The following is a 72,089-nucleotide window of genomic DNA, read 5'->3' on the forward strand; positions in this document are numbered from 1 at the left end:
ACCTCCCTGGCAGCAGTATGCAGGTCACTGGAGCAGTTATTAGGGGGTGCAGTGGACTTCAGGCAGGTGGACACAGGCCCATCCCCCCCCACCTGTTACAATTGTGCTGCTTAATGCTTAGTCGTCCAACCCCCCCAAACCCACTGTACCCACATGTAGGTGCCCCACTTAGGGCTATAGTAATGGTGTAGACTTGTGAGCAGTGGGTTTTGAGGGGGATTTGGGGGGCTCAACACACAAGGGAAGGGTGCTATGCACCTGGGAGCTCTTTTACCTTTTTTTTTGTTTTTGTAAAAGTCCCCCCTAGGGTGCCCGGTTGGTGTCCTGGCATGTGAGGGGGACCAGTGCACTACGAATCCTGGCCCCTCCCACAAACAAATGCCTTGGATTTATTCATTTTTGAGCTGGGCGCTTTCATTTTCCATTATCGCTGAAAAACAAAAACGCCCAGCTCACACATTGTCGAATAAAACATGGACGTCTATTTTTTTCAAAAATACGGTTCGGTCCACCCCTTCACAGACCCGTTCTCGGAGATAAACGCCCATGGAGATAGACGTTTTCGTTCGATTATGCCCCTCCATGTGTATTCTATAACATGCTGCGCCTAAATTCTAAGTTGCATAGCTGAAAAGGAGGTGTGACCATGGGCAGGATGTGGGTGTTTCTACAATCTCTGTGCATTATTATAGAATACACCTGCTCTGTGCCTAAGTTAGGCATCGGGATATACACCAAGTAAAACTTGGCCTCAATGAGCGCAACCAAATTTGGTCATGTGGAGAGGCATTCAGTGTATTTTATATACCGTGTGGAAATTTAAGCCGATTCTATAAAATTTAGGCATACTTTAGAGAATACGCCTAGGCATATCATTTTTCCTGCACGGATTTTTCAGGCACCATACATAGAATCTACCCCTTAGTGCGTACAGATGGCAAAACTAGTACAGAACACTTTAGTGCGTCATGCGTTAGCCGTTAGGTCATATTTCCTGTGTTAAGCATGTGTTTAGTAAAAGGGCCTCTAAATCTCCTATCTTGGTCAAGTAAACCTTCTAAATTTAGGGACCCTTTTACGAAACCGCGTAAGTGTCTACGTGTGCCCAACGCATGCCAAAATGGAGTTACTGCCCTACTACCGCGTGGCTCTTGCGGTAATTTCATTTTTGTTGCACGGCCGATATGCACGTCTGAAAAATATTTTTTATTTTCGGGCGCACGTAACGGACACTCGCCAGTTGGCATTTGGCGCACGTAGGTCATTACCGCCTGGTTACTGCGTGAGTCTTTACCGCTAGGTCAATGGCTGTCGGTAAGGTCTCAGACCCAAAATGGACGTGTGGCAATTTTCATTTTGCTGCACATCCATTTTCAGCAAAAAAAAAATAAAAGGCCTTTTTTTACAGGCGCGCTAAAAAATGGATCGGTGTGCGCCCAAAACCCGTGCCTACACTACCGCAAGCCATTTTTCAGCATGCTTTTGTAAAAGGACCTCATAATGAATAAATTGTTTTGTGATATATCTTTTAAGCATAGGTTAAAAACATAAACCCTATTTCTTACTATTTGCCTTTGAAACTTTACAGAAAAGAGAAGATTTATTGTCTCACTTTAACCTATAATAAATGAAACGTTCTAATCCCTTGTTTGTCTGTCTTGTATAGACTAAGTTCTATCGAGCAGGGACTGTCTCTTATATGTTTGTGTATAATGCTGTGTATTTATTTTTATTACATTTGTACCCCGCGCTTTCCCACTCATGGCAGGCTCAATGCAGCTTACATGGGGCAATGGAGGGTTAAGTGACTTGCCCAGAGTCACAAGGAGCTGCCTGTGCCTGAAGTGGGAATTGAACTCAGTTCCCCAGGAACAAAGTCCACCACCCTAACCACTAGGCCACTCCTCCAGTAGAGCTATAGAAAAGAAAAGTAGTAGTAGTTAGAATACTTGTTTTATTTCAGCAGCTTTTATATTTGTTTCACTTAGTAACTTCTCATCTGCTTAGCAGAGCTCAAGTGCAGATCTTCCTTTGGATTCTCCCTGGCAGTTAAGTGGTAGAAAGCTCCTCCCAACAGACTAAAACAAAACTTAAACCCCCTGAGTTCAAGAGAAAACGAAACTGAAGAAGACGCCTGAAAATTCCTCGAGCAAGAAGTATTAGTAACAGTAGGTGAAAAGGCTCCAGATGGAAGGCACAGAAGACGTTGACGGGCAAAGAAGCTTCAGCTATACCAACATGCAGAGAGGTAACTTTTCTGCTAAATTTCCCCAGGAGAAGTGGGTCCTGCCTCTCCTCTGGTAACATGTTTGCTGCTGAGCATTACATTTCATTACAACTAGACTTTTTATTTACATAGTAACATGGAGGGGCATAATCGAACGGGGCGCCCAAGTTTTCCTGAGTACGTCCTCGCAGGACGTCCCGGCGAAGGGCCGGGGAAACCCGTATTATCGAAACAAGATGGGCGTCCATCTGTTGTTTCGATAATACGGTCGGGGACGCCCAAATCTCCACATTTAGGTCGACCTTAGAGATGGTCGTCCCCGGTTTTCGGCGATAATGGAAACCGAGGACGCCAATCTCAGAAATGACCAAATCCAAGCCCTTTGGTCGTGGGAAGAGCCAGCATTCGTAGTGCACTGGTCCCCCTCACATGCCAGGACACCAACCGGGCACCCAAGGCTAGGGGGCACTGCAGTAGACTTCAGAAATTGTTCCCAGGTGCATAGCTCCCTTACCTTGGGTGCTGAGCCCCCCCAACCCCCCCCAAAAAAAACCCACACCCCACAACTGTACAACACTACCATAGCCCTAAGGGGTGAAAGAGGGCACCTACATATAGTAACATAGTAGATGATGGCAGAAAAAGACCTGCATGGTCCATCCAGTCTGCCCCACGAGATAAACTCATATGTGCCACTTTTTGTGCATACCTTACCTTGATTGTACCTGTCTTTTTCAGGGCACAGACCTTATGTCTGCCCAGCACTATCCCTGCCCCCCAACCACCAGCCCCGCCTCCCACCACCAGCTCTGGCACAGACCGTATAAGTCTGCCCAGCACTATCCCCGCCTCCCACTACCAGCTCTGCCACCCAATCTCGGCTAAGCTCCTGAGGATCCATTCCTTCTGAACAGGATTCCTTTATGTTTATCCCATGCATGTTTGAATTCCGTTACCGTTTTCATCTCCACCACCTCCCGCGGGAGGGCATTCCAAGCATCCACTACTCTCTCCGTGAAAAAATACTTCCTGACATTTTTCTTGAGTCTGCCCCCCTTCAATCTCATTTCATGTCCTCTCGTTCTACCGCCTTCGCATCTCCGTACAGTGGGTACAGTGGATTTCTGGTGGGTTTCGAAGGGCTCATATTTACCACAAGTGTAACAGGTAGGGGGGGGATGGGCCTGGGTCCGCCTGCCTGAAGTGCACTGCACCCACTAAAACTGCTCCAGGGACCTGCATACTGCTGTCAGGGAGCTGGGTATGACATTTGAGGCTGGCATAAAGGCAGGCAAAAAAATATGTTTAAATTTTTTTTAGGGTGGGAAGGGGTTAGTGACCACTGGGGGAATAAGGGGAGGTCATCCCCGATTCCGACCGGTGGTCATCTGGTTAGTTCGGGCACCTTTTTGAGGCTTGGTTGCAAGAAAAAATGGACCAAGTCAGCCAAGTGCTTGTCAGGGACGCCCTTCTTTTTTCCATTATCGGCCGAGGACGCCCATGTGTTAAGAATGCCCCAGTCCCGCCTTCGCTATGCTTCTGACACGCCCCTGGGAACTTTGGTCGTTCCCGCGACGGAAGGCAGTTGGGGACGTCCAAAATCGGCTTTCGATTATGCCTATTTGGGCAACCCTGGGAGAAGGACGCCCATCTCCCGATTTGTGTCAAAAGATGGGCACCCTTCTCTTTCGAAAATAAGCCTGATAGTAACATAACATAACATAGTAACATAGTAGATGACGGCAGAGAAAGACCTGTATGGTCCATCCAGTCTGCCCACAAGATAAACTCATATGTGCTACTTTATGCATATACCTTACCTTGATTTGTATCTGCCATTTTCAGGGCACAGACCATAGAAGTCTGCCCAGCACTAGCCCCGCCTCCCAACCAATGGCCCCGCCTCCCAACACCGGTACTGCCACCCAATCTCTGCTAAGCTTCTGAGGTTCCATTCCTTCTGAACTGGATTCCTTTATGTTTATCCCATGCATTTTTAATTCCGTTACCGTTTTCATCTCCACCACCTCGCGCGGGATCCCGTCCGGTCCCATTTTCCTGTACTCCTGGTGATTGGTAATAACAATGACTAGACCATTAAAAAAGATTACATTATTAATACCCATCTTACGGCCCTTTTTGTGATATAGGGCTAGCTAAAAAGGAGTATGAAAGAGAAAGCAGACCCCTGCAGTGGGATACAAAATTTCCTGAGTTTAATGAGAGATCTAGTCCCTCAGCTTCGAAGCTTCCAGTTTTTATCTGCCTTTGGGGTCTTCTAAATCCCCAGGAGCAGAGAAACAGTGGATGTTAGCAGATGGGATATTTCTTTTAGACAGCGTCTTGCTGGTCTCATGCCACCAGTGTGATTTGTTAGTGATTAAAGGTGTGTGTGAATGTGTCAGAAACTGTAAAGACTGGGCTGACTGTAGTAGAGAATGTAGCCCTGATGATTTAACCAGGAGAGGTTGAAAGAATATCTACTATAATAAAACTCACCCTCAACGTTCTGAGGACACTGACGTCAGTGAAGCCAAGCCCTGACTTCCTTCGAAAAGGTTCGAAGGTTCGTGGTGGTGAAGCCACCAAAATCGCTCCGGGCCCCGCCCTCGAGGGCGGAGCAATAGCAGAACAACGAAGGGGTTGGCAGGGAGGGAGGCGGGGGGGGGATCGCTCCGGGCCCAGCCCTCGCGTCAAACGTCATGACGTTGGGGGCGGAGCAATGGCAGAACAACGAAGGTGTTGGCCAGGGAGGGAGGGGGGGGGTGTTGGCGACGAAACCCTTGCTAGCGCCCGTTTCATTTGCTCTGAAACGGGCCTCTTTTACTAGTGTATAAATAAGAACAGGTATTATTTCAGAGACTGCTGGGTGCCTTTTGGGATTTCCCCTTCGTTGTTCTGCTATTGCTCCGCCCTCGAGGGCGGGGCCCGGAGCGATTTTGGTGCCTTCACCACCACGAACCTTCGAACCTTTTCGAAGGAAGTCAGGGCTTGGCTTCACTGACGTCAGTGTCCTCAGAACGTTGAGGGTGAGTTTTATTATAGTAGATTGGTTAGACATCTCAACCGAGGCAGCAAGATGATTTTTAACGTATTGTGGTTAACCTTATTTGCAGTCCCTGTAACTGAATTTTATAGGACATTCTCTATTTAACTTTGTCATGTATTTCTTACTTGCCCAGTATGTTACCAAATTAGGGAAGTATTAAATGTCTTTACCCCCAAACTGTCTGATAATTAAGATCCTTTCTGGGACTACTAAACTTCTGCTGAGATTGGGCCTCCAATTATACCCAATGTATCTGTACATCTATTTCCTAAACTGAATGTAGCATGTGCACTGGGGAGGGAAAACAGGGCAGGCAGCGTGACGGGGAGGATCGCTGCAGGAAAGCTTCTGCTGGTGGGGCTTGAGAACCCCCACCAGCCCAAGTATGTGGGGTTACAGAGGGAGTCAAGAGCGGTGGGGAGGCGGGGCAAAATGTGCTCCCCCCTCCCACTTTGGTCTCATGCCGTCTCTTAAATCGAGGTTTAGTTATGCCTCTGCTGTACTCTGACAGTAAAGTCACAAAAGGGTCCTTTTACTAGCTGTATTAAGCACTACCAATTTACCACTGCTTAAAATCACATACTGTGGGGCGTGATGAGATGTCCCATGGTAATTTTGAAATGTACGCGTCTAAACCACACGCAAAAAAATATTTTTTATTATTTTGCTGAGGGGGGCGTGTGTGGTGGCAAAGAGTGGGCACAACTATATTAATCAGTTAGCGTGTCAGCATGCTAACTGATCAGCGCATGAGCCCTCACAAAATAGGTGGTGAAAAGGGCTCAAATGCTAATCTGCGTGTGGCCGTTAATTAAGAAAATGGATAGCGGCCATTGAATTGCTGTGGTAAAAGGTTCCCAAAGTCTTGTAAGAAATAAAGAAATAGGGGCCTCTTTTACTAAGGAGTGCTAGCGTTTTTAGCTTGTGCTAATATTTAGGGCGCGCTAAACATTAGAGAATGTCTATGGACATCTCTAACGTTTAGCACACCCTAAATATTAACGTGAACTGAAAACGCTAGTGCACCTTAGTAAAAGACACCCCTCCCTCAATATGGTACAAGCGCACTTGTAGCAACCATGTTTGTTTGGAAACCCATAGGTGAAACCAGATGTGTCTGGAGGGTCTGGAGAGCCACAAAATCTTTTATCTCGGATTGTAAAAACAAATGTAGCAAACTTTATGAAGAGAAACTCAGATTGACATCTGCGACTGTATGTGCACAGTGGCTACACAGAAGAGGTACGTAAGTCATTAAACTGCTAATTCCAGCTTCTACTCAGCTTTCTAATAAGTGAACCTTAGAAGCTCTAAGAATGACAAAAAAGCTGGTGGCACCTTATAGACTAACTGATTTCTTGAGGCCTGAGCTTTTAAGGACAAGACTCTATTTGGATGCTTGGAATGCCCTCCCGCGGGAGGTGGTGGAAATGAAAACGGTAACAGAATTCAAACACGCGTGGGATAAACATAAAGAAATCCTATTCAGAAGGAATGGATCCTAAGGAGCTTAGCCGAGATTGGGTGGCAGAACCAGCTGGTGGTGGGAGGCGAGGATAGTGCTGGACAGACTTATACGGTCTGTGCCCTGAAGAGGAGAGGTACAAATCAAAGTAGGGTATACACAAAAAGTAGCACATATGAGTTTGTCTTGTTGGGCAGACTGGATGGACCATGCAGGTCTTTTTCTGCCGTCATTTACTATGTTACTATGTTACTTGATCCTCCAAAACTGATGTTAGTACATAAGTAATTATAACTAACTATCTAACCATAGGGGTTATGTTCAAAAACCAGAGTCTATTTAAACATCTAGATACTAAAGACTCCAGAGCTAAGAAAAAGCTTATTTTATTAACAAAATATCAGTCATTCACACACCACAATATTTCACAATACAATGTTACCACTCATTCACTTTAACATGTGTCAACCAATTATCAAAATTCGGAAAAAACATATATAGCTGTGCCAATTGATCTTTACATATTACTATTCTTTCATCGATGCTTATATATAGTCCTTTAGAACAATGTACAACTTATGCATTTGATATTATGAATTCATCTTCAACTCTGGTTCTATACACTAGAACCAGCGCGTAGTTGGTGCTGAATGTCCTGCACTAAAACAGTTTTAGAACCATATTGCACCGTAATAGTATGCTCAGTCCATAAAAGTTCATAACTATTTTCTTGCTTACTAGCAACAATTATTAAGAATATTAAGGCAATCCAAAATTGAAATGGCTGAAAACATGTAAGCGTGCTTGAAATTTTCACATCGCCGGTTCCCCGATGCTGATCGGCATTTCGTCTCCTTCTTCAGGAGGAACCAAAATAATAATCTAACACTTGGCTGCTCGCCAGCGTGGCGGTCGGCAGTGCTTCCGTACAGGAATCACATCTCCGGAAGTAGCAACTTCCGGAGATGTGATTCCTGTACGGAAGCACTGCCGACCGCCACGCTGGCGAGCAGCCAAGTGTTAGATTATTATTTTGGTTCCTCCTGAAGAAGGAGACGAAATGCCGATCAGCATCGGGGAACCGGCGATGTGAAAATTTCAAGCACGCTTACATGTTTTCAGCCATTTCAATTTTGGATTGCCTTAATATTCTTAATAATTGTTGCTAGTAAGCAAGAAAATAGTTTATGAACTTTTATGGACTGAGCATACTATTACGGTGCAATATGGTTCTAAAACTGTTTTAGTGCAGGACATTCAGCACCAACTACGCGCTGGTTCTAGTGTATAGAACCAGAGTTGAAGATGAATTCATAATATCAAATGCATAAGTTGTACATTGTTCTAAAGGACTATATATAAGCATCGATGAAAGAATAGTAATATGTAAAGATCAATTGGCACAGCTATATATGTTTTTTCCGAATTTTGATAATTGGTTGACACATGTTAAAGTGAATGAGTGGTAACATTGTATTGTGAAATATTGTGGTGTGTGAATGACTGATATTTTGTTAATAAAATAAGCTTTTTCATAGCTCTGGAGTCTTTAGTATCTAGTACATAAGTAATGCCACACTGGGACAGACCAGAGGTCCATCAAGCCCAGCATCCTGTTTCCAACAGTGGCCAATCCAGGTCACAAATACCTGGCAAGATCCCCAAAAAGCTCAATACATTTTATGCTGCTTATCCCAGAAATAAGCAGTGGATTTTCCCCAATTTAATAATGGTCTACGGACTTTTCCTTTAGGAAGCCGTCCAGACCTTTTTAAATCTCCACTAAGCTAACCGCCTTTATCACATTCTCTGGCAACGACTTCCAGTTTTTAACTACACATTGAGTGAAGAAAAATTTTCTCAGATTCGTATTAAATTTACTACTTTGTAGCTTCATCGCATGCCCCCTAGTCCTAGTATTTCTGGAAATAGTAAACAAATGATTCATGTCTACCTGTTCTACTCCACTCATTATTTTATAGACCTCTATCATATCTTCCTTCAGCCGTCTTTTCTCCAAGCTGAACAGCCCTAGACGCTTCAGCTTTTTCTCATAGGGAAGTTGTCCCATCCCCTTTATCATTTTCGTTGCCCTTCTCTGAACCTTTTCTAATTCCACTATATCTTTTTTTTGAGATGCGGCGACCAGAATTGAACAGAATATTCGAGGTGCGGTCGCACCATGGACCGATACAAAGGCATTGTAACATCCTCACTTTTGTTTCCATTCCTTTCCTAATAATACCTAACATTCTATTTGCTTCCTTAGCCGCCACAGCACACTGAGCAGAGGATTTCAACGTGTCATCAACAACGACGCCAAGATCCCTTTCTTGCTCAGTGACTCCTAACGTGGAACCTTGCATTACGTAGCTATAATTCGGGTTCCTCTTTCCCACATGCATCACTTGGCACTTGCTCACATTAAACGTCATCTGCCATTTAGCCGCCCAGTCTCCCAGTCTTGTAAGGTCCTCCTGTAATTTTTCACAATCCTCTTTCGATTTAACTACTTTGAATAACTTTGTGTCATCAGCAAATTTAATTACCTCACTAGTCACTTCCATCGCTAGATCATTTATAAATATGTTAAAAAGCAGCGGTCCCAGCACAGACCCCTGGTGAACCCCACTAACTACCCTTCTCCATTGAGAATACTGACCATTTAACCCTACTCTCTGTTTTTTAAAAATCTTTTAACTAGTTTTTAATCTTCAGTAGGACACTACCTCCTATCCCATGGCTTTCCAATTTCCTCTGGAGTCTTTCATGAGGTACTTTGTCAAATGCCTTTTGAAAATCCAGATACACAACGTACAGGACATCAGACTCAGAAACAGAACGAAGCCTGAAGAAGAGGACCTCGGCTGGCGGGGGTTGGGGTCCCCCGCCAGCAAAGGTAGGCGACGGTGACGGCGGGTTGGTGGTGGGAGGGGGGGTTGAGAGGGTCGTCAGCAGGGGGTCCAGGGCCAAATCTACGGGGGCCCAGGCCCCCGTGACCCCACGTAGCTACACCCCTGCTGCATAGTAACCAGATAAAATCAGGACAGCCTTTAAGCAGTCCTACCTGTATCTGGATATTTATCTGCTTAGCAAACCGAATATCTTTTTGCAATTGTAACCTAGCCCGTGTCATGTTTCTTTCCTCCTCCAGATGTTTTTATTTAGGGTATATTAAATAAAATGTGAAATATCGCTGCTAACCAGATAACTTCCAGCTCAGCCCTCATACTGCCCTGGCACTATCTGGATAGTGTTGAGGCGATCTTTAATGATATTCAGTGACACTCTCCGGATACTGTCACTGAATATCAACAGAGAGTCACGGCTAAGGGAAACGTACAGATAACTGCAGGAGATATCCAGATATTTCCCTTTGAATATTGGGCTTTCTGTATTCCATGGCTCACTGAGTACTCTGAAAGCAGAGTAAGTCACAATCGGGTCCCTTTTACTAAGGTGCGCCCAAAAGTGGCCTGCGCTGGTTTAGGCACGTGTTTTGGATGTGCGCTGGCCCATTTCCTGAGCGCACCTAGAAAAAAGGGACTTTTTTTATTGTGCCGGAAAATGGGCGTGCGGCAAAATTAAAACCAGCACGCATCGTTTTCAGCCTGAGATCTTAATGCCACCCATTGACTTAGCGGTAAGGTCTCATGTGCTAACCGAGTGGTAAGTGTCTAGCACACGCCAACTGATGATTACTGCTGGGTAAGTGCTCCGCAGTCGAAAATTAAAAATATTTTCTACCGCGTGTTGTGGGCGCTCGCCAAAAATGGAATTACTGCCTGGGGCATGCGGTAGCCAGGCGGTAGTGCCAATTTGACGCGTGTTGGATGTGCGTAGGTGCCTACGTGCCTCAGTAAAAGGGCCCCAATGTTAGTAAGAAATAAAGACAGAGATGTGGTACAAGCTTTGTAGTAACCATGTTTATTTGCTACCCACAGGCGCAACCAGATGTGTCCGCAAGGTCTGGGAAGCTGGGAAATCCTTTATCTCTGATTGTAAAAACAAATATAGCAGACTTTATGAAGACAAACCCAGACTGCAATCTGTGGCTGGATGTGCACAGTGGCTACGCAGAAGAGGTATGCCATTAAAGCAGCTTATTCCAGCTCAGCTTCCTAGTAAGTGAATCTTGCAAACTCTAAGAATGACAAAAAAGCTGGTGGCACCTTAAACAGTAACTGATTTCTTGAGGCCTGAGCTTTCAAGACAAGGATGCACTTGTTCCTCAAAGTTGATGTTTCAGTAAATTAGTAGTCTAGAGATTCTTAACCTTTTTGGAGTTGGGACACATCTGACTGCGATGCTCGCATATGTAACATAATGTACCCCTGTCAGTCATGGACCTTTTTTGTCTGACACAGTATAGCAGTTCTTATGAATTAGATGTAAACATGCTCTCCAGCCAGAAAAACCTTATGCCCCTCCCCCCCCCCCCCCCCCCCCCCACAACAGGTGCTGATCAGAAGTAGCACATTTCTCCATAGATGTCACTGAAAAATATTTTCATTTTTATGTCAACTGAGCAATAACAACATAAATCTCGCCACTATCAGGCACATTATAAAATAATGCAAAACCTGAAAAAAATCTACACTTGGCATACATATAGCAAACCTACCATACGACAGTAGCACTAATTCCTGTGATTCAAACAGCATGAATCTACCTATGAATAGGCAGCACTACAAATATCACACTGGGCTCTAGAACACCAATACACCCACGACTGGTAAAACAGAATACGTGGGACTGCAACAGATCTCTACACAGAAAGTGTCTGTGAACAGAATATCATACCTCAGTCACACATAAAACAGAGACAGACCCTCATCAAATACAAAACTAGGGATAATAAATCAGAAACAAAAATCAAACTGGAAACCCCAAGAAGTCAAACTTGGCATGATCGCAACACTGAGCAAATCAGAAACGGATTTTCTCTGGTCCTGAACAAACTAAAAAGACATATGCAGTGCATATTTCCAAATGCTACCATTCTAGTTAATAGATTGAAATTAAGACTTTTTTTCTACCTTTGTTATTTGGGCATTTTATTTTTCCAATCATATTGATCCCAGGTTTTCTTTTCTGCTTTCATGTCTGTCTTCTTTTATACTCTTTCCAGTGACTGCTATCCATTTGTCTTTTCCCCTTTCTCTGTCTTCTTAAATTTCCTCACTGCATTTGTATGAGACATATTGATAGTTCTCTTTGAGCTTTTTCTTCCCTTTCTTGTCTACATCTCACCCTCCAGTCCTCTAACTCCTCCTTTCTACTTTTCACCTGTATATCAACTTTCCATCTCCTTTTCTCACTTCCTGCCTGGCTCATCAACCCTAGCTCTCTCATTTCCCCTGTTTCACTCTTTCTCTAGCCCTTATTCCCTTCTATCTTTCACCCTCTCCCCATTACCTCATTTTTACTCTCTGTACTCACCATCCTCCTCTCACTCACCTCCTTGACAACAACTATGGCGTCTATCTGTATGGTTCCACCATGCTCAGCATCTCCCCTCCCTCCCCCTTCCTTCAGCCTTGTCTCCCAATATCTCCCCTCTTTCCCTCCTCCATCCCCATCCTTGTACCCTGCCATATTCTTCTTCTCTTTCAACCCTTATGGTTCGCCATCTTCCTGTCCTCTTCCCATTCTGCAATCCAGTATCTCCCTTCCCTTCAACAATGCACTATCTCCATTTCCCCTTCCCCCTCCTAACAGCACAGTATCTCTCCTCTTCAATGCAGGAGGAGATGTGGCCACACAAAGCCCCAAAGCTGTCTGGAGGGAGAAAGAATTACAGGACTGTTCATCCAAGACAGAGGCCTGAGAGGTGCTTGTTGAAGGAGTTCATCTACTGAGTACACACTGGCAAGGTTGCCAGATGGGAAAAATTTTCCCAGCCCAAAATCAGCCCTAAACCCGCCCAAAAAAACGCCCAAAGTCAAACCCCGCCACCCACGTCACCAACCCAGCCTCCCACGTCACCAGCCCCGCCCCCTGACGTCACCCCTGACGTCGTTAACCCCGTCCCTGATGTCGACCACGCCCCTCAAAAGCTTCTATTGGACTACATCGGACCAATAGAAGCCCCGGGAAAGCTTCTATTGGACCAAATTGGACCAATAGAAGCCCCGGAAAAAAGCGCACAGTGGCCACAGGAGAAGAGCCCAAGCCCGCACCCGCCGAAATTTTGCCGCAGCTGCTCAAAGAAAACCCGCCCAGTGTTGCGGGAAGACCACAACCCTGGCAACAATGCACACTGGCAGTAGCAATCACCAGAGAGAGTTTCTGTCTGCAGTGAAACCTTTAGAGGAGAGCCATTGGTGTAGTTTGCATTCTTACTTGGTGGGAGGAGGAGGGCAAAGGACATCAAACTGGATTGGGGGGGGGGGGGGGATAAATAAAGAATTAGCACTCACAGCATTTGGGGAGCTGCCAACCCCTCCATGCCCACTCCAAGCTATGCCTATGGAGAGAGCTGTGAAAGGACTTTACTACACCTCCCCCCTTCCTGCGGTGCTGCCTGTACAAGGGACGACTTCCCTATGAGGAAAGGCTAAAGCGGCTAGGGCTCTTCAGCTACCCCACTTGGATTACTGTAACGTTCTATTTCTTGGCATTAAGTGTCAATATCAGACAAACTGCAAATCATACAGAATACAGCTGCTAGACTAATATACAAATTAAATAGATATACCAGTGTTTCAACTCAACTCAACAAACTACACTGGCTTTCCATAGCAGAAAGACTCAGGTTAACAGCTGCTTGTTTAGTTTTTCAAATCCTCTGAACTGCTAACATAGTAACATAGTAACATAGTAGATGACGGCAGATAAAGACCTGCATGGTCCATCCAGTCTGCCCATGACAAACTCATATGTGTATACCTTACCTTGAATTTGTACCTGTCCTTTTCAGGGCACAGACCATATAAGTCTGCCCAGCAGTATTTCTCGCCTCCCAACCACCAGTCCCGCCTCCCATCACCGGCTCTGGTACAGACCGTATAAGTCTGCCCTCCCCTATCCTCGCCTCCCAACCACCACCCCCTCTTCCCCCTAACTGCTCCGCCACCCAATTTCAGCTAAGCTTCTGAGGATCCATTCCTTCTGCACAGGATTCCTCTATGCATATCCCACGCATGTTTGAACTCCGTTACCGTTTTCATCTCCACCACCTCCCGCGGGAGGGCATTCCAAGCGCCAACCACCCTCTCCGTGAAAAAATACTTCCTGACATCTTTCCTGAGTCTGCCCCCCTTCAATCTCATTTCATGTCCTCTCGCTCTACCGCCTTCCCATCTCCGGAAAAGGTTAGTTTGCGGATTAATACCTTTCAAATATTTGAACGTCTGTATCATATCACCCCTGTTCCTCCTTTCCTCCAGGGTGTACATGTTCAGGTCAGCAAGCCTCTCGATAGTGCTTAATTGCGGATCTCGTGCCTTTCTGTGGTTTTTGCAACTACATTCAAAGCAGTTTACATAGTACATACGTCTTTGTACCTGGGGCAATGGAGGGTTAAAGGGTCCTTTTACTAAGGCGCGCTAGCGTTTTTAGCGCACACTAAATGTTAGAGACGCCCATAGGAATGCATGGGCATCTCTAACGTTTAGCACGTTCTAAAAACACTAGCGTGCCTTACTAAAAGGACCCCTAAGTGACTTACCCAGCATCACAAGGAGCTGCAATGGGAATTGAACCCAGTTCCCCAGGATCAAAGTCTGCTGCACTTACCACTAGGCTACTCCTACACTAGTGACATGCCATGTAGAATCTCAAATAGGGAAAGGGAAATGGACCTGATTTACAGCCTTTCTGTGGTTTTTGCAACTACATTCAAAGTGGTTTACATAGTATATACAGATACTTATTTGTACCTGGGGCAATGGAGGGTTAAGTGACTTGTGATGATGGTTCTCTACTCAGCCAATCACTATATTTATGACTGATGTGTGAACTGAGCACTTCATAAATAGTAATATTATATTTGCATAATTGATATTTCTTGTTTAGCAGTTAAAAATTCATATGATTTTATTTGTTTCATTTATTGTTTACAATACCTAATTTTAAGTTAAGTACTAGAGAGATATAAATGATTTATTATTATTTGTCCTAGTGTGTTTTGTTTTATAAGTCAAACTTTTACCATACAGTGAAATGGTGCTGGTTGACTGAGATGCCAGGGTCATTTTGTTGTGCATTAAAATTTCAAAATGGTGCTGGCCTCGGATAAACGGGGAATCATTCTTGCTCCTGGACATGAAGCAGCATTGGCAGCATGATAAATGAAGAGATAGTTTGGGGGGGGGGGCTCAAGGGAGCTCATAGAGGGTGAGAGAAATCTCCTCCCGCCCCCCAGGGAGCAATTTTTGAAATTGTGGCTATTATCATGTTTTTGTTTCCATAATGTTGACATTTTCAAGCTTGTTTCAAGCAGCACATCCTTATAGAGATAATATTCAGATAGTATAATTTTATATTTCTGAATCGCTGTAATATTAGAAATGATTAACTGTGTGTTTTATATTTTTTTAATTCTTTATAGTGTTCAAGATCAACCTTTGGAAATGGTTTGTGTGTTTGGTGCTGTGCTTACTTACATACATAATCACAACATTGTTCTGTTCAGGATTCTACTCAGGTCAGAATATAGCTTGCAGTAAAAGTGTTGAAATGTTCTTTTTATATTGATAAAAATCCTGCAATGGAATGGAAATGTTGGACATTGTACAATCTGAGGACGTTGTTTAATGCAAGAGTACCTCTGCTTCAGGAAGCAGGTGAAAGCCTGGCTCTTCTCCCACGTTGTGAATGGAAGAAGCAACTGACTAGCTAGTCACACACATGGAAACTAAGGGGCCCTTTTACTAATCTGCATAAGCGTCTACATGAGCCCAGCGCGCGCCAAAATGGAGTTACCGCCCGACTTCCACATGGCTCTTGTGGTAATTTCATTTTTGGCACGCGTCCGATACACGCGTCTGAAAAATATTTGTTTATTTTCGGGCGACCGTAACAGACACACGCCAAGTGGCATTTGATGCGCATAGGTCATTACCGCCTGGATTCTTTACCTCTAGGTCAATGGCTGGCAGTAAGGTCTCAGACCCAAAATGGACTTGCAGCAATTTTTATTTTGCCACATGTCCATTTTTGGCAAAAACAAAAAGGCCTTTTTCACAGGCGCGCTAAAAAATGGATCGGCACGCGCCCAAAACCCATGCCTACACTATCGCAAGCCATTTTTCAGCGCACCTTTGTCAAAGGACACCAAATACCGGATGCACATGCTGTAGCAGGACTCATTTATCCACGCCTACCATAGTTGATATATCTTACACCTTTCTGACTTCGCGTGCTACTTTCTTTGATTGTCTATCTAATTCCCGTTACTCTACCTTTGCTATCTATGTGGTCATTGTAAGAAGGGCTATTGAAACATGCATAAACTGGCACTTAAACATTTATCTTGCAAAATGTCTAAGATCCCTTCAGTGGCGTACCTAGGGTAGTTGACACCCGGGGCCGGTCATTTTTTAACACCCCCCCAAATCCAGTACTAGGCATGCCGAGAATACAAAACACTCAGGACCTATAGAGCAATTCTACCATACCATAAGCAGTCATTTCTACGAGTCACACAAGGAAAAGGAAAGCATCTTAAACACTACAGTGAGCACTAGAACATCAATTCACCTATTGTAAAACGAAACCAGACAGAATAGTACAGATCGTAGATCCTGCACAGTCAATGCCAACTGAAAGCCATGTCTTTTTCACAAACACAGATACACCCTAATCCACTATAGAATAAGTAATCATAAACTTTCTATTTAGACAAAAATTAAACTGAACTCCCAATGCCAGACTCTGCATACAATGCAACACCACAGAAACAGAAACTGTCCCCTAGTACTGTGCAAAATATAAAGACAGCAGATGTAAATTTGAAAAAAAAACCTAACAAGTACCAATCACCACTTTACAAATTAACAAATAGAAATAAAACAAATATAGAAAGTAAAATAATACCATTTTATTGGACTAATACATTTAGCTTTCAGAGGCCAAAACCTCCGTCCTCGGGTCAGTACAGTATAGTGCTTTTACAGTATCCTATCCTGACCTGAGGAAGGGGGTTTTGTTCTCCGAAAGTTAGTCAAAATGTATTAAAATTAGTCCAATAAAAAGATTACCTTATTTACATGTTCTATTATAAACATTTAACACATCTACAATACTTTATCCTAAAGCAAAAAAAATAAAAAAATATATTTTATTTACAGTTTATTGTCTCTGGTTTCTGCTTTCCTCATCTTCTTTTCACCGTCTTCCTTCCATCCAGCATCTGTCTTCACTCTCTCTCTCTCTCTGCCATCCAGTGTCTGCCCTCTCTGCCGTCCCTTCCATCCACTGCCTGCCCTTTCTCTCTGCCCCTTCAATCCACCATTTGCCCTCCCTCTCCCATCCATCCAGGGTCTGCCCTCCCTCTCGCTCCCCCTTCCATCTAGGATCTGTCCCCTCTCTCTCTCTGCCCCTTTTTTCAGCCCCCAGTTCCAGCCCCCTTCTCCCCTCTCAACACCCCCACCCCAGTCCCCTTCTCCCCTCCCCTTCTCCTGTCTGAGACCCCCACCACAGTCCCCTTCTCCCCTCCCCTGTCTGAGACACCCACCCCAGTCCCCTTCTCTCCTCTGAACACCCCCACCCCAGTCCCCTTCTCCCCTCCCCTTCTCCCCTCTGAGATCCCCACCCCAGTCCCCTTCTCCCCTCCCGTCTGAGATCCCCAGACCAGTCCCCTTCTCCCCTCCCCTTTTCCCCTCTGAACACCCCCACCCCAGTCCCCTTCTCCCCTCTGAGATCCCCACCCCAGTCCCCTTCTCCCCACCCCAGTCCCCTTCTCCCCTCCCCTGTTTGAGATCCCCACCCCAGTCCCCTTCTCCCCTCTGAACACCCCCACCCCAGTCCCCTTCTCCCCTCCCCTTCCCCCTCTGAGACTCCCACCCCAGTCCCCTTCTCCCCACCCCAGTCCCCTTCTCCCCTCCCCTTCTCCCCTCCCCTTCTCCCCTCTGAGATCCCCACCCCAGTCCCCTTCTCCCCTCCCCTGTCTGAGACCCCCACCCCAGTCCCCTTCTCCCCTCTGAACACCCCCACCCGAGTCCCTTTCGCCCCTCTCCTTCCCCACCTCAGGCCCGTTAAAACCGGCAAAGCAGCGTCGCAGGCAGCGCCTCGTGCCCTGCTTGTAAAAAAAAAAATCAAATCTCCTTCCTTCTCCTCGTCTTGACGTCTTGACGTCGACTCGGGCCAGTCAAATTGATTGGAAGGCCCGAGTCGACGTCAAGACGTCAAGACGAGGAGGAGAAGGAAGGAGATTTAATTTTTTTTTTTACAAGCAGGGCACGAGGCGCTGCCTGCGACGCTGCTTCACCGTTTATTTAAATGTGCGGCGCCGCGGGAACGGCCATGGGAGGCAGCGGGAGCGGAGCACCCCCCACCCACTGGCACCCGGGACGGACCGCCCCCACCGCCCCCCCCCTTGGTACACCACTGGATCCCTTTATCCATAGCAGGAGCATGCATGTCATAGGCCGAACTGCATGTAAATGGCAAGGGGGCATGGTCTGAACATGTTTTGGGCATTACTAGTGCATGCTTAGAAAATATTCTTCAGTTTAGAAGAGGAATAAACATCAATGTTTTAACAGATCGACATCAGGAGTTACACCCGCTACCAAGCATCTTTAGGTTTTAGCAAACTGCTCTGATTGACCAGCGCTGCACGGGAGGGCTTAGGGGAGAGTGCTCCCTTTTTGTCTCCCCCAAAGGCCAAACTGACAAGGGATGCCAGTCTCTTGTGACAGCATCAGGAAAGTACGCGTTTATATTTCTAAAATGGCAGACTGAACGCACACGCAATATCATTGGCACCCAATACAAAAGCGGCTGAAATAAATTCTACTCCTGGTGGTGGATATCAATGTTGACCAAAGTGGTTCCCACCAGGGGCATAGCCAGACTTCGGCGGAAGGGGGGGGTCCAGAGCCCGAGGTGAGGGGGCACATTTTAGCCCCCACTGGTGCCGCCAACCCCCCTCCCATTTACCCCCCCTGCCATTTTTGACCTCGCCGCCACCACCACCTTTGACCCCCCCCAGCGCCAACCCTTTCGACCCCCCTCTTCCAACCGCCGCCAACCCTCCCCCGCCGCCGGGTACCTTTGCTGCAGGACATCAGATTCACAGAAACAGAAGCCTGCCCTTGCAGATCAGCAATGCAGCCATGCCGGAGAAGAGGAATTCGGCTGGCGGGTGTTGGGACCCCGCCAGCAAAGGTACCTGACGGTGGTGGGGGAGGGTTGGTGGCGGGATGGGGGGTCGAAGGGGATGGCGGGGGGGGGCAGAGCCATATCTACAGGGACCCATGCCCCTGTGGCCCCACGTAGTTACGCCCCTGGTTCCCACGTAGACTGAAACTTGCGCCCAGCAGGAGAATCTAAGGGGGTCTTTTACTAAGCAGCGGTAAGCCCAATGCGGGCTTACCACTCTTTAATCAGGAACTACCGCCAGGCTACTGCAGCAGCCCAGTGGTAAATCCCACCCCCTGTGCATGCCATTTCTGGCGCTACAAAATATTTTTAATTTTTGTAGCTCCGGTGTTTACCCCAGCGGTAAACGGGCAGTGCCACGTGCAGCCCAGTTACCACTGGGTTACTGTGGGAGCCTTTACCGCCACCTCAATGGGTGGTGGTAAGTTCTCCCCCCCCCCAAATGGCCACACAGCAATTGGTGCACTTACCATACGGCCATTTCTAAATAAAAAAAAAAAAGACATCCTTTTACATGCTGTGGTAAAAGGGGGCCTCAGTTCATGTCAAAAACACTGACGCCTGCATAGGCCTGCTTTTACCACAACTTAGTCAAAGGGGCCTTAAGTCTGAGATGTTCTTCCTTTGGGGTTTGAGGGGTTGGTAGTGAGGGTTGGGGGGGGGCTTCTTTATCCTGTTTCAAATTGGAGTGTGTAGGGATGATTTGCTCCTGTTAGTCGACCTTTACTGTTTTAGGGGTCCTTTTACAAAGGTGCGCTGAAAAATGGCTTGCAGTAGCGTAGGCGCAGAGTTTGGGCGCGTGCTAATCCATTTTTCAGCATGCCTGTGAAAAAGGCCCTTTTTTTTGCCAAAAATGGACGTGCAGCAAAATCGAAATTGCCGCGCATCCATTTTAGGTCTGAGACCTTACTGCCAGCCATTGATCTAGCGGTAAAGAATCTGGGCGGTAATGACCTACGTGCGTCAAATGCCACTTGGCGTGTGTCACGGTCGCCCGAAAATAAAAAAATATTTTTTCAGACGCGCATATCGGGCACGTGCCAAAAATGAAATTACCGCAAGAGCCACGCAGTAGTCAGGCGGTAACTCCATTTTGACGCATGTTTGGCGCGCGTAGACTCTTACGCGGCTTAGTGAAAGGACCCCTTAGTTCTTCTGTGTTCCAATTTCTGGTTTCACACTCATATCTTTGTACGCTCAATAAAAATGATTTCAATATATTTGGAAAACGGCAAAAAGATAAACGTGTATGTGCCGACAGAAATACATTTATGTGTTCATTCTCAACCCCTTCGAAATTTTCAGTAGGTTTTGTTTTTTCTAAAATAGACATGCCTCACACATTAAGTGCATGAACATCCATTAGGACAGTTTGTACGTCAGCAGATTCTGTTCTAAAATACTTGAGGAATTTGAAATGCCCTGACCTGGACGTTTCAATTCAGACTTCTGTGTCCTTTGTGAAATGGTGCTGGACACGGTCCATTCTCACTTACACCCTATGTCTTCTATTAAGGAGTTTTATTGTAAGTGCATTGTAAGTAGCATACTATGGCATGGTATACACTATTATTTGAATATTTTTTCTGCTTTGTCTATTGCCTAGGTCCAGATTGTTCTTGCTGTACACCACCTTCATAATAATAATAAACAGAACTTATAACCCACTCAAGCCTTGCAGTTCAGAGTGTCTTACATTATAAATCCAGGAATTGAATGAATTCATAGCAACCAATATACTTACATTTGGGAATTAATGGCTCATTCCAAAAGAGATGCTTAAATCCTGACTCAAGAGATGGAGTTTTACAGAATTTAAAACACATTTTTAAAAAAGAAAAGTCTTTAAATTTCGTTGAAAATCTACATAGGAGTTCGAAGTCCTAATCATAGCTGGCATCTACTTATCAAATTTTGCAGCCTGAAAAAGTAAAAAGGGTGAATTTCTTAAAAAATAAATCCTAATAAATAAATACAGCCATTTACTACTACTACTACTTAACATTTCTAGAGCGCTACTAGGGTTACGCAGCGCTGTACAATTTAACAAAGAGAGACAGTCCCTGCTCAAAGAGCTTACAATCTAATAGACAAGTGAACGGTCGGTCCGATAGGGGCAGTCAAATTGGGGCATTCTGGATTCACTGAACGGTAAGGGTTAGGTGCCGAACGCAGCATTGAAGAGGTGGGCTTTAAGCAAAGACTTGAAGACGGGCAGGGAGGGGGCTTGGCGTAAGGGTTCAGGAAGGTTGTTCCAAGCATAGGGTGAGGTGAGGCAGAATGAGCGGAGCCTGGAGTTGGCGATGGTGGAGAAGGGTACTGAGAGGAGGGATTTATCCTGTGAACGGAGGTTACGGGCGGGAACGTAAGGGGAGATGAGGGTAGAGAGGTAGTGAGGGGCAGCAGACTGAGTGCATTTGTAGGTAAGAAGGAGAAGCTTGAATTGAATGCGGTATCTGATCGGAAGCCAGTGAAGTGACCTGAGGAGAGGGGTGATATGAGTACATCGGTTCTGGCGGAATATGAGACGTGCAGCAGAGTTCTGAACAGACTGAAGGGGGGATAGATGGCTAAGTGGGAGGCCGGTGAGGAGTAAGTTGCAGTAGTCCAGGCGAGAGGTAATGAGAGCGTGGACGAGAGTTCGGGTGGTGTGTTCAGAGAGGAAAGGGCGAATTTTGCTGATGTTAAAGAGGAAGAAGCGACAGGTCTTGGCTATCTGCTGGATATGCGCAGAGAAGGAGAGAGAGGAGTCAAAGATGACTCCGAGGTTGCGGGCAGATGAGACGGGGAGGATGAGGGTGTTATCAACTGAAATAGAAAGTGGAGGAAGAGGAGAAGTGGGTTTTGGTGGAAAGACGATAAGCTCGGTCTTGGACATGTTCAGTTTCAGGTGGCGGTTGGACATCCAGGCAGCAATGTCGGATAAGCAGGCCGATACCTTTGCCTGGGTCTCCGCGGTGATGTCTGGTGTGGAGAGATACAGTTGGGTGTCATCAGCATAGAGATAATACTGGAAACCATGAGATGAGATCAGGGAGCCCATTTACCTGGTTAAGTACCAATTTAGCTAGGTAAAAGGGCACTTTGAAAATTTCAGAAGAGGCATTCCCATGGCATGTTGAAGATGGGAGAGAGGAACATGTGTTTAGATTGCATTTTTCAAATTTACATGAGTCCTGTGATCAGCAGGGCAGCTATAGCAGGGACAAGGTGCTCGCCAAGGCTCCCGTTTCCCTTCCTTTAACCTGTTCCTTTGTTTCCCTTCCCGCTAATCCAGTCTGAGGTCAGGGGAGGGATGGATGCCTGGTTAAGGGGATAGAAACAAAAGCAAAGCCGCTGAGAGGAGGGGGGCAGAGGTGGCAAGATTTCTTGGGCCCGGCCTCCAAGGAGGGTCTGGCGCTGGTGATCAAAAGAGAGTGCTTTGCCGGCCACAGGTCCTTCTTCCTGCCACGTCCTGCCTATGTGGAAACAGGAAGTTACTTCACAGGAGGCGGGACACAGGAGGAATAAGGACCTATCGCACTCTCTGTTGTTTGCTGCTGCAGGAGCGGGGCAGCAGGGGGGGGGGGGGGGGCGGGGGAGGAGGAGGCAGCAGGAGTCTGAAGATTGTTTGCCCAGGGCCCAGCTTTGTCTCTCAGCAGCCCTGGAGAAAAGAAACAAGAATGATGACTGTGGGTGAGGGGAGAGGGACCAGAGAAAATCAATCTCAGAGGCTCGTAATGGTAATGTGACTCATAAATTTTTATCCATAGCCCTACTTCATGCAATGATATATCCCAGGTGTCCATCAGACTGCTTGACCTCTTGTGTGACATAGTTGTTTTTTTTTTTTTTTTAATCCAAGTAACTTTTTCATGTTCACATATCCTTTGCACTTTTATTTTGGAATTGGTCTAGTGTTATACATCTGGGCTCTTTATAAAAAATTCCATCAAATATTGGTCCCTACCCTACAGAGCTTACAATGTAAGTGGGCCAGGTTTAAATGCTGGTGTTTTGGTTTCCATCCCATTACTCTAACCACAACATGAAATCTCTTCTCCTGTTCTGTGCCCACTCACTTCATCAGACAGACATTGCTGGTATCTTAAATAAGGACAGATTTAAAGAAATCTATAGCTGACTTTACAAAAGTTATTATTGAATAGTTATCTTGCTATATTTTATTTCTTTTCTTGTAGGAACCTCCAATATGCCCAATACTGCAACCATGATAACAGTTCCACATCTGACTGGGTAAGATATTGGAGCAGAGTTTGAAAATGTTTCCTCTTGGACTATAATTGCTTCTGTTAAGTTCTTGTGGTGTTCCTACTGATAATATCTGGGATCTTCTATTAGGCAAACTTATGTGATAAACTAGAGGGCAGCAAATTTGGGAGATGCACAGGGAACACCAATATTCTTGACCATACAAGGCTGTGTCCTGATTACTCTATTGGTCAGTGCCCAAATCTCAGGTTGCAAAGAACAGGTCTCTGCTTCTTTCTCCAGCCTCTTCCCTCCCAAGTAGGGTGCAAAGAACAACAAGAAAAAAGGACAGGGCACTCTGCTCCCTAATTTAGCCCCTCCCATTCTGTTCTTCCCTAAATATTAGCGTGCGCTAAAAACACTAACACGCCTTAGTAAAAGAGGCCCTTCATCATTTAACAACTGAGTTGAGGATAGTTCAGTGTTTCCCAAGTTGATCCTGGAGTATCCCCTTGCCAGTCAGGCAGACACTGCATATTCAATGGAGTACACCAGGACTCACTTGGGAAACACTGAACTACCCTCAAATCATAGTAACATAGTAAATGACGGCAGATAAAGACCTATACGGTCCATCCAGTCTGCTCAACCAGATAAACTCATTTACATGGTATGTGATACTTTATATGTATACCCAAGTTTGATTTGTCATTACCATTCTCAGGGCACAGACCGTAGAAGTCTTGTACTAAGTTCTGAAGCTAACATCGAAGCCCCTTAAAATTTACACTCCAGCCCATCCCTATCTATTCAGTCACGATCAGGGCGTAGACCATAGAAGTCTGCCCAGCTCCCGTTTTGTTTCCAATTACTGGTGTTGCCACCCAATCTCCGCTAATATTCCATAGATCCATTCCTTCTAAACAGGATTCCTTTTTGTTTATCCCACACATGTTTGAATTCCATTACCGTTTTCATCTCCACCACCTCCCGCGGGAGGGCATTCCACATATCCACAACCCTCTCCGTGAAAAAAAAACTTCCTGACATTATCCTGAGTCTGCCCCCCCCTTCAACCTCAATTCATGTCCTCTAGTTCTACCGCCAATCAGTTGTTAAATGATGGGCAGTGAAACTAGTATAAAGTCAAAGACACAGCACCTGTCGCTTAGCAAAAATAAGGTGGACTCATTTGTTGGGCAGACTGGATGGACCATTCAGATCTTTATCTGTCGTCGTCTATTATGTTACTATACTTCTCAGGCTTTCTTAGCTTTTCCCAATAATGTTCCTTCTCTTCCTCCTTCTGTGATTTCTTCTAGTACATCAGCCTCAAGTAGTACAGTTCAGTACCATGCAGACAAAACAAAATTGGGCAGCTGTACTGGATTTTCGGGTATAGAGTTTGTGAGGGACTCTACAGGTCGCTGCCACTTCCCCTTGATAACACTTCCTCACGGTGCCAAGGGGGGGGGGGGCGGGAGCAACACAGGAAGGATTAAAATAGGAAGGCATGGCTGAGGAAGTATAAAAGCTAAGGCCACAGAGGAAAGCAGTGACGCCCCATGGCATATGCCTCCACCACCTATGTGTGAACTACAACCGCTATAGTCAGATAGGCCAAGCTCCATTTATAACCTTGCAGATTTTGTATTATTGACCCGAATAATTGCTAGAGACTACACTGGTAACTTTGAGGAACCAGGCCAGGGACAAGTAAAGTGTGCTGCTATGTTGAGAGACAGTAAGGTACACAGTGGCTCTACAGAAGCAGGCCACACGAGCACATTGTTATATTTATGGACTAGGTTTATGTGTAGGGTTGCCAACTGACCAGTTTTCAGTTGGCCTGGCCAGTTTATGAATGACCCAGGGGCGTAGCCAGACTTCGGTGGGAGGGGGGTCTAGAGCCTGAGGGGAGGGGGCTCATTTTAGCCCCCCCTGGCGCCGCCCCCCCCCCCGCCATTGCCGCCCCCCATCTTTGCTGACCACCCCTCCCGCCGCGAACCCTCCCCCGCCGCCGCCTACCTTCGCTTTTGCTGGCCCCCGCAAAACAGCTTCGTTCTGTTCTCTGAGTCTGACGTCCTGCATGTACAACGTGCAGGACGTCAGCATGCACCAGAAGGAAGACATTTTTGACAGCAACAAGACGAAGAGGACGTCGGCTGGGTTTGGGGGTCCCCCGCCAGCAAAAGCGAAGGTAGGCGGTGGCGTGGGAGGGTTCGCCGGGAGTGGGGTCCAGGCTGAAATCTACGGGGCCCAGGCACACTCAGGCCCCACGTAGCTACGCCACTGGAATGACCATTAAAATCAGAAACAGAAAAGCCTTTTTTTTTTTTTAACTTCCCAGCAGCTACCTCTCCCTTCCCTCCCTTGGGTCCTGCCTCCTGTAATACAACTTCCTGTGAGCAGGACAGCAGCAGAGAGAAGGTTCCAAGGCTGGTGGAAACAGTGTGTCTTACTCGCAGCTGGTGCCCTACTGAATTTGAAGGATTGCAGGCAGGAGAGGAATGGTGCTAAACATGTGGGGGGGGGGGGGGGGGGGGGAGGGAGATGCTGGGCTTGGGGGGGGGGCATGGGAGAGGGAGAGATGACACACACATAGGAGAGGGAGAGAGGGAGAGTACAGACCTGCAAGGGGGTGGGCCAGCGCAGAGAGAAAAATGTCAGACCTGCAGGAGGAGTGGGAGAGATGCCAAACTGGTTGGGAGAGGGAAGGAGAGTGAGAGCAGAGGGGAGAGAGATACCAGACCTGGATGGGGAAGAAGAACAAAGGGGGAGAAATGTACTGTATATTGTTCCATACAGATCAGCAGAAATAAAAGAGACGCTGTTTGGGCTGGAAGTTTAGAATAAATAAAGAAAAAAAATAGATGCAGAAATTAAAGTATCCTCGGCCTCGGGGGCGTAGCCAGACACCCAATTTTGGGTGGGCCTGGGCCCAAGATGGGTGGGCAGAAGAACCTCGCCCCGTCCCACAGGTGATTTGGTCTCTCCTTCTCCACCTGCATGCCATATGGTTTCTCAAACATCCCCCCTCTCCCGTCCGTATACCTTTTAAATAGCAGATTTTCACTTTCAGCAAGCAGCAACTAATACACACTGCTCATGTTGGCCCCACACCCTTCCCTCTGATGCAACTTCCTGTTTCCACCTAGGCAGAAATACATCAGAGGGAAGGCTGTGGGGCCATTGCAAGCAGTATGTATGTCACTGCTCACTGCAGGTGAAGATCTGCTACTTACAAGGTATGCAGGAGGGACACTTGTTGAGAGTTTTCGGCTGGTGGGACTTGGGGATCCCTGCCAGCCAAATCTTAGGTATGCTGCTACTGAGTGGGCCTGAACCCAAAGTGGGTGGGCCTGGGCCCACCCAAGCCCACCCTTGGCTACGCCACTGCTCGGCCTTATGATAACTTTGTAACTTTCTTTTTTTTTTTTTTTTTCCAAGAGATGAAGCACGAAACACTGGAAAATCAGAGTTGAGAATAATCTTGATAGGCAAGGCTGGAACTGGGAAAAATTCAATCAGAAACACCATCCTTGGTGAGAAGCAATTTGCGTTCAACCTCACAGAGCAATCAGTGACCAAAGAGTGCAGTAAACAGAAGGTGACGAGGAAGGGGAAAGACATCGTGCTTGTTGATATTCCAGGACTTTTCGACCTTCATCTCCCTCCAGAGACTCTTCACAAAGAGATAGATTGCTCTTTAATGGTCTCCTCTCCAGGCCCTCATGCATTTCTCCTGGTGCTAGGGCCAGGCCATTACACCAAAAAAGAGAGGAAAGCAGTGGAAAGACTGCAAGACATTTTCGGAAAGCAGGTGATGAAATACATGATTGTCGTATTTACACACAAAAATGATTTAAATAAAGAAAACAACACAATAAAAAATTATGCAACAAATTTGGAAGGCAAGCGTCTTCAGGTGCTTATAGAAAAGCATGGAAGCCGATACCGTGCATTCAATACCACAGCGTCCAAAGAGGAGCAGCTGATCACCATGATCGACAGAATGGTAGACGAGAATAATGGCACATATTATTGCAATGAAATTTACATCCGAGCTGAGGAGCTGATTAAGACAAAAGAGGAGGAATTTGAAAGCAAGAAGCAAAAACTGCAGCAAGAGTTTGAGATAACTATTAAAAAGCTCCAAGATGAAAATAAATCAAAAGGAGAGGCACTTGAGGAACTTGAAAGAGAGAAGCAAAAACGGCAACGAGAGTTTGAAATAACTATTGAAAAGTACCAAGAGGAAAATAAAGCAAAAGAAAATGAATTAATGGATGAAGTTGTAAGACTGAAGAAAACGATCGAATTTCAGCAATATCAAATGAAGTGGAATGCCAAAAGCAGTACTAGAGAAATATGGACATGGTTAGACAAAATTATAGTGGTCTGGCTAATGAGCTGCCTCCTTTTCTTCTTGAGATCTGACTCAGGTTGTTAGTAGTTGCTATATAAAGGCAGTTGTCCCTTGTAATTCATGTCTGATGGTTTTTTTGTCTCACACAGAGGTTTGTTGCTCTCTTTTCTTGCTGCTGAAGTTCGTTTGTCCCCTTCAGAAGCTTGATTCTTAACAGGGCTTCCTCAACCCAATCATCATCCTGATGTCAAGAAACAAGACATGGAATAACCTGCTATTGGAGGATCAGCACTGTATAGAATTTAAACAAGCTTCAGGTCAAGGGAAGACATGGAATGGAGGACTAGTCTCATGGTAAAAGCAGTGGTCTGAGAATCCCACTGATGTCCCCCATGTGATCTACTTGTAATGCACAAGGTCAGAGCTGAACTGTTCCTCTTCTGCATTTATTTAGAAATTGTAAGAATGATTAACCCTATATTAACAGAATATTTTCTCTACATTTCCCTCCTGTTTATCATTGTTACATATGTTTACTCAAGTCTCTAAGATAGATTCCTTTCCAAGACTCTTTTCTTTTAGTCCTGGAAATTCATGTAGTCTTCCTGGGAGTTATCTCTCCGAAATCTCAGTTACCTGGGGTGCAGAACGTACATCTATTTAATATTTCAGTAGACAAACATTTCTTGTAGCTAAATTTAAAGGTAGAATCAGTTGCATACAATGTTATTAGGGCAACAGTCCAGCAGGACCGTGAAATCCTGTTTTGTTACAAACCTCACAGTCAAGTTACAGCAGATAATATGGTCCCTTTTTTTGTTTATTAGGGAGGAATGCAACCAGCTGGAAATAAGAAAACTGCATCGCAAACATTAGCATGCCATCAGAAATACAAGAGTGTAAAGGTCGGCAACTAATAAACTCTTTCAGGTGTACTGTGGGCAGCGCCACCGTGGTCCATGATATCAACTTCAAACAGGCACCCACTATGGGGTTAAATTAGAGTCCAGATCCTGTGTCACATACGGGCCTTCCTCAATTTTGTAAACTTTTAACCCCCTTTCGGTTGGCTCTATGGCAATTCCTAAGCTGTTAAGGAGGTCTCTCCCTAATAGATTACATGGACAGACTGACATATACTGCGTCTACCACTTTCAGGCGCAAAAACCTTTATTAATTTAGACAGCAGTTCCTTTATTATGCTACGACCTGCATTCTTTACTATGATAGTTTCATCAAATTTTACAACTGTGCATCCAGCCCCAGTATTACACAGGAAAGTTCACAACTTGCATAAATTGTAAAGATTTTTTTTTTTAAAGGCAGACCTTGGGAACATTGGTCTTTAGCCTTGAAAAACTAGGAAAAATAATGCTGGCATGAGCCTGTCAGGAAATTATCTAGCGAAGAAACATACCACAGAGAATTCAGAAGAATTAATGGTAAGCTTTGAACCCAATCTAATAGGAAAAATTATTTAGTTTAAAGGAAAAAAACATCTTTGTACAATAAAGTTCAGGAATCTCTTAAACGTTAGTGCTCTTAAAATAAAGTTTCCGTCACATAACTTAAAACAAGGCAATTATCAAAAGAACTACACTTACGGCCACACATACTTATGAAGGATAGCAAAAAGCAAGTTATGGCACTTTACATTGTACAATTTAATATCCTGAGCCATTAAGGGAAGAACAGCACATACGCAAACTTTAGAGACTGATTTTTTTTTATCATGCTCCCGCTTCCACAAACCATTTACAAGTTCTTCCTCCAATAAAGAGTGTCATGCACCTTTCAGTAAACTGCAGAATTAAAATTCAAATGTGAAAATAGTGGGAATAAGTGACATATTTCTTTAACAAATAGATTCAAGAAAAATAAAAAGACATTATCCCAAACAATGAAATTCAGGTGCTCCATACACGAAGCTTTGGTAAAACAGGAACAGTGTTAGACAAGAGCCTGTCAGCACAAAAGTTAGTCAGAGTTTTTAAATCTAACCGGGTGGAGTACTCAATTTCTGCTTACTCTCCATAAAAATATTCATTAGAAGGGAATCCTGTAGTATTCCCAGTAAAAACAAAATTTAAAATGATCAAAAACTCTCAAGTACAATGTATTGTTTGCTATAGAATATATAGTTCTTATGTAGAATAAAAACAAAAATGACATTTCTTCAATTAATTTTTTTTCCCTTTTCCAAGATTCTAGAAAACAGTCTTGGGCTTTCATGGGCTTTTAGTGATCTCATAATTTCTGATATCCTGTAGTAACTTCTAACATGATGCAACAGTTAATTTACCATCAAATCCAAACTTCCTTTTCCATTTATTTAAATACAACACAGTATCTGGATTACGTTTATGCATAAACTTAGGGTTCCTGCAAAGGATCTCTTGCTTTGGAGTTCTCATAAAACACAACACAGACATGCATGCGCATAACAAGCTTACAACATAAATTTCTCATATCTATTAAACTGTCGGTTTCAGGAATTCCAAATTCCTACCAATTCTCTCTTGTCTTTAACGTGCACACAGAGTACTTTATTCCGGTAGCCTTCTCACACAGGATATGGTCTCTGAGCAGATCCCAGATCACAGACTTCTTTTCTCACTATAGCTGTCCCAGACAAAAAAAAACAAGAGTCCACACTCCTCTGAGAGTGGGTTCCAAACCTTGGACTTCTTCTTTTTTTTTTTACTATAGCAGTCAATCCCAGATTGAAAAAAAGAGTCCTCGCTCCAAATCTCAGTTACTAATTTAAAAGACAAACAAGACACAATATTACCTAAGTTGGTCCCATGAGATTCGTGACGCACAGAAAAGAAAACCGTCACCCTTCCAAGTATCAGAAGAACTGGCCCCTTTTTTTCAGGATCTCCCTGGGGGACTTTTAATTCAAGGGTTTATTCAAAATCCATGTGCACAACCATAGGCGGTCGGTGGCCCAAATGGTTGGGGAGGCTAAAGGGGGCGGGGTCAGGGGTGGTGCCGGGGTGGGGCTTACATCTATAATTATCTGACAACGCAGAAAAAATAAGTAAAAATAAAATAGTAACAAGTAATACCTTTTATTAAATTTAGATATTAGATATGATAGGCAAGTCACTTCACACTTCATTGCTTCAGATAAAATTATGTACAGTACCTATTACGAGTGAGCACCAATTTACTCCTTGAACTCAAAAGCTGCTGTCATACTCAGGCCAGTACCTGGATTGCTCTGGAGAGATAAATTAGCAGGGTAGGTGAAAAAGAAAATGGCAGCCTGTGGAAGAGGAAAAAGCACAGGAAAACATGGATTCAGGGGGCCTGGGGAAGTACTGGAGCCACACAGGGAGGAAGAATGGAGTACAGCAGGTCTACTGCTAGGTAGGGGTACATAGCGTGAAAATTTTCATGTCATCTTTTTTTCCCCAACCTGGCATTGCAGCCAAGCAGCTCTGATCCTTCCCACCCTCAGGTGAGCTTTCGGATGACAGCCCTCTTCTCTCCGTTCCCCCCCCCCCCCCCCCCGGCACGTGTTTACCTGTTTTACTTTCAGCGGCAGCGAGTGGCGACGACGGCAGAGATAAAGAAAGCACTACAGGATCCTGCAGCTCCTTCCTTCTCTTCCCTCACACGTGTCCCACCTTCTGCGATGATGTATTTCCTGTTTCCGCGAGGGCGGGCTACGTGCAGTGTTGCCAGGTGGGCGGTTTTACCGCCCAATTGGGCGGTTTTCCGCGACCCGCCGCGGGAAATTTTTGCCCGCGGCGGGTTGCGGTTTTTTGGGCTGTTTTTGGGCTTCAGGGCGGTTTTTTCGGCCGCAGGGGGGCGGGGTTAGTGACGTTTTTGGGCGGGGTTAGTGATGTTTTGGGCAGGGTTAGTGACGTGGGAGGCGGGGCCGATGACGTAGGAGGCGGGGCCGATGACGGGGAGGCGGGGCCGATGACGTGGGAGGCGGGGCCGATGACGGGGAGGCGGGGCCGGTGACGTGGGAGGCGGGGCCGATGACGGGGAGGCGGGGCCGGTGACGTGGGAGGCGGGGCCGGTGACGGCGGGGGCGGGGGTGATGACGGCGGGGGCGGGGGTGATGACGCGGGGGTGGGGGTGTCAGGGGCGGGGTTTGTGTTTGGGCGGGTTTTGGGCTGTTTTTTGGGCTGGATTGGGCTGGAAAAAATTTTTCTACCTGGCAACCCTGGCTACGTGTGAGGGAAGGGAAGGAAGGAGCTGCAGGATCCCGTAGTGCTTTCTTTATCTCTGCCATCGTCGCCACTCGCTGCCACTGAAAGTAAAACAGGTAAACACGCGCCGGGGGGGGGGGGGGGAAGAAACGGAGAGAAGAGGGCTGTCATCTGCAAGCTCAGCTGAGGGCGGGAAGGATCAGAGCTGCTTGGCTGCAGTGCCAGGCAGCCCTGCGTTTTGGAGGCAGTGGGGTTGCAGCAAGGGGAGGAAGGTTACGGTTGGGCTGGGGAGGCTTAGCCTCCCCAAGCCTCTTATATGGGGCGCCTATGTGCACAACTATTCCAATCCTGACACAAGGAAAAGGGTATTGGTTTCCGGCTCGAAGGACCAAGCTGTTAAAAGAATTTTAATTAACATACTCATGAATCCCAATACACCAAACAGGCTTAAAAGACAAACAGCTTTATTCTTGCAAGGAGACAAAAATCCAACTTCAGTCAGGAGGTTGTCTTACTCAAAAGCCCCCCCATCTGCTCTTATAAACATAACATATTCTGCTTTACCATGTATGTATACACATGATATATATATAAACCATGACCTGTTCCATATATGTTATGTTCCATGTATATCACCATGCATGTTTGCACCTTAACGCAATACCATTTATAATTCTCTTACCCGGAAATGGCAACAGCCATTATGGCAAATGTATGTCAACATGTATGTTGCACCTTAACGCAACACCATTTGTAATTCTGTTACCCGGAAATGGCAACCGCCACTACAGCAAATGTAAGCCACATTGAGCCTGCAAAACGGTGGGAAAATGTGGGATACAAATGCTACAAAATAAATAAATAAATAAATAAACCTTTCTCCTGCAATGCCTACGTGCAGTTCCACAGTGTCTGTGTGTCTGTCATCACAAATACACTTCAAACATGTTACAGTTCTAGACTGTCAGTAAGCTAGCCAGGCAAAAAGCATATCTAAGAGTATTCAGTTCTACTTGTAATGTACAAGGTCAGAGCTGAACTGTTCCTCTTCTACATTTAGAAATTGTAAGAATGATTAACCCTATATTAACAATATTTTCTCTACAATGGTCAGTGTATTTTATGTTTGAATGTTTTTATTGAAAGTAAATTGCATTCAGTACAATACATTACATAATTTTGGGATGGTTATGTCTAACAATAACTGCAGGTACTACTCACCCAATATAACCAAAGAAACTGTACTTGCTAATCCCACCCTTCCCTACCATCAACCTTCCCCTCTTCCTTTCGCAATGCCCTAAAGCTAGGTTGAGATTAGAATATTAACTTTTCTTATCAATGCACCAAAATCTGGAATTCTCTTCCTAAACAAATTAGATATACTAGTGATTATCGGTTATTTCGTAATTTATTGAAAACTTACTTTTATTTAGCTCAATCTTCAACAATGTTAGAACTCAGTACTGAATATTATTTAGTTCCTTATATTTCACTTCTTCCTGATGTCCTGCTGAATTTACCCCATCACTTCTTATATAATATTTTTATGATGTATTCTTTAAATGTAACTCTATTTTATTTATTTTATTTTATTTTATGTTTATATGGCAAGCCACATTGAACCTGAATTCCACTTGGGCTCATGTGGGATAGAAATGTCATAAATAAATAATAAAAATACAGTCTGATTTTAGACTTTTACAATTTTACTACGTGCTGTATGTCTGAAGGAGTTTAAAAGGGGGACCCACACATATAGAAACATTTGTCCTTTTCTAGAATCTACCAGTTTTTTTCAAAGCCATTAACGATATCATCTGTGATCTCCTTTGTGACGGAGAAGAAGCTTCAGGAAGTAACTACTTCAGTAATACACAGTTCAATAGTGTTGCACGTTCAACGAAGCATGTAACTCTCTTTAGGGATTGCCTTGGGGTGGGGAAAGGCAGCAAAATAAAACAAAGGCCAGGTGTAGTCTGCAGGGTGAACCCCCATAATGTCGAAATGTGGTTGCACTAGGTGGAAATGAAAACTTACTGGAGAAGACCAAAATATATTTTTTATTTAGATTTTGCTCACACCTTTTTTAGTGGTAGCTCAAGGTGAGTTACATTCAGGTACACTGGGTATTTCTCTGTTCCAGGAGGGCTCACAATCTGAGGGCCCCTTTTACTAAGCCGCGTAGGCGCCGAATGCGTGCCAAACTAGAGTTACCGCCTGGTAATTTCAAATTTGGCGCACGTTCGCTATGCGCATCTGGAAAATATTTTTATTTTCTGGTGTGCGTAACGGACGTTTGACGCATGTAGGTCATTACCGCCCAGATTCTTTACTTCTAGGTCTATGGCTGGTGGTAAGGTCTCAGACCCAAAATGGACACGCGACAATTTTGATTTTGCCGCACGTCCATTTTCATCCAAAAAAAAAGAGGCCTTTTTTACAGGCACGCTAAAACATGGATCGATGTGCGCCGAAAACCCGTGCCTACACTACCGCTAGCCATTTTTCAGCGTGCCTTTGTAAAAGGACCCCTAAGTTTGAACCTGAGACAAAGGAAGGTTAAGTGGATTGTCCAAGGAGCAGCAGTGGGATTTGAAGAAAGCACCTCAGGATGTCAAGACCAGTGCTCTGACCACTAGGCCACTCCTCCACTCCTAGTGTGGCACTTTGCTGTTTACAATTGGGGCACTCACCTACTTACTTCAGAGGGGCCTAATGGGGTGATTATGAATAGCACAAAACACAAAAACAGTCTTCCTCTCTGTGATAAGAAATCTGGCACAATAACTAAATTAAAACAATTCTGGAGAAATGAGAAAAAGACCTCGGTCCATGAGAGCCATTCTTATGCCGTCACTGCTGGCTCATTCTAATCATCAGTCAGAAAATACTCCACACATTATTTCACTCAGAATTGCTTGAAAATTACCAAAATTGCCAGAATTTTCATATCACAGGCAAAACATCTATGCCGCAAAGGAGGGTTTCTGTCACTTTCAAAATTATACTGCAAAAATTTATCATAAATTTTTAACAGTCCCGACTGCTCAGATTTGACGAATATACTTATCTTCACGAAGCCATCGTTATAACATCAAAATCAGGAAACCAGGAAATGTCCTCTTTGTTCCCAACAGGAGCTCCCCCTTTTGCTTTCCCAGTTACTTCAGGGGATGATTCTGGACAAAAGGCAAACATGAGCTTCCAAAATGGCTGCAGGGAAAAAAAGACACCAACATTTAGACTGGTGATCATAGGCGGTCGGTGGCCCAACTGTTTGGGGAGGCTAAAGGAGGTGGGGTTATGGGGCGGAGCTTACATCCATAATTGTCTGACAACACAGAAAAAAATAAGTAAAAATAAAATAGTCACAATTAATACCTTTTATTACATTTAGATGTTAGATATGTATCATATGTCAAAGAATAAAGTGGTTGCTCAAAGCATATACTAACCACAATCGCTCAACTGCAAAACACTAGGCACAACTTTGTGCAAAAACACACTCAGAACCTTACTGTACCATAAATATTACACAGAGCAGACCCTAATACACCAATATACCACCCATACGGAAAATGCAGACCATCAACGATATGAAACAAGGGATCATAATATCACAATTCTCAAGTAGAGCCACAAAACACCCTTTTAGGGTGGATAGTGTTCACAATGAGCTCTTTTTATTAACGACCACATATAGATCCTTCAAGAGGTAGTGTGTCATGATTTAGGCTCTACACCCTTTCTGATGTTTTGGTGCCACCTCAGTAACGCCAACACACAATCCCTCCACTGCAAAACACTATACACAAACTTGTGCAAAAACACACTCATAACCTTACCAAACCATAACAGCACTAATTCAAAGGACAGGACGAGCTACAACCTTATGCGTGGAAAGGCAGCACTATAATTACACCGGGCTCTAAAACACCAGTACACAACCTAGTGAAACAAAAACAAAACAAAAAGGGCTACAAATACTACACGCTAGCAGAATACGGCATCTTGATCACACATGAAAAACACATGACACAACAGATATGAAGGCAAAATACTAAACTGGAAAGTTACCTCAAGAAGTCAGACTCAGCATGCAGCAATACTAGAAAAATTGAAACTTGCATGCAAAATGTCACAGATGCACATTTCCAATAGCTGACATATTCCAATTAATAAATTCTGAATAAAAAAATGTTTTCTACCTTTGTTGTCTGATCATTTAGTTGTTATATTCACTTTGGTCCCAGTGTCTTCTGCTTTATGCAGTGTCTTCTTTCCATTTGATAGTTTTTCTCTCACCATGTCCACCATCCTTCTGTGTCCTTATGCGTCCTTTCTACCATCTGTAGCCCTGTCCCTATCCTTTCTCCAGTTTCAACATCTGCCCTCAAAGGGTTCCAATCCAGCCCTTAAATTCAGCAGTTTCTCCTCCATCCATATCCAGCATTTCTCCTCACTCTCCTCCCCTTCATCCATGTGCATCTAGTTCCCTCCCCTCCATCCATGACCAGCATTTCTCCTCTCTCCCACTCCATCCATGTGCATCTCCTTCCTTTGTCTTTCTTTCCCTGTATCCTTGTCCAACATTTCTCCTCTCTTCCCTGCCCTTCACTCCATCCATGTCCAGCATTTCTCCTCCCTTCCCTCCCCTCCATCCATGTGCATCTCCTTCCTGACTTCCCTCCCCTCCATTCATGTCCAACAACTCTCCATTCTCCTCTGCCCTCTCCTCCATCCATCTATATCCAGCAAATTTCCTCTCTCCCCTGCCCCATTAATCCATCCATGTCCAGCATTTCTCCTCTCCTCTGCCCTCCCCTCCATCCATCCATGCCCAGCAACTCTCCATTCTCCCCTGCCCTCTCCTCCATCCATCCATATCCAGCAAATTTCCTCTCTCCTACCCCATTCATCCATCCATGTCCAGCAATTCCCCCTGCCCTCCCCTCCATCTATCTATGTCCAGCAAATCTCTTCTCTCCCCCTGCCCTCCCCTCCATCCATCCCCAGCAATTCTCCTCTCTTCCCTGCCCTCCCGTCCCTCCATCCATCCATGCCCAGCAATTCTCCTCTCTCCCCTGCCCTCCCCTCCTTTCCTGTCCAGCGATCTCTTCTCTCCCCCTGCCCTCCCCTCCATCCATCCATGTCCAGCAATTCTCCTCTCTCCCCCGCCCTCCCCTCCTCTCCAGCGATCTCTTCTCTTCCTCTGCCCCCTGCCCTCCCCTTCTCTCCATGTCCAGCGATCTGTTCTCTCCCTTGCCCTCCCCTCCAGCGATCTGTTCTCTCCCCCTGCCCTCCCCTTTTCTCCATGTCCAGCGATCTGTTCTCTCCCTCTGCCCTCCCCTCCTCTTGCCCTCTCCTTCTTTCAAGCAATCTGTTCACTCCCCTGCCCTCCCCTCCTCTCCATGTCCAGGAATCTCTTCCCCTGCCCTCCCCTCCATGTCCAGCGATTCCCTCAGCTCCCCCGACAGCCCTCCTCTCCGTTCCTTCCTGCCCCCCCAAGCGTTTAACCCTACTGTCTGTGGCAGCGATGTCAATAAAAAAGAAGGCAGGCTCACCTCCAGCTTCCCTCTTCACACAGTGTTCCGCCCTTGCGGAAACAGGAAATGCATCATCGCAGAAGGCGGGCACTGTGTGAAGAGGGTAGAGAGAAGCTGGAGCCAGAGGCAAGCCCGCAGTGCCTTCTTCCTCACTGAAGTTGCTGCCACGGAAAGTAAAACACATGCATGTGCGCGGGGGAAGGAACGGAGAGGAGGAGGGCTGCCGGTCAGGGAGCTGAGTCAGGAGGGAAGGAGCCCTGCGCTTGTGGGGGCAGCAGGGGAAGGTCACGGTTGGGCTGGGGAGGCTTAGCCTCCCCAAGGCTCTTATACGGGGCGCCTATGCTGATGATGTCAAAACTCCTTCCTTCTATATTTTTTTTAACAATTGAAATTCTCAAAACATTTACATACTTAGAAGCTGGCCAAAAAAATAATGTAAATCTAAAGTTAAAAGAAATTCTTTCTACTCAATAGCCACATTCATTCCTGCTGGGTTAACAGTGTTCAACAAAAGATCCATATTGCTCCCACTACCATAACCCAGGGGTGTAGCCAGACAACAAATTTTGGGTGGGCCTAGGCAAGAGGTGGGTGGGCACCAAGTGTTTCTCCCCCCTCCCAACCACCACCAAAAAAAATATTTCAGCTGGCGGGAAAGTGTTTCTTTCCACCTTGGCAGTTTGCAGCAGCCATGCATTGAAAACTGAGCGTCTGCAGGTGCCAGTATAGTAGAGAGTAGCGTTTTTGTTACCATCAGGGGGAAGTCTTCAGCTGGCCGAGCTTGAGATCCCCATCAGCTACCGCTAAATGTGTGCTACTGTTGGGTGGGTCTGAGCACTAAAAGGGTGGGCCCCGGCCCACCCAGGCCCACCTGTGGCTAAGCCACTGCCATAACCATCGGCATATATCCCCTGACCTTCAGATATTATCAATTGCTTCAACACTACACAGTGAAATGACTCAAAAGAGTGTCCACATTCTGCATTGTGTGAAACTAATGGCGCCATTAATTTCTGGAAGTATATACAGTGGCTATGTTCTATTAATCTTGTATATGCTTTTCTAGACTCCTGATGCAGGCACACAGGCGCCGAAACACAGCTGCTGTGTCGAGTCTTGTGTTGTTTTCCTAATAAAGGCTGAATTTTTATACCTCTCCCTTGGTTTTTGTGAAGGCCAGACCATCCTACTCCTCTTCGCTGCTATTAATCTTGTCTTCAGTTTTCTAGCTGTTTGACCAACGCAGAACAAACCACATAGGCAATGCAATAGATATATCACACGTTCGGATTGACATGTATTGGAAAAATACAACACATTTGCCAGAATTAATATAACGATGTCTCCATCAAGGAAATGGTTTGTCGATATCTCCACATTTTACAATCTATCACAGAGGTTCCAATTTATCACATAAGAAAAAAAAAACAACTTCCACATTCCTAAAACATGGACGAACTCTTAGCAACCACAAATGTTTCTGGATACGTCAGACTGACTGCTCAATTCTGGAGGTGTACTTCGTAATAAATGTTAAGACACTATATACAGATGTCACAGACTTTGGCTTATAGTTCAAAAGATGTTCACGAGAATTGTACAATGCACACTTAGCTCTTTTTCTCACTATCTGAAGGGGATTTTCCCCGTTCTTGCAATTTAGTACCCAGAAGCTCAGCAATATGTCCATACTACTGTTTGGTACTCAAATATGCTGATATCGCAAAAACAGAGAAAAAATTATGTCAGAACGCAAATGAAAAGGATGCGTACTAGAAAAAGATAATATGTTTCTGTCTGAAGGCTTAATATAAATTGTAGTCAAAAATTCCCCATGTTCATACACTAACCCTTGGATTCTATATAGGTTGCCAAAATTTGGGCTTGGATCCCAGATCCACACACAAACTAATTGAGGGTCCTTTTACTAAGGTGTGCTAATGGATTTAGTGCACATTAAATGCAAAGATGCCCATTATATTCCTATGGGTGTCTTATCAATTAGGACACGCTAATTGTAGGCATGCACTAAATCTATTAGCGCGCCTTAGTAAAAGGACCCCTTAGGCATTAACAATCAATAAATCGAGTAAACAAGCACAATTGGCAAAAGTAGGAGTTACGTACAGAACTACTCCATGTCCAATTCTATGACAACGCAACTAAGGGGTCCTTTTAAAAAGGCACGCTGAAAAATGGCTTGCAGTAGTGTAGGCGTGGGTTTTGGGTGTGCAGCGATCCATTTTTCAGCGTGCCTGCAAAAAATGCCTTTTAAAGATTTTTGCCGACAAGCTGGACCGGATCCAAGATGGCGACGGTGTGACTTGCACCGACAGACGCATTCTGAATAGTGCTCAAGCTGACTCTGGAAAGAGCCTCTTACCTGCTGTTTCAGATGGGTGAGAGATGAGGGAAAGTCAGGGAGATTCCCTCTGCCCTAGGCGATAAACCCCCGCTCCAACAGCCAACGCTCGAACACTTTGGAATTGTGTCTGGCTCAGGTATGACCTCTACTCCTGCTGCTGGAGTCCGCCCCTCGGAGCCAGTATTGATGGGGCTTCTTTGAGCCCTGTCCCACGTACAGCACCACCCCAACCAGGAAGAGAGAGCTTTGTGGCGAGTCCTGTTGCTTCAATCCTGTCAGGTGAAAGGAGCATTCAGGGAGGGAACTTGCTGGAAGCTGGAACAAACGCTGGAAGCTTGAATATTCCAGAGGAAAGCTCTACTCCTGCTGTGACTGTGAGTATCCTGGAACAAGTTGCGAAAGCACCTCCACTGGTTTTTGAGGGGAAGACCTGCTGTAGTGACATTAGTCACTTTGGGATTTAAATTCCACAACTCTCTCTGCTTTACAAACTATGATAGTAAAGAATTCTGAAACTATCAAGGTTTTGGCTGGGTCTACATTGAAACAATTACAAATTAATGATCTCCAAGCAGCAGAGGTAAAAACCCTCTCTGGCAAACTTGAAAAAATGGAAATTGTGGAGCAGTCTTTGATTAAAGAAAGGAATTTTGCCTCTAAACGCTTGGAATATTTGGAGAATCAATCAAAGAGACTTAACCTAAGAATTATTAACTTTCCTAAATCTCCACTTGTGTCACCAGTACAAATGGTTAAGAAATATTTAGTAGAAATCCTGGGACTACCTGAAAATTCTTTACCACCTATTACAAGGGCATACTATTTGCAAATTACTGGGGAAAACCCAGATAATTTAAACCCTCAAGGTGTAATGAACTTGACTGAGTTCCTGGAATCATCTCTGGAGGTTGTCACACAAAGAACTACTTTGTTAGTGACATTTGCATTAGAATTAGATAGAGATGCTGTACTCAGACTGTCCGAGACACTTGAATTCTTTATTTTTAGGTTCAAAAGTAAGGGTTTTCCCGCATTTATCCAGGGAAACCCAAAAGAGAAGAAACGTATTTCTTTTACAGCGTCCTAGGGTAGTAGCTTTAGGAGCAAATTTTCAATTGAAATTTCCTTGTGTTTGTAGGATACTGTATCAAACAAAGCAATATCAATTTTTTGAACCTAAGCAGTTAGAGGATTTTTTATTAAGCAAAGAGAGTGTAATTGTGAAAATTTAATCCTGAATGTAACACTGTATAGTAGCTTGGATTAAGTCAACAGAGCATGGTGCAGTCTTTGGTTTAACAATTAGAGAATAGGCTTTGTTATATTAGCTTATAATTTAATTTCTTTTTCTTGGATCAATTCCTAAATTGTGGTCGATAAGAGTTTTTTTTTTCTATTTCTCTTTGTATTATTGTTTCCCCATGATGATGTTGCATATTTCATGTATTTTATTCAAGATTTATTGAATATTGTAATTATTAAAATTTGAAAATAAATTAAAAAAAAAAATAAAGATTTTTGCCGAAAATGGACGTGCAGCAAAATGAAAATTGCCGTGCGTCTATTTTGGGTCTGAGACTTTACCTCCAGCCATTGACCTAGTGGTAAAGACTCACATGGTAACCGGTTGGTAATGACCTACATGCATCAAATGCCACTTGGCGCGTGTCCATCACGCGCGTCTGATAAAAATATTTTTCGGATGCGCTTATTGGACACACACCAAAAATGAAATTACCACAAGAGCCACACGGTGGTCGGGCGATAACTCCATTTTGATGCACGTTGGGCGCACGTAGACGCTTACGCGGCTTAGTAAAAGGGCCCCTAAATTTCATAGTGTACAAACTCAAAAAGGGGCGTGACCATAGAAAGGGCATGGGTGGATCAGAGGCATTCCCAGAAATTAGGCACAATGTTATAGAATAGGTTAATTTATGCGCTCAACTTCAATTAGTTGCATGCCAGCATTTATACCAGGTTTCATCAATGCCGGGCCATTTCTGGTGACTGGCATTGAATAGCCGTTTTTTTTGACCAATGCTAACTTAACCGACTAAGTGAATATTCAACGATGGTCATTTAAGTTAATACTGGAAGATTGGAGGGTGGCCAATGTAACACCGATTTTTAAAAAAGGCTCCAGGGGAGATCCGGGAAATTATAGACCGGTGAGTCTGACGTCAGTGCCGGGGAAAATGGTAGAGGCTATTATTAAAAACAAAATTACAGAGCACATCTGAGGACATGGATTACTGAGACGGAGTCAGCACGGCTTTTGTGTGGGGAAATCTTGCCTGACCAATTTACTTCAATTCTTTGAAGGAGTAACCAAACATGTGGACAAAGGGGAATCGGTTGATATTGTGTATCTGGATTTCCAAAAGGCGTTTGACAAGGTACCTCATGAAAGGCTACAGAGGAAATTGGAGGGTCATGGGATAGGAGGAAATGTCCTATTGTGGATTAAAAACTGGTTGAAGGATTGGAAACAGAGAGTGGGGTTAAATGGGCAGTATTCACAATGGAGAAGGGTAGTTAGTGGGGTTCCTCAGGGATCTGTGCTAGGACCGCTGCTTTTTAATATATTTATAAATAATTTAGAGATGGGAGTAACTAGCGAGGTAATTAAATTTGCTGATGACACAAAGTTATTCAAAGTTGTTAAATCGCGACATGATTGTGAAAAATTCCAAGAGGACCTTACGAGTCTGGGAGACTGGGCGGCTAAATGGCAGATGACGTTTAATGTGAGCAAGTGCAAGATGATGCATGTGGGAAAAAAGAACCCGAATTATAGCTACGTCATGCAAGGTTCCACGTTAGGAGTTACGGACCAAGAAAGGGATCTGGGTGTTGTCGTCGATAATACACTGAAACCTTCTACTCAGTGTGCTGCTGTGGCTAGGAAAGCGAATAGAATGTTGGGTATTATTAGGAAAGGTATGGAAAACAGGTGTGAGGATGTTATAATGCTGTTGTATCGCTCCATGGTGCAACCGCACCTTGAGTATTGTGTTCAATTCTGGTCGCCGCATCTCAAGAAAGATATAGTAGAATTGGAAAAGGTGCAGAGAAGGGCGACTAAAATGATAGCGGGGATGGGACCACTTCCCTATGAAGAAAGATTAAGGAGGCTAGGGCTATTCAGCTTGGAGAAGTCCATAAACCGCTACTAAATGGACTTGGGAAAAATCCACAATTCCAGGAATAACATGTATAGTATGTTTGTACGTTTGGGAAGCTTGCCAGGTGCCCTTGGCCTGGATTGGCTGCTGTCGTGGACAGGATGCTGGGTTCGATGGACCCTTGGTCTTTTCCCAGTATGGCATTACTTATGTACTTATGTAGTGGGTGTTGTAGACCTCAATCATATCTCCCCTCATCCTTCTCTTTTCCAAGCTGAAGAGCCCTAACCTCTTTAGCCTTTCCTCATACGAGAGGAGTTCCATCCCCTTTATCATTTTGGTTGCTCTTCTTTGAACCTTTTCTAATTCTACTAATCGGAAGAGAAGGATGCCCATCTTCCGACACAAATCGGGAGATGGGCGTCCTTCTCTCAGGGTCGCCCCAATCGGCATAATCGAAAGCAAATTTAATCACCTCACTCGTTGTTTCCAGTTCCATATCATTTATAAATATGTTAAATAGCACTGGTCCCAGTACAGATCCCTGCGGCACTCCACTGTTCACCCTCCTCCATTGAGAGAAATGACCATTTAACCCTAACCTCTGTTTTCTGTCCAATAACCAATTCCTAATCCACACCAGAACCTTGCCTCCTATCCCATGACTCTTTAATTATCTCAGGAGTCTCTCATGAGAAACTTTATCAAAAGCTTTTTGAAAATCTAGATACACCACAGCAACCTAGTGGTTAGTGCAGCAGGCTTTGATCCTGGGGAACTGGGTTCGATTCTCACTGCAGCTCCTTGTGACAAGTCACTTGTGGGCAAGTCACTTAACCCTCCATTGCCCCAGGTACAAAATAAGTACCTGTATATATGTAAACCGCTTTGAATGTAGTTGCAAAATACCACAGAAAGGCAGTATATCAAGTCCCATTTCCCTTTCCCATTTCCTTTTAGCCACATGTTTATTCATGCCTTCAAAGAAATGAATCAAATTGGTGAGGCAAGACTTCCCTTGGATGAACCCATGCTGACTCAGTCCCATTAAACCATGTTTATCTATGTGTTCTGTAATTTTATTCTTTATAATAGTTTCCACTATTTTGCCTGGCACCAACGTCAGGCTTACCAGTCTATAATTTTTCTTTTTTTTCTTTTTTTAATATTTATTTAAATTTTCCAATACATCACCACTTAAAGTGAATATGCAATCGGCATTATTTAACATTAGGAAACAGAAATGATAAGTATATATCTTTACAGCCCATTTGTCCACAAGTTAAAGAAATTTGATTCCAAGATTAAGGAAATTTAAAAAAAAGAAAAAAAAAATACAAAAATTAACAATCAATAGATGCTTCCTCTGGTTCAGACCCCTGCCTGCTAATTAGGGAAGGTTTACTATATTCACATCAACTCTTGCATCAATAAACTCTTTCAACTGTTTTGGGTCTACAAACTGAAAATGTTTACCCTCAAGCATCACATTACAAACCAGTCTATAATTTCAAGGATCACCACTAGAACCTTTTTTAAAATCAGAGTCACATTGGCCATCTTCCAATCTTCAGGTACTATGGACGATTTTAATGACAGGTTACATATTACTAACAGCAGATCAGAAATTTCATGCTTGAGTTGTATGCCATCCGGACCAGGTGATTTACTACTCTTTAATTTGTCAGTTTGGCTCAGTACATCTTCCAGGTTTATTGAGATTTCTTTCAGTTCCTCCACATCATCACCCTTGAAAACCATTTCTGGTACAGGCAGATCCCTTACATCTTATTCCTTAAAGACCAAAGCAAAGAATTCATTCAGATTCTCCGCTATGGCCTTTTGCTCCTTCATGATCTAATGGTCCCACAGATTCTCTCGCAAGCTTTCTGCTTCTGATGTACCTGAAAAAGTTGTTACTTTGAGTTTTAGCCTCTGTGGCAAGTTTCTCTTCATATTCTATTTTAGCCTTCTTTATTAATGCTTTGCATCTGACTTGCCAGTGCTTATGTTGCTTATTTTCTTCATTTGGGTCCTTTGAGGAGTAGCCTAGTGGTTAGTGCAGTGGACTTTGATCATGAGGAACTGAGTTTGATTCCCACTGCAGCTCCTTGTGACTCTGGGCAAGTCACTTAACCCTCCATTGCCCCTGGTACAAAATAAGTACCTGAATATATGCAAACCGCTTTGAATGTAGTTGCAAAAACCTCAGAAAGGTGGTGTATGAAGTCCCATTTTCCTTTCCCCCTTTTTCTATTGTCTGAAGGACAATCTTTTTGCTGTAATGGCCTCTTTTACCTCACCTTTCAACCATGCTGGCTGATGTTTTCTCTTCTTTCCACCTTTGCAAATACATGGAATGCATCTGGTCTGGGCTTCCAAGATGGTATTTTTGAATAACATCCACGCCTGATTTAGTGTCCTAACCTTTGCAGCTAATTCTTTTAATTTCTTTTTAACCATCTTCCTCATGATATTATAGCCACCCTTTTGAAAATTAAATGCAGGTACAGTAGATTTCCTTTGTGGGTTCATCCCAGATAGTAGCTCAAACTTGATCACTGTTTCCCAGGGGACCCAACACTGTCACCACTCGCACTATGCCCTGCACGCCACCAAGGACCAGATCTAAAATGACTTCCCCTGTTGTCGGTTCCTGGACCAGTTGCTCCAAGAAGCAGTCTTTTATTACATCTAGAAATTTTATCTCCCTGGCACTCCCTGATGTAACATTTAACCAGTCAATATCGGGATAATTGAAATCACCTATTACTATAACGTTGCCTAATTTGCCAGCTTTCCTAATCTCTGTAAACCTTTCTTCATCCATCTGTTCGTTCTGTCACGGCGGACGGTAGTATATATCATCTATGAATATGTAATGCAAAAAAAAAAAACCCCAAACCCATATAGACACAAACATAGCAGCCAGATATGTATACTTAAAGAAAGACAAGGGGAGGAAAAATCACAAAAGGTAATGATCACCGCTTTTAACAAAAAATGTCCCATATTTGGTGGTAAAGCCTGCTGCACCAAATAAAAGGAATATAACTGTACAATAATCTAATATATTATATGCATGCTAAATAATCTATTTAAAACAATAGGGGGTCCTTTTACTAAGCTGCGTAAGCATCTACATGCGCCCAACTTGCGCCAAAATGGATTTACTGCTCTGTTACTGCATGGCTCTTATGGTAATTTCATTTTTGGGGCGCGTCCGATACACGCGTCTAAAAAATTTGGTTTTGGCCTTGCATATCGGCTGCATTCCAAGTGGCATTTGATTGAAGGTAGGTCATTACCGACTGGTTACTGCATGAGACTTTACCACTAAGTCAATTGCTGGCGGTAAGGTGTCAGACCCAATACGGACGCGTGACAATGTTGATTTTGCTGCATGTCCATTTTCTGCAAAAATTTTTAAAAGGCCTTTTTTTTTTACAAGCGCGCTGAATAATTGATCGGCGCACACCCAAAACCCATGCCTACACGATCGCAAGCCATTTTTCAGTGCACCTTTGTAAAAGGATCCCTAGGTGTAACTAGTGGGGTTCCTCAGTAGTCTGTGCTAGGACCGCTGCTTTTTAATATATTTATAAATGATTTAGAGATGGGAGTAACTAGCGAGGTAATTACTGATGAGCGAGGTAATTACTGATGAAAATTTGCTGATGACACAAAGTTATTCAAAGTCATTAACTCGCAACAGGATTGTGAAAAATTACAGAAGGACTTTGCGAGACTGGGAGACTGGGTGGCTAGATGGCAGATGACGTTTAATGTAAGCAAGGTGATGCATGTGGGGAATAAAGAACCCGAATTATAGCTACGTCATGCAAGGTTCCACGTTAGGAGTAACAGACCAAGAAAGGGATCTGGGTGTCGTCGTCGATAATACACCTACACCCTGCAACACAACAAAACACAAGCTCGTAATGGACCCCTCCTCAACCCCTATCGTACTTGAAACACATGTACCTTTATCCGACCTAAATATCACCTTGTATTTGTTTCTCTACCGGACTTGGCGAATGCCTTTTCGGTACTATGTAAGCCACATTGAGCCTGCAAATAGGTGGGAAAATGTGGGATACAAATGTAACAAATAATAATAATAATAAATAATAATAACTTTTGAAGAGGCTATCTGGAATACCGCGGGAGGTGGTGGAGATGAAAACGGTAATGGAATTCAAACATGCGTGGGATAAACACAAAGGAATCCTGTTTAGAAGGAATGGATCTATGGAATCTTAGCGGACATTGGGTGACTACTCCGGTATTTGGAGAATAAAACTGGTGCAGGGCGGACTTCTACGGTCTGTGCCTTGAGAAAGGCAGGGACAAATCAAACTCGGCTATACATATAAAGTATTACATTATTATTTTATTATTATTATTATTATTTGTTGCACTTGTATCCCACATTTTCCCACCTATTTGCAGGCTCAGTGTGGCTTACAGAGACCTGTTATGGCGTCACCATATCAGGGTACAAAAGATACTGTTGATGTTACAGAGATATCAAGGAAAACAAGGGTCGTAGGTTAGTCTAATCAAGCGATTATAAAAGACAATCATAGTAAGGGAAGAGTGGTGATCTGTTGTAATTTGTTATGGATTCTCGTGATAGGCTTTGGTGAAAAGATATGTTTTCAGCGATTTGCGAAAGTTAGTGATTTCATTAATTGTTTTCATGTGATTTGGTATAGCGTTCTACAATTGCGTGCTTATGTAGGAAAAGCTGGAGGTGTGTATTAGTTTGTATTTTAGTCCTTTGCAGCTGGGGAAGTGTAGGTTAAGAAAAGTACAGGGCAGATCTTCTGCCATTTCTAGGTGGGAGGTCTACGAGATCAAGCATGTATGACGGGGCATCTCCGTAAATGAATTTGTGAACAATCGTGCAGATCTTGAATGTGATACGTTCTTTAATTGGGAGCCAGTGTAATTTGTCTCTTAACGGTTTTGCACTTTCATACCATGTAAAATGAGTTTATCTTGTTGGGCAGACTGGATGGACCGTTCAGGTCTTTATCTGCCGTCATTTACTATGTTACTATGTTACTCTCCTGCTTATAATCGAACGAGAAAAACGCCCAAGTTCCGACCTAAATCGGGAGATGGACGTTTATCTCACAAAACCGAATAAAGCGGTATAATCGAAAGCCGATTTTTGGACGTTTTCAACTGCACTCCGTCGCGGATGCGGACAAAGTTTATGGGGGCTTGTCAGAGGTGTGGCGAAGGCGGAACTGGGGCGTGGTTATCTGCCGAACAAAGATGGGCGCATTTCACTGATAATGGGAAGAAAGTATGCGTTTTTAGCTAGAATTTAGGACACTTTTCCTGGACCCTGTTTTTTCACGAATAAGGCCCCAAAATGTGCCCTAAATGACCAGATGACCACTGGAGGGAATCGGGGATGACCTCCCCTGACTCCCCCAGTGGTCACTAACCCCCTCCCACCACAAAAAAATGATGTTTCACACATTTTTATTTTCACCCTCAAATGTCATACCCAGCTCCCTGGCAGCAGTATGCAGGTCACTGGAGGAGTTGTTAGGGGGTGCAGTGGACTTCAGGCAGGTGGACCCAGGCCCATCCCCCCCTACCTGTTACAATTGTGCTGCTTAATGCTTATTAGTCGTCCAACCCCCCCAAACCCACTGTACCCACATGTAGGTGCCCCCCTTCACCCCTTAGGGCTATAGTAATGGTGTAGACTTGTGGGCAGTGGGTTTTGAGGGGGATTTGGGGGGCTCAACACACAAGGGAAGGGTGCTATGCACCTGGGAGCTCTTTTACCTTTTTTTTTGTTTTTGTAAAAGTGCCCCCTAGGGTGCCCGGTTGGTGTCCTGGCATGTGAGGGGGACCAGTGCACTACGAATCCTGGCCCCTCCCACGAATAAATGTCTTGGATTTATTCGTTTTTGAGCTAGGCGCTTTCATTTTCTATTATCGCTGAAAAACAAAAACGCCCAGCTCACACATTGTTGAATAAAACATGGGCGTCTATTTTTTTCGAAAATACGGTTCGGTCCGCCCCTTCACTGACCCGTTCTCGGAGATAAACGCCCATGGAGATAGGCGTTTTCGTTCAATTATGCCCCTCTCTGTTTACTAAGCCGCGCGGCACTGCCGACACAGCCCATTCAAAGTGAACGGGCTGTGTCGGCACTAGTGCACAGTCAGACGATCTAGCAGCTTAGTAAACCCCAGTGCTAATTCTAGGAGGCCATTCCATGCTTCCACCACCCTTTCCGTGAAATAATACTTTCTTAGATGACTCCTCAGCCTATTCCCTCTTAACCTCATCATGTGTCCCTTTGTTCCAGAGCTCTCCTTCAGTTGAAAAAGGCTCACTTCCTGTACATTAATGCCCTTGAGATATTTAAACGTCTCTATCATATCTCCTCTCTCCCTCTTCTCTTCCTGCGCAAACATGTTGAGGTTCATAAGCCTGTCCCTATAATTTTTGGGTTCAAGACTGCTTACTAATTTTGTAGCCGCCCTCTGGACCAACTCCATCCTGTTTTTATCTTCCCTTAGGTGCGGTCTCCAGAACTGCACATAGTACTCTAAATGGGGCCTCACCAGAGACTTATACAATGGCACTATCACCTTCTTTTTCCTGCTGGTCATCCCTCTTTTTATGCACCCAAGCATCCTTCTGGCTTTGACCGTCGCATTTTCTACCTGTTTAAAAGCTTTAAGGTCATCAGATACAATCACCCCCAAGTCCCACTCTTCCTTTCTACACTGAAGCACTTCACCCCCTATACTGTACTGTTCCCTCGGATTCTTGTGACCCAAATGCATGACCCTACATTTTTTAGCATTAAATCTTACTTGCCAAATATCGGGCCATTCCTCCAGCTTCACTAGGTCCTTCCTCATGTCATTCACCCCCAAGTCCCGCTCTTCCTTCGCACACTGAAGCACTTCACCCCCTATACTGTACCATTCCCTCGGATTCTTGTGACCCAAGTGCATGACCTTACATTTTTGGGGATTAAATCTTAGTTGCCAAATATCGGTCCATCCCTCCAGCTTTGCTAGGTCCTTCCTCATGTCATTCACCCCCTCCAGGGTGTCCACCCTGTTGCAGAGTTTGGTATCATCCACAAAGAGACAAACCTTACCAGACAGCCCTTCCGCAATATCGCTCACAAAGATGTTAAAAAGAGCTGGCCCAAGGACCGGTCCCTGTGGTACATCCTTTTCTTCAGAGCAAGTTCCATTTACCACTACTCTCTGTCTCCTTCCATTCAACCAATTTTTAACCCAATCAGTGTTTTCTTTTATATGTGATATTAGAGTCTATAAACATTCTCCTTATTTAATTATTCTAAAGGTGCTTGACACTGTGTCCCTAATCCTATAATCTTGTGAGCCCATTTTGTTGCTTAGCATGTAAAATTCTATGTGCGGTTTATAGAATTCTACCAGGTATGCATGTACCTTAATTGTTAAATTAGATTCTAATTGGTGTTAATAATTGCTTATAACTGGAATTAATTGCTGCTAATTGGCACTAATTTGCATCTAAGTGTGTAACTACTCTTACATAGTAACATAGTAGATGACGGCAGAAAAAGACCTGCATGGTCCATCCAGTCTGCCCAAGACAAACTCATATGTGTATACCTTACCTTGAATTTGTACCTGTCCTTTTCAGGGCACAGACCGTACAAGTCTGCCCAGCAGTATTTCCCGCCTCCCAACCACCAGTCCCGCCTCCCATCACCGGCTCTGGTACAGACCGTATAAGTCTGCCCTCCCCTATCCTAGCCTCCCAACCACCAACCCCTCTTCTCCCCACCTGCTCCGCCACCCAATTTCAGCTAATACTCTTAATACTCTATAACCTTAGTGCATAATTCCTTTAGCATGTAACTACTGGGGCTGTGGATATTGGAGAGACATGGGCAGGTCAGGAATGTGTGAAATGTATGCAGAATTCTGGCCGTGGATACAAAAAAATATGTCCGCTAAAATGCAGAAAATGAACGCTGAAACAGCCGAGATTCATGCCATACTCAATGGAGCAGTATGGCTATTCTTATGTTCAGCACTGCCACTGAGCCACGATGAGGGGAATTGTATAATAAAGTTCCTTTTGTTAGATGCCAGGAAAGCACCTTTACTTTACACAATACTAGTGTAACAGGTGAAAAGCGCACTTATATTTTAGGCATGACCACTTTACACTAGCCAGAGAGCTGGTGTAAATACTCGTGCCTGGATTGTGCAAGAACGTGTGTAAATCATAACATTCTATCATTTATGCGCATATGTGTGCAACCTGGCCATGCACTGCCCTAACTCTCCACCCATCTGCAAAATCCACACCCTAAAGGATTGGTGCACACTAAAATAGTGTGCCGACAGAATATAATCATTTACACACGTATGTGTGTTCACATATGTACGTAAGTGACTAGAATACCAGCAATTTTGCATGTTTTAGTCATCTACATTTGGCTGACTCCTTCTAGAATTATCCCCTATGGCTGCTTTTAGTGCAGTGGTCTTTGATCATTTTTAAGGTCTCTGTGGGTTTGAAAGGGTTGAAAGAGAGCCAACAAGGGCAGTCAATGCCTCCATACAGCCATCTGCCAGTGCTCCTCCTTGCCCTCACCGTCACTGCAGCCACCATTGCTGCTGTTGCTGCTACCACCTCCACCCCCAGTCAGGGCCTATCTGGGATGGGATCTGAAAATATGCATTAGCAGCGACGGATTCAGATAAGTGCCTTTCATGCCATATGACAACAGTACGAGAAATTTGCAATGAGAAAAACATTTTATACTGCTTATCCCAGAAATAGTGGATTTTCCCCAAGTCCATTTGATAACGGTCTATGGACTTTTCCTTTAGGAAGCCGTCCAAACCTCTTTAAAACTCCGCTAAGCTAACTGCCTTTACCACATTCTCTGGCAATGAATTCCAGAGTTTAATTACATGTTGAGTGAAGAAAACCTTTCTCTGATTTGTTTTAAATTTACTACATTGTAGCTTCATTCCATGCCCCCTAGTCCTAGTATTTTTGGAAAGCGTGAACAGACGCTTCACATCTAACCGTTCAACTCCACTCATTATTTTATAGACCTCTATCATATCTCCCCTCAGCCACTGTGGTACAATACAAATTCCATAGGCTGAGTTTCTGAGGTCTTTTCCTCCTTCACTACACCAAATTAGTTTGTGTAGAACACACAGTAAAAACATACTAGCTGGCTAAGAAGTATTAAGTTGATTCTATTGAGCACAGCAGCCTGATAAGTTAGCATTATTATCTAGTAATTTTTGTGTGTTAAAAATGTTTGACCTAAAACACAATACATAGTAACATAGTAGATGACGGCAGAAAAAGACCTGCACGGTCCATCCAGTCTGCCCAACAAGATAAACTCACATGTGCTACTTTTTGTGTATACCTTACCTTGATTTGTACCTGTCCTTTTCAGGACACAGACCGTATAAGTCTGCCCAGCACTATCCCCGCCTCCCAACCACCAGTCCTGCCTCCCACCACCGGCTCTGGCACAGACCATATAAGTCTGCCCAGCACCATCTCCACCTCCAGCCACCGGTTCTGCCACCCAATCTCGGCTAAGCTCCTTAGGATCCATTCCTTCTGAACAGGATTCCTCTATGTTTATCAAACATGCGTGGGATAAACACAAAGGAATCCTGTTCAGAAGGAATGAATCCTAGCCACAGAGGTACCATCTTCCTCCTCATTAGGACGCTCACCCCACTCCAAGCCATCCTTATCACCAGAATACCATCATTCAAAATGATACAATTAACAATATGTCAGAATTTTGCATTCGCACTGACAATTCTTTTACTGTGCTGAGCTTCCAGTTCTTACTTATTTAGATTTAGGCACTCACACCTTTTCAGCACTAGCTCAAGGTGATTTACTTTCATTATGTATTTCCTTATCCCTGAAGGGCTCTCAATCTAATTTTGTACCTGAGACAATGAAGGGTTATGTAACTTGCTCAAGACCAGTGTTGCCAGGTGGAAAATTTTTTTCCCACCCAATCCAGCGTAAAAACCGTCCAAAACCCGACCAAACTCAAACCCCGCCCCTGACACCCCCACCCCCGCGTCATCACCCCCGCCGTCATCAACCCCGCCCCCGCCATCACTGGCCCCGCCTCCCCCGTCACCGGCCCCATCTCCCCGTCATCGGCCCCGCCTCCCACGTCATCGACCCCGCCCAAAACGTCACTAACCCCGCCCCCCGCGGCCGAAAAAACCGCCCGAAAAACCGCGGAAAAGAAAAAAAAGCCCAAAAAACCGCGACCCGCCACGGGCAAAAATTTCCCGCGACGGGTCACGGAAAACCGCCCATTTGGGCGGGAAAACCGCCCACCTGGCAACACTGCTCAAGACCCAAGGAGCAGCAGTGGGATTTGACCTGGGCGCCCCCTGGATGTCAACCCTGGTGCTCTGACCACTAAACTACTCCTTGAGATGCTCTGCAATCACTGTTGCAGTGGTTTCCAAACCCGGTCTTGGAGGCACCCCAGCCAGTCAGGTTTTCAAGACATCCACAATGAATATTCATGAGATACATTTGCATGCAGTACCTCCACTGCACGCAAATCTTTCTCATAAATATTCATTGTGGGTATCCTGAAAACCTGACTGGCTGGGGTGCCTCCAGGACCAGGTTTTGTCCTGGAGGCACCCCAGGTAAATATTAATGTAACCTGGGTCTCACCGACTAGCTCACTCTCGGGGTCAAGCACCCCCTTAGACCTGGGCCACAAACAAGATTTTCCCACACACAGTTTTATTTCCTTTTCCTTGCGCTTGGGTGCAGGCTGGGGCCGAACTTACTCCGTTAGGCCATAAGGTATAAACCAGGCTTTGCCAAGTATTCTTTTAACAGTCTGGGAGTAAAGTATTTTCTTCTCGCTCAAAAGAACACTCTCCATTCCAAGGATTTTGTTTTATGCAACTTAAACTTTACTGAACTCTGCAACAGGCAGTTAAATCCAGCTTCATAAGTTCTTATATGCAGTCAGAATTTGGGTTAAAAGGCTTTTCTTCTTCTTACAGCAAGACTATTAGTTACAGTCAAATTGACAAAATGGTTTCTCTTAGCAATCCTACAGTATGTACATATTTACAATTCCTCCAGTCCAAGACCCATCCCTTCTGGGGTAAATAATATAAGGCTGTGGCCTGGAGCACTGGTACACCAAGTGATGTTTCTCCTCCTGGACCAGACCTCCCTGGCTGTCCATTCCTTCCCATATGGTGTACCTCTCAGGCAGTGGCGTTCCTAGGGGGGTGGACACCCGGGGCGGCGCCCCGCCCCCCCGGGTGCAGCACCCCCCCCCGATGCAGCGTGGACCCCCCCGGGTGCAGCACCCCCCCCCCGATGTAGCGCGGACCCCCCCCCGGGTGCACACCGCTGGGGGGGGGATGCCGCGGCGCACGCCTGCTCAGAGTTCCCTGACTTCGCGCGTTCGCTGCAGCTCCCTCTGACCCGGAACAGGAAGTAACCTGTTCCAGGGCAGAGGGAGCTGCAGCGAACGCGCGAAGTCAGGGAAGTCTGAGCAGGCGCGCACCGTGGCACCCCCCCCACAGCGTGCACCCGGGGCGGACCGCCCCCACCGCCCCCCCCTTGGTACGCCACTGCTCTCATCTCAGGGCTACTGCCTTTGGCTTCTAACAGGTTCTCCCTATTGTTTGCTGGCTGGGATCCCCTACTTCATGGATTGATGCTGGAATTTGCAAAAACCTCCACTTAGTTTCTTGAACCCAGCCAGGACCCCCCCCCCCCCCACTCTTCTCATGGATCCTGGCTGGGGTAGAGGCAACCAAAGATCATGTGCTTTTCCATACAGAAACTTTTAATTAACACCAAACTCCGCCCCTTACTGTCACTGAAACCACCACCACATACATTTCCCGCTGCAACTTTCCCAATACACGCACCCCTTGGGCTGGATCTCTGTCCACCCTTTGTGTCACTCCCTCCCCCCCCCCCCAGAAACTGGAGAGTTCTTGCATGTTCTTTAGTAATCGCCATTATAATAGGGGATTACTACTACTACTACTTAACACTTCTATAGCGCTACAAGGCATACATGAAAAAAGACAGTTCCTGCTCAAAGAGCTTACAATCTAAATAGGACAGACAGAACAATTAAGAGGTAAGGGAATTAAAGAGGTGGGGATGTTTCAAATATTCAGTAGCTTCAGATCGTTACAGTAAAGCTCCTGTCCAGGTCTTGCGTCATTGTGTTCTTTCTGTCATTCTGATTTCTAATTTTAAAAAAACTGCTTGCAGCTATGTACAGAAACCGAAACTTAAAATACCTTGAGCTGTCCCTGAGCACAGCCCACAATGCAGATGCAGTCATCACGGGGAAACTGAAACAGCTGAAAAATCCTTCATGCTCTGGTTGATCAAGCATCAGTAATCTCCGATGAAGAGAGACAAGGGAGCATGAGAGGACCTCGCAGGGTACTGAAACATAGAACCCCACTGCACGGAGGTAAGCTTACGTACGGGACTGCTCTGCTGATCACCAGTGTGAGTGAGTTGTGCTCTTTCTTTGTTAGCATCAGGGCTTCAGTTCAGCTGGGGGCCACAACAGGGGCGTAGCCAGACCTCATGGTGGGAGGGGGCCAGAGCCCGAGGTTGGGGGCACATTTTGAGTGCCGCCCAGCTACCGCCCCCCCCCCCCTCCGCCTCGCCTCACCTCACAAACAAATACCTTTGCTGGCGGGGGTCCACAACCTCCGCCAGTTGAAGCCTTCTTCAGCGCCGGTCTCCGGCGCAGCCGCGTTCGCTGCCGTGCTCTTCTTTCTTCTTGCTCCTCCTGTGCATGCTGATGCTCCTTCTCAAATAAATTTATTTGAAATTTCCCCTATATAGATATAAATATCATGAAATCATGGGCATAGTTTGGGGGGGGCGAGGGGGCAGGCAGCTCTCGGTCCCTCCTTTCCGCCCTCAGCTCCCGACAGCCCTGCTCTCTGCTCCTGCCGCCCTGCGTTTAAACCTTTTATTTTAAGTCGCAGCGACAGCGCTGAAAACAGCACAGGGGGCTCGCCTTCAGCTTTTCCCTTCCCTCTCAGTGTCCCTCTTTCCTCTGATGATGTATTTTCTGTTTCCGCGAGAGTGGGACACTGTGAGGGAAGGGAAAAGCTGAAGGCAAACCCACTGTGCTGTTTTCAGTGCCGTCGCAGCAACATAAAATAAAACATTTAAACGCAGGGCAGCAGGAACGGAGAGGAGGGCTGTCTGGGAGCTGAGGAAGGGCAGGTGGGGCTGGGTTGGAACTCGAACTTGGGGACTGAAAAGGGGGAGCTGGGGCAAGTCACTGGACGTGGATGGGAGGGGAAGATAGGGGGCAAAGGAGAATCGTTGGACATGGGTAGGAGGAGAGGGCAGAGGAGAATCACTGGACATGGATGGGAGGAGAGGGCAGGGGGAGAGAAGAGAAATCACTGGACATGGAGAGGAGGGGAGGGCAGGGGAGAGAGGAGAATTGCTGGACATGGATGGATGGAGGGGGCAGGGGAGAGAGGAAATTTGCTGGAAATGGATGGATGGAGGAGAGGGCAGGGGAGAATGGAGAGTTGGTGGTCATGGATGGATGGAGGGGAGGGCAGGAGAGAGAGGAGAGTTGCTGGACATGGATGGATGGAGGGGCAGGAAGTCAGGAAGGAGATGCACATGGATGGAGGGGAGGGGAGGGAAGAGAGGAGAAATGCTGGACATGGATGGAGTGGAGGGCAGGGAAGAGGGGAGAAATGTTGGACAAGGATGGAGGGAAGGAAAGACAAAGGAAGGAGATGCACATGGATGGAGGGGAAGGGAGAGAAGAGAAATGCTGGATATGGATGGAGGGAAAACTGCTGAATTTAAGGACTGGATTAGAACACTTTGAGGGCAGATACTGAAACTCGAGGAAGGATAGGGACAGGGCTACAGATGGTAGTGTTGCAGGAATTGAGGCATGAATTACCCCTATTGTTAGCAGAACCTGTGGTACTTCAGGAGTCAGACAGCACACCAGAATGAGGGAGAAATCTTCTTTATTTGCCAGCAAACAAAGCAGGACATCAGTTCTAGCTCTCTTCTCTCTCTCTCAGCTCTCTGGATCTTTGTGGCTTCTGTCTGTCCTCTTCAGCTCTCTTCTCCTCTGTCTGTTCCTTCTGCTCTCTTTCAGCTCTCCTTCTCTTCTCTTCTGAGCTCCTTCTGTCCTTCTGACGTAAACTGCTTCTGCTCCTACTTAAATACAGTTCTATCTAGCCTAGTCTAGCCTAGCCTAGCCCCCCTTACTCTCCAATTGGTTAAGGAATAGATTGATTACCTTGCCTCAACCAATCAGCTCCATACAAATATCAGTTACATAGGTTTAATATTTCTCAAACTGACCTGTGACCTGGGGCCTCTTACACCAGACATTGTGGCTCCCATCTCTTACATGTTCTTATTATGATTGATTTCTCGTCTATAACTTAAACTGGGTTCATTTAGAAGCTAAGGGATATTCTTACATTTATTATTCTCATATTCCTAGTCTGGTTCATACTAACTACTAACTGAACTCTGGCATTCATTAAGGGGGTCAAGGGCCAGTCTTACTTAATGGCATAGCTTGTTATTTCTTTCAGGACCATTTCTACATCTACCTATAATTAATCAAGACTTTTCCTGACCTTTTTCACCTATCAGCTTATACATTGAACCAGCCAGAACTGCAGAATAACTCAAAACACATGTTGGCCTCTTCACTGCAGTCTAATCTTACTTAGAACGTCAGACAAAGAATGATACAGAATTTAAAAAGGTTTCCTACATATTAACTACACAGAATACATATTCTAAAATAAGCATAATCAAATTCCCTATAAAACAAATCTAAACATCAGGAATATCTACATATTAAGCACTTCTAAATAGTATTTCAGCCTATTCTTAAACTACAATATGTCATATGTCTGGCTCATGCCTGCTTACAAAACTATTCAGTATGCCTAATAGTATACAGATGTTGAGCTAGCCTTCATCATTCACAAGGGACAGAGTTTCATTTCTCACTGACCTTTCTGACCTGTAGCTCAGTAGAGCTAGGAGCTAAATAATCTGAACCACCTGGCATTCCTTCACTTTAGTTGCAAGGTAAAAAGTTAGAATTCAAATCACCAAGCTTTTAAACCCCAGATTTTTAAACAGACTTAACCCTTCATATGATTTCTCAGAATTAATCAATTTCTTTTACCCACTGCCTCAGTAGAAGGACGCATAAGGGCACAGGAGGATGGTGGACATGGTGAGTGAAAAAATATCAATTGGAAAGAAGACACTGCATAAAACAGAAGACACTGGGACCAAAGCAAAAGTATTTTATTCAGAATGTATTAATTGGAATATGTCAGCTTTTGGAAATGTGCATCTGTGATATTTTGCATGTAAGTCTCAATTTCTCTAGTATTGCTGCATGCCGAGTCTGACATCTTGAGGTAACTTTCCAGTTCAGTATTTTGCCTTCATATTTTTTGATTTTTAGTTCCTTGTGTCATATTTGTTGTCATGTGTTTTTCATGTGTGATCAAAGTGCAGTATTCTGCTAGCTTGTAGTATTTGCAGCCCTTTTTTTTTCACTAGGTAGTGTACTGGTGTTTTAGAGCCCGGTGTAATTACAGTGCTGCCTTTCCACGGATAAGGTTGTAGCTCGTCCTGTCCTTGGAATTAGTGCTGTTATGGTTTGGTAAGGTTATGAGTGGGTTTTTGCACAAGTTTGTGTATAGTGTTTTGCAGTGAAGAGATTGTGTGTTGGCCTTACTGAGGTGGCACCAAAACATCAGAAAGGGTTTTAGAGTCTAAATCATGACACACTACCTCTTGATGGATTTATATATAGAGCTTATGCATTTCTAAGGTCTACACTGGCATGGTATGGGAAAGGAGGTGGGAAAATACTACTGGAGAGGAAGAGGGAATTCTGGATAAGGAGGAAAGAAGGAAGGAAGGAAGGGAGAAAGAGCTGGCTTTTTTGGGAATAACCATAATGAATATGTATGAGATATCTCATACATACTCATTATGGTTATTCCCAAAAAAGCCATCTCTTTCTCCCTTCCTTCCTTCCTTCCTCCATTAGCATGCATATGCTAAATGAATATGCTAATATGCCCCGCCCTTTGCCCCCCCCCCAAATGAAACAGTCAACTACACTCATGCATGAAATAAAAATTGAATATCACTAAAACAGCTTTAAAAATATTGTAGCAGTTATAAACTCTGTATTTTGCGCTCATTTTTCTACACCTGTACAATACAGATGGCCAAATTCAGTGAGGATATCCTTTTTACTGATCGGTTCATCTTAACAGCTGTTGTAATGTGCCTTAGGAAGCCTGGTGTTATAAAACAAGATGGACTATATTGAACTTAAATGGACGCAAACTGAAACTCACCTTTCATTAGGGCACATGAAATCACATCTTCAGTTCACACAGGTCTCCTGTTCGGAATCTAACCTCCTTGGGCTCCCCCACCTCCCGTGGCCCGGCACCGCTTCAAAACCGCAGTCAGCCTGCCCTCCCCTCATCCTGGTTCAAACCCATGGCTCCTTCCCACAGCGGTTCTGAGCACCACAAAGAAAAAGAGCTGCCGGTATAGAGTCGCCTGCTGCAACGCTCACGCACAGGCTCACGGCCAGGCTCTTCCAGATGGCAGCAGAAAGTGTGTCACAGAGTGACGAAATTATGAACACAAGTTATGCATTATGGAATGGGTTAAAAGGTTAGAGATTGATAAAAGTCTGTACAACTCTTGATTCTATCAGAGATTGACAGAGCTTGCATGAGTTTGGGATTTATGATCTCTTGAATTTATGATACTCCTACAAACAGGCCTGGGAAAGGAGACTAGTATAAACAGTAAAAGAATGTTGCCAGTCCCTGGAGATCAGATAAGCTCTGAGAAAGACAGCCTTGCAGAGAAAGAATTATTGTTTGAAACAAAATTATATAAACTGCCCTCTCAGAAGAATATTTCGCACTTCCCCTCGTGAGAAACTCTCTTCAATTAGTTACTTTAGTCAATCACTCTACCCAGTAACTTAACATGCACTTTTTCAATGTATAACACTGTTTTTATTTATGAATGCTTACATTAGCCCATCCTCTCACCTTCACTCAAACTCCACTCAAATTCCACTCATACCTACTTTGATAGAATCGGAAAGAATCGACATAAGTTGCACGGTGCAATTGGTGGACATTTTGGTAAAAAAAGGTGCAGGAGTAAAAAAAAAAGCACCGTACAGTTTAGTAGAGATAAAACTATGAAGGAGAAGTTGGCGTAACGGCAGCTCTCTAAAGGACATTAGAAGGAAGTATTTGGAGCAATCGTAGCATTCCAGAGGTCGCAAGTGGTGAAAAATGACCGAATAAGAGGGCGTACAATTGACTCTTCCATTAGTATATTATATAGGATACATGTAGAAGATACATGTCACATGAAGTTTTTAGTCTTTAAGAACAGCTATATTTTCCTGCATGAGGCTTTAAGCTTGTTCACACAATTTCACTGTGATGTGGGGTAGTAGGTATGAGTGGAGTATGAGTGAAGGTGAGAGGATATGATCATGTAAGATTAACAAATTGTTTAATGAACCTAAGTGAGCATTCATAAATAAAAACAGTGTTATACGTTGAAAATGTGCATGTTAAGTTACTGGGTAGAGAGAAGAATATTTCGGAGATGTAGACAGAATAACATCCAGGTATGTTACTGTATAATTCTCTCATGAGAAACGTATTTGTAATTGGTAAGCAAATAAAGAATATACTTTCTCATATCCTGTTTACTTAGCATTGGTTTCTGGTTACCCCTCCCAGTTGAGAATGGCTGGTTCATGCTAATTGAGAAGGGATAGGAGCAGTCTTCTAATTAAAAACAAGAGGGAGGTTCTGGCAGAGCCTGGCTGTGAGCCTGTGAGTGGCTCTATACCGGCAGCTCCTTTTCTTTTTAGTGCTCAGAATCACTGCGGGAAGGCGCCACGGATTTGAGGCAGGGATGGAAGAGAAAGAGGTCGTGGGATATGGGGGAACCAGTAAACACAAAAGAAAAGAAAACACTGCTGTGGCCGGGAGGGAGGGAGAGACGCTGGATTTCAGGTGGGGAGAAAGAGAGAGAGGTACATGCCAAGGCCGTTGCAGGGCCCCTGGGAGCATGAGGACCTGTGTGACCACCACTGTCGCCCCTGCCTAAGACTGGCCCTGCTCACAGGGGAGCCACAGAATATTTTAAGGCCCTTCCCAAGCTGTCCCACACAACCATGCAAATCTCTGTAAACCTGTTAGTCTGGTTGTGAGCCCTTGGGCCCCGGATGAGGCCTAGTTTAAGGGTTAGGCCAAGGCCGAGGTGGGCCGAGCAGGCACTACACACTACTCCAGCTACCAAGTCCTGTACACACACACACACGCAGCAACCAACTCGCACCTCAGAAAAGGGAAGATAGGGCAATCAGGCGGGCCTCACAGCCTATGTGGAACCGATTCACTCAGAATTCAAGCATGCGGGTTTCACAGCCTAACTGGAACGGACTCATACTTAGGGAGGGGAGAAAGAGACTAAACGAGGGGTCCCCCACGCTGACCGGAGCACCAGCAACACCCTCGGTGCTGGTAATCAAGGAGAAAGGGAAGCATATGTTGCAGGAATTACCACTATTGTTAGCAGAACCTGTGGTACTTCAGGAGTCAAACACCACACACCAGAATGAGAGAGAAATCTTCTTTATTTGCCAGCAAACAAAGTAGGACATCAACGCTAGCTCTCTCCTTCTCTTCAGCTCTCTGTGTCTTGTGTCTCCTGTCTTGGTTCCTTCTCGTCTCTCTAACGTAAGCTGCTTCTGTTCTCATTTATATAGGCTCCTAAACCCTTCTAGCCCCCCTTTCTCACCAGATGGTAAAGAATAGATTGATTACCCTGTCTTGAACTAATTATCTCTACACATTTACTCAAAAATATCAGTTACATAGGTTTGATATTTCCTAAACTGACCTATGACCTGGGGCCTCTCAAACTAGACAATGTGGCACCTATCTCCTGCATTTTATTATTATTAAATTCTCAGATTCCCAGTCATAGCTTAAACTGGGTTCATTAAGGGGTTAGTCTTGCTTAATGGCACACAGACATGGTTTGTTATTACTTTCAGGAGACCAGTCCTACACTTAGCTATAATCCATCAAGGAGAAGAGTTGACTTTTCCTGACCTCTTTCACCTAGCTAGGACTGTGGATAATTCAAACCAGATGATGACCTCTTAAACTGCAGACAAATCTCACTTGAAAGTCAGACACTGAATTGAAAAGATATTTTACATAGAGAAATAGAACTTATTAATTAAACAGAATAAAACATATTTTAAAATAAGCAGAAATCAGAATTCCTTATAAGACAAAATCTAAATTATCTAGAATTATTTAAATCTAAACCATCTCCTAAACAGCATTCAGCCTAATCTTTTAAAACAGCTTGCTTGCTGATCCCCTCGAGATTGTCCAGTATGCCTTACTCAGAATGGCATCCAGATGTGGTTTATATGAACTAGCCTTAACAATCCATCACTCAAAAAGGGACAAAGAAAGTTTTATTTCTCTCTGACCTTTCTAACCTCTAGTCTAGCAAAAGCTAGACATTTGAGTAATTAAAACCAGATGGCATTCTACCACTTACAGGACTGAACCAAACTTAAACAGAATTAACAAATTAATATGATTTCTCTGTCCAAGCTGCCTCACATACACAGAAACACGTCAAGCCATAGCCCATCACACACAAAGAAGGTGAGGGACTGTAATATAAGATACTGTAGGCAGAGACCCTCAGCAAACAGGGAAGGGAAAAGTACGCAAAATGGAGTGCGGAGCCTAACACACACACCAGCACAGAAAGGGACAGTGCTCTGTAATACAGGAGGTAGTACAAGAAAGAAAGGACTGAAACAGTCACAAAGGGAAGACTGCAGTAGACAGATAACTGCCAGAAGCAGAGAAGCTCTGCAGACAAAGGGCTAAACCAGACAGCAACCAGAGGCAGGGAACACTGCAGACAACAGGTTAATCGGGAGTACAATGAAAAACAAACAAAACAAACCCCACGGAGAGAAACAAAGGGCAGGACCTGTCAAGCAGAAAACAAACAGGGCACAAAGGGAACTCTGAAGGAAGGGGGAGCAAAACAAATGAACTGGAACAGAATGAGGAGGAATTCACCACACAGCACCAGAGCAAACAGAGAAACCCAGGTGTACCCGTATCCCTTGTTTGTCCTCTCTGTCTGTCCTGAATTAGATTGTAAGCTGTTTTGAGCAGGGACTGTCTTTTCTTCATGTTCAATTGTGAAGTGCTGCGTACGACTGGTAGCGCTGTAGAAATGATTTGTAGTAGTAGTAGTAATAGTGAGAGAGGTAATTAGACACACGCAGGAAGCAGCCGGCAGACAGGGACAGAGCAATAGAAAACTGCAAGCCAGGAAAGGAGTAGCAACTCCACACAAGCACAGGACTAATAGCTCAGACAGAGCAAAGGTAAGGCTTCAGCAGAATTGGAGAAAACGCCAAAGAAGTCTGTTTTTCTGAAACAAGATTATCTTGTAATGTAAAATTTTGAAATTATAATAATAAAAAAAAAAGAAAACGCCAAAGAAGGGGTTGACAGGAGAGGTGAGCTTAAGTAGATCAGACTGACACCAGCTCAGCCCCTGACGGACCAATCAGGAGCAGTACCAAGCATTCCCCTGTCTGACTAGCAGGATGTCAGGACTCACAGAAACAGAATCCAGATCAGCAACACGCCGGAGACCGGCGCTGAAGATGACTTCGGCTGGCAGGCCAGAAAAGGTACCTGACGGCGGTGGGAGGAGGGGGGGGGGGTCGAATGTGGTGGGGAGGGTCGGTGGCGGCGGGGGGGGGGGGGGGAAGCAGGAGGTGCCAGGGCTAAATCTGGAGGGGCCCATGCCCCCTGGCCCTACATAGCTATGCCCCTGATTTCAAATAGTCTTTATTTTCTCCACAAACTAGTTACACTAGATTACGGTGCTCAGGCAACAGTGTGTATATAGTAACATATAGTAGATTACTACTACTACTACTACTACTATTTAGCATTTCTATAGCGCTACAAGGCATACGCAGCGCTGTACAAACATAGAAGAAAGACAGTCCCTGCTCAAAGAGCTTACAATCTAATAGACAAAAAATAAATAAAGTAAGCAAATCAAATCAATTAATGTGAAGGGGAAGGAAGAGAGGAGGGTAGGTGGAGGCGAGTGGTTACAAGTGGTTACGAGTCAAAAGCAATGTTAAAGAGGTGGGTTTTCAGTCTAGATTTAAAGGTGGCCAAGGATGGGGCAAGACGTAGGGGCTCAGGAAGTTTATTCCAGGCGTAGGGTGCAGCGAGATAGAAGGCGCGAAGTCTGGAGTTGGCAGTAGTGGAGAAGGGAACAGATAAGAAGGATTTATCCATGGAGCGGAGTGCACGGGAAGGGGTGTAGGGAAGGACGAGTGTGGAGAGATACTGGGGAGCAGCAGAGTGAATACATTTATAGGTTAGTAGAAGAAGTTTGAACAGGATGCGGAAAAGGGATAGGGAGCCAGTGAAGGGTCTTGAGGAGAGGGGTAGTATGAGTAAAGCGACCCTGGCGGAAGATGAGACGGGCAGCAGAGTTTTGAACCGACTGGAGAGGGGAGAGGTGACTAAGTGGGAGGCCAGCAAGAAGCAGATTGCAGTAGTCTAAACGAGAGGTGACAAGGGTGTGGATGAGGGTTTTGGTAGAGTGCTCGGAAAGAAAGGGGCGGATTTTACGGATGTTGTAAAGAAAGAAACGACAGGTCTTGGCGGTCTGCTGGATATGAGCAGAGAAGGAGAGAGAAGAGTCAAAGATGACCCCAAGGTTTCGAGCTGAGGAGACAGGGAGAATGAGAGAGCCATCAACAGAAATAGAAAACGGGGGGAGCGGGGAGGTGGGTTTGGGGGGGAAAATGACGGCAGAAAAAGACCTGCACGGTCCATTCACTCTGCCCAACAAGACAACTACTACTACTACTACTACTACTACTTGACATTTCTAAAGTGCTACTAGGGTTACGCAGCGCTGTACAATTTAACATAGAAGGACAGTCCCTGCTCAAAGGAGCTTACAATCTAAAGGACAAATGTACAGTCAGTCAAAATAGGGGCAGTCTACATTTCCTGAAAGGTATAAAGGTTAGGTGCCGAAAGCAACATTGAAGAGGTGGGCTTTGAGCAAGGATTTGAAGATGGGTAGGGAGGGGGCTTGGCGTAAGGGCTACTTTTTGTGTATACCCTACTTTGATTTGTACCTGTGCTCTTCAGGGCACAGACCGTATAAGTCTGCCCAGCACTATCCTCGCCTCCCAACCACCAGTCCCGCCTCCCAACCACCAGCTCTGGCACAGACCGTATAAGTCTGCCCAGCAGTGGCGTAGCAAGGGCAAGGCGGTGGGGGCGGTCTGCCCCGGGTATCAACGGGTGGGGGGGGTGCATCCGTCCAACCCCCCCCCCCGGCGCTGCGCCTCCCCCCTGACACAGTCCCCACCTGCCTACGAGCTCCGTCCATCTGCAGATGATGGCACCCCTCCACCGGCGTGGACCCCCCCCCCCGACACGGTCCCCACCTGCCTACGAGCTCCATCCATCTGCAGCGCTGCTGTAAAGAAGAAATCGCTTAATCGGCCCTTCCCTCACTCACTGTGTCCCGCCCTTGAGGAAATAGGAAGTTACGTCAGAGGGCGGGACACAGTGAGTGAGGGAAGGGCCGACGAAACGATTTCTTCTTTACAGCAGCGCTGCAGATGGATGGCGCTCGTAGGCAGGTGGGGACCGTGTCTGGGGGGGGGTGGCGCTATGCTTGGGGGGGTGTCCATGCCGGTGGGGGGGGGTGTCGTGTTGGTCTGCACCCGGGGGGGGGGTGCAGCGGTGATCCGCCCCGGGTGGCAGCCACCCCTGCTACGCCACTGCTGCCCAGCACTATCCCTGCCTCCCACCACCAGCTCTGGCACAGACCGTATAAGAATTCGGCTACATCACAGACCTCACTGGGACTTCTAAATTATAAGGACTGTTTGCTTAGCTGTTTGGAACTGTGTAACAAGATCTCTCACTTATGTAGCAGGGGGGGGGGGGGAACTGAGGTAGACACTGGGATGTCCTGCATTTACCTCTCTAGAGAATCTATTGCAGATGGCTGAGCAGAGGAGCTGGGCCTCTCTCCTCTAGTCGGTGCTGACTTCTGCTCCAAATCTCTCACTTAATCTGGAGTTTTGCAAGCAGACTGCCTTCTCCATAGTCCTTATCCCCAGGTCACCAGTACAGAGGTAGATCTCAAACAGGGGGAGGCTATTATAGAGATTCCAAGGGTGAACCATCCCAATGAATGAGACTTACCATGCTAAGCAGTGAGATTGAAGGCCAAAGGGTGAGATTTTTCAGACTGTACATCCAGGGTATATTTCTAGAATGATTTAATTTCAGTACTGTTTTGAGTAGAGGAGTGTGGTAGCCGTGTTAGTCCACTCTTAAGGTTATCAATAGAAATCAAACAAAATAAAACATGGATAAGATGATACCTTTTTTATTGGACATAACTTAATACATTTCTTGATTAGCTTTCGAAGCAACCTTCGAAAGCTAATCAAGAAATGTATTAAGTTATGTCCAATAAAAAGGTATCATCTTATCCATGTTTTATTTTGTTTGAGTACTGTTTTGCAAATGAATCAAGGCAGCATTAAATGATATCGGTTTTTCTTTGGAGCCTTTGAAAAAAAATACAAAGTGGGAAAAATAAGAACATAAGAGCAGCCATACTGGGTCAGACCAATGGTCCATCTATTGAGCTGAAAATTGTCTTCCGCCCAGTAAATATGTACATCAATTTCAGAGCACATGTACTTGCAGTAAAGGGAAAAGGCACAGGGCAAGGGGAAGCAGCAGGCAGGAAGGTGTGCTCAGATTTCTTCTTACTGGTTGAACAACTTGGATTATTTCTCTCTGGCTTCCCTCTGGCGAAAGCAGTGCAATATATTTGTTCACTCAACGTGTAATTAAACTCTGGAATTTGTTGCCAGAGAATGTAGCAAATGCAGTTAGTTTAGAGAGGTTTAAAAAAAAAGTTTGGATAATTTCCTATAAGAAAAGTCCATAAGCCATTATTAAGATGGACTTGGGACTTGGGGAAAGTCTACTGTTTATTTCTAGGCTAAGCAGTATAAAATGTATTGTACTGTTTTGGCATCTTGCCTAGTATTTGTAACCTGGATTGGCCACTGTTGGAAACAGGACGCTGGGCTTGATGGACCTTCAGTCTGTCCCAGTATGGCAGCACCAGTGACGTACCAGGGGCCCAAATTTCCTGTGGGCCCCTGGTTTTGCTGGCATGCTCAATTTTACTAAAAGGAGCTTGCAGGATGTGAGGGGAAGACAGAGCAGAGCAGGCAATGTGGCGGTGCCGGAGACCGGCGCTGGACAACGCTTCAACTGTCAGGGGTTGGGGACCCCTGCCTGCCAAAGTATTTGCTTCGGCAGTGGGGGGAGGGGAGCAGCAGGGCGGCGGGGTGGCAGACCAAAATATGCTCCCCCACCTTGGGCTCTGGCCCCCTCCCACAGCGAGATCTGGCTACGCCCCTGGCAGCTCTTATGTTCTTAAATTATAGAGTAGGCTCACTATCTGCTGTATTCAGCCGCCTAAATGGAACTGGCTCTTGTATTTTTGGAGTTTCTGTGCTAGAGACAAATTAGCCATGATACATTTTTTATTTTTTTTTCTTATTTATAGTGTGTGGCATCACCCCTCTCAAAATGTGCACATGTCGTTTGGTGCTGGGTGTTCTTACTCTGAGTACTGTAGCATGGAACCATGAAATTGCGAAGCCCAACACATGTTCATACAACGAAGGCCCGCATTCAGATCACAGAAAATCATGCACTGAAGGTATTTACATTTTTTTTCTTATTAATACTATTATGGCATTGTTCCAAGCCTGGGCTGTTACATATTATATATAGGTACAAGTTGATACAAAAAAACTTAGGGGTTGATATTGAAAGCGATTTAACTGGACATAAATAGCTCCTGGCCAGTTAAATCGCTCATGCAGGGTTAACTGGGCATTTTCGGTGGCACTAAGGGGCCCTTTTACTAAGCCGAGTAGGCGCCTATGCATGCCCAACGTGCGTCAATTTGGAGTTACCGCCTGGCTACCGCGTGGCCCTTGCAGCAGGGGCATAGCTATGTAGGGCCACGGGGGCATGGGCCCCCACAGATTACACCCTGGCCCCCTCTACATTTGACCCCCCGCACCGCCTCCGCTACCGCATCATCAGGTACCTTATTCGCTGGTGGGGATCCCAAATCCCCGCCAGCCGAAGAGTCTTCTTCAGCGCCAATCAACTCCGGCGCCTTCATTGTGTGATCATCTGTTTCTGACGTCTTATGTCCTACACCATGCATGTAGCCCCGTGCAGGACGTAAGGCGTCAGAAACAGATGATCACACAACGAAGGCGCCGGAGTCGACCGGCGCTGAAGAAGACTCCGGCTGGTGGGGATTGGGTACCTGATGCGGCGGGGCAGGGGGCGGGTGGGCGGTGGCAGCGGGGGGAGGGAGGTTCTGGTTGCGGCTGCAGGGGGGATCCAAAGTGGCGGGCGGGGGGGAGAGTTTGCAGTTGTGGCGGCAGGGGGAGGTGGCTAAACAGTGCCCCCCCAACTCGGGCTCTGGCCCCCCTCCCGCCGAGGTCTGGCTATGCCCCTGCCTTGCGGTAATTTCATTTTTGACACGCGTCTGCTACGTGCGCGGCAGAAACCGGGTAGTAATCGTCATTATACATGCGCAGATGATTACCACACAGTTAATGCATGAACACTTACGGCTAAGTCAATGGCTGGCAGTAAGGTCTCAGACCCAAAATGGACGCGCGCCAATTTTTATTTTGCCGCACGTCCATTTTTGGCCAAAATTTTAAAAAGGCCTTTTTTACAGTTGCGCTGAAAAATGGATTTGCATGTGCCCAAAACATGCACCTACACTAGCGCAGCCCATTTTTTGGTGCACCTTAACAAAAGGACCCCTTAATTGGAGAATGCTGCTAAAAATGCCTGGTTAGTGCCCAAACCAAAACTGGCTATTCTGAGGGCAGAGTCAGCACTTAACTAGTTAAGTGCCAATATTCAACACTTAGGGCCCTGTTTACCAAGGTGCGTTAGCGTTTTTGCTTAGCGCACGCTAAAAACGCTAACACGCCTCTAGCGCAGCTTAGTAAAGAGGGCTCTTAATTGGCTAAGATAACTGCATAAATAGGACCACATAAAGTGTAGTTCTATCTTTTTGCAGTTCTAGCCTGGATAAGTGTTGAATATTCGTACTTAACTGGCTATGTTTGTGCCAGCTCCATAAACCTGTTTGAATTTCCAGGTATAATGCCAGTGACGGTCAGCAAAATGACGTTTGCTGCCAGCGGAATATCCGGCCCTTACAGTCTAAATGGATATCTGTTGAGCCAACCACCATAAGGAGAAATCGGATTTGAATACTGGTATTTTGCTTCCCAAATCATTAACCAATAGGACACTGTGCTGCCAGCTCACCAATTATATCGAAATGATAGGCAAATTAATTGGTATTGTTATAGAGAAATTCCTTGGACCAGTGGCGTGCCCAGGTTGGTTGCCACTCGGAGCGGATCGCCGCTGCACCCCCCCCCCCAGCGCGTCACACCCACAGAGAATCACGACACCGTCTGGTATATCACCTCCCCCCCAAGTGCATCACTGTTACCTCCTGGGGGTGCAGGGAGCAGTCGCATGGTTGTCAGCTCTGCCACGTTCAGAAACACACCAATACACTCTCTTCTGAATTCTCATTCCCCGTAATTTAATCACATTTATACCTTTACTCACAGAAAAATGTTATACTGAATGTTCTCTTGCTAATGTTCTCGTTGTCTCTTTCCACTGTTCCATTGTTCTTTTCCTTTGTCCTATTCCCTAACGATACTTTGACTTTGTCTTCACATAACTCTCACAATGTAATCCATAACTGAGTTGTATCAAATTGTACTTCCATCATTTACAATGTATTGTAAGCCACACTGAGCCCGCAAATAGATGGGAAAATGTGGGATACAAATGCAATAAATAATAATAATAATAATAATAATATATTCTTCACTTGCACTTGCTTTGGGCAGGTTTTGTCTATCCTCAGATTCACGGGGCTCAGTCTTGAATCCCTCTTCTTTAATTCTCAGCTGCTGTTTGAATATGTGTCAGTCGCTCTTTGTGCACCGTTTATATTCCATTCTTTTTTATTAATTCACCAAGTAACAATCAAAGTATGCAACAAGAACTCTTTTTACATAGTAACATAGTAGATGACAGCAGAAAAAGACCTGCACGGTCCATCCAGTCTGCCCAACAAGATAATTTCATGTGTGCTACTTTTTGTGTATACCTTACCTTGATTTGTATCTGCCATTGTCAGGGCACAGACCGTATAAGTCTGCCCAGGTACTAGCCCCGCCTCCCACCACCGGCTCTGCCTCCCAATCTTGGCTAAGCTTCTGGGGATCCCTTTCTTCCGAGCAGGATTCCTTTATGTTTATCCTTTATGTTTACAAAAGTAGAAAAGAGAAAACATCCCTCCCATCTTCCCTTCCCTGCGTACTCATCCCTCCCCCTCCCTTCTCTAGTCTATACATTGTATTACTAACAAATTACCATCTCATGCATAAATCTTTGTCAAATGTCAGAAGTTCAGTAACTGTCCACTGGAGTGAGAGTCTCCCAAAACGGGGACCATCTGTATTGAAACCTTAGGATTTCCTCAGGGGTTGCTTTGTATACTTTCAATCTCTCCAGTCTTAATAGGAATATCATCTGGATGGCGTCTGGCTAGTAATCCACTGTGCAAGAATCATTTTCTTAGCCATAATAGTAGCTCGTAACGCATAGTCTTAAAATCCACGAGATATTGGCGGGCCCAGGCGGGGATGACCAAACAAAAGCGCGGGATCATAGTGCCAACCTGTTGCCCACAAAGCTGATATCTGCTTTAGCAAGGTTTTCCAAAATATTTCTATCCGTGGGCAGGACCAGAACATATGTCCTAACGTCACTCCCTCCGCTCCACATCTCGGACATGCTCCATCTGGCGATATCCCCATAGGCACCCAGTATAAGAGGCTTGGAGAGGCTAAGCCTTCCCCCTGCTGCAGCAGGATGGATCAGCTGTGGAGTCCAGCTGCTCTGAGGGGATTAAATTGTTGATTTACCTCCATCCTCACAGCAGGAGCTGCAGTGAAAGCCCTCTAGCAGCTGTAGAAATTGGTTTATGGTTTGTTTACCTTACTGCTGGGAAAGCAGGGGGGGGTTGGCTGGAGGTGTCCTGGGTTGCTAGGGAGATATTTAAGGAGGATGACTTCCTGACCTGCACTGAGGACAGATAGCAGCAGAACGGATACTGGGCCAGCATGATCAGAAAAAGTCACCAGTCACCAGACAACAAAGGTAGAAAAGATCATTTTATTTTCATTATGGTGTTTGGAATATGTCCACTTTGAGAATCAGGTGCTCAACATTAAAAGTTTATATTTATTTACTTATTTATGGCATTTTATCCCACATTAAACATGAATTAGGGTGTTTTGTGGCTCTACATGAGAATTGTGATGATATGATCCCTTGTTTCATATTGTTGACAGTCTGCATTTTTCGTATGGGTGGTATATTGGTGTATTAGGTTTGCCAGTGTAATATTTATGGTACAGTAAGGTTCTGAGTGTGTTTTTGCACAAAATTGTGCTTAGTGTTTTGCAGTTGAGCGATTGTGGTTAGAATATGCTTTGAGCAACCACTTTATTCTTTGACATATGATACATATCTAATATCTAAATTTAATAAAAGGTATTAATTGTGACTTTTATTTTTATTTATTTATTTTTTATGCGTGTTATCAGACAATTATGGATTTAAGCTCCACCCCTGGCCCACCCCTAACCCCGCCCCCTTTAGCCTCCCCAAACAGTTGGGCCACCGACCGCCTATGGATATCCCCATATTGAAGGCTTGTTGTGGAGAGATAAACGCTCGTAATGCAAATTTGTATTACAGTTCCCAATGCAATGTTAACTTTGTATATTTCTGCAAAGCAAGTACATG

The 72,089-nt window shown here is 45.1% G+C and overlaps 1 protein-coding gene and 1 long non-coding RNA gene across 5 annotated transcripts; one reads left to right on the forward strand and one right to left on the reverse strand.

Annotated features, from left to right (window-relative positions):
• The first annotated feature begins 2,004 nt into the window (after positions 1-2,004).
• LOC115465304 (GTPase IMAP family member 4-like) lies at positions 2,005-27,752 on the forward strand. 4 transcript variants are annotated; one of them, XM_030195706.1, is made up of 6 exons: positions 2,005-2,248; positions 6,378-6,518; positions 10,686-10,865; positions 15,296-15,391; positions 23,253-23,307; positions 26,713-27,752. In XM_030195706.1, exons 1-6 carry the CDS (start codon positions 2,188-2,190, stop codon positions 27,713-27,715), a joined length of 1,536 nt encoding a protein of 511 aa, XP_030051566.1. In that variant the 5' UTR covers positions 2,005-2,187; the 3' UTR covers positions 27,716-27,752. The 4 variants fall into 4 exon arrangements, with proteins under 4 accessions (XP_030051566.1, XP_030051575.1, XP_030051582.1 ...); XM_030195715.1 differs by having other exon boundaries at positions 10,686-10,826; XM_030195722.1 differs by lacking the exon at positions 15,296-15,391.
• Positions 11,328-33,205, reverse strand: LOC115465343. The gene is made up of 3 exons (XR_003941397.1): positions 33,131-33,205; positions 16,191-16,199; positions 11,328-11,340 (listed from the first exon to the last, which is right to left on the reverse strand). It is a non-coding gene; the product is annotated as an uncharacterized LOC115465343 (long non-coding RNA).
• Between the last annotated feature and the right edge of the window lie 38,884 nt (positions 33,206-72,089).

This window comes from Microcaecilia unicolor, chromosome 1 (assembly GCF_901765095.1).
Source record: "Microcaecilia unicolor chromosome 1, aMicUni1.1, whole genome shotgun sequence".
Classification (NCBI taxonomy): domain Eukaryota; kingdom Metazoa; phylum Chordata; class Amphibia; order Gymnophiona; family Siphonopidae; genus Microcaecilia; species Microcaecilia unicolor.

Bases quoted from the DNA above. Each gene is read 5' to 3' on its own strand.
- LOC115465304 (XM_030195706.1), top strand. From the start codon at position 2,188: ATGGAAGGCACAGAAGACGTTGACGGGCAAAGAAGCTTCAGCTATACC. The intron at 10,866-15,295 runs GTAAGTGAATCT...AATTCTTTATAG, and splicing joins TATTCCAGCTCAGCTTCCTA to TGTTCAAGATCAACCTTTGG. The intron at 15,392-23,252 runs GTCAGAATATAG...CTTTTCTTGTAG, and splicing joins CTGTTCAGGATTCTACTCAG to GAACCTCCAATATGCCCAAT.